Source organism: Callospermophilus lateralis, chromosome 7 (assembly GCF_048772815.1).
Source record: "Callospermophilus lateralis isolate mCalLat2 chromosome 7, mCalLat2.hap1, whole genome shotgun sequence".
Lineage (NCBI taxonomy): Eukaryota > Metazoa > Chordata > Mammalia > Rodentia > Sciuridae > Callospermophilus > Callospermophilus lateralis.
Genome location: NC_135311.1, coordinates 51,482,803 through 51,554,891, shown reverse-complemented (window position 1 = coordinate 51,554,891; position 72,089 = coordinate 51,482,803).

Below are 72,089 nucleotides of genomic sequence, written 5' to 3'. Positions count from 1 at the left end.
TTCAATTTTGTTCATTTCTGTTTTCCTGTTCCTAGAACATAGTCTAATTACATTAAGGTTTTCATTTATCTAATAAACTCGGCATTTTGAGGATTCTGACTTTAAATAATTTTAAAATTATTTCATACTCAAAAAGAATTACTTGTTTTCTTTTGCACCTACAGCTATTCTTTTTTTATTTATATATGACAGCAGAATGCATTACAATTCTTATTACATATATAGAGCACAATTTTCCATATCTCTGGTTGTATACATAGTATATTCACACCATTCGTGTCTTCATACCTGGACTTTGGATAAAAATGATCATCACATTCCACCATCATTAATTACCCCATGCCCCCTCCCTTCCCCTCCCACCTTCTGCCTCCACCTCCCAAGCCGCTGAGATTATAGGTCTGTGCCTCCGTGTGCAACAATAAGTGATTATTTTAAAAAAGAAAAGATCTTTTAGAGTAAGCTACAATATATCAAAATTAGGATTAAGTTAATTATTTTTCGTGAGATACTATTAGATAAGGTGCTGAATCTAAAAAAATTCAAAATATAGTTTTTTTAAAATAGAATTCTACTTAGACATCTCATAGTTTAAAAAAAAGTTAAATTTGAAATCACATTGACTGTGTAAGTAGGAATTATTTATTTTATAAAATACATATAGTATTAAGACTTTTGGTAAAAAAAATAAATAATAGGTAAAGGGGGTGTGAGAGTGTTATGGGCTGGATTTGATATTCCCATTTATATGTTTGAAATCCCAGATCCAGTACTTCAGAATGTGACCGTGTTTAGCCTCAGTATATTAAAAAATGTAATAAGATAAAATGACCTTATTAGGGCCAACAGCAACAGAGCAAGTATAATTGGAAGAAGAAGAAATTTGGACATTGAAACATGTAAAAGAAATATAATGAGAAGACAAAGAGAGAAGTTGACCATCTGGAAAAGAAAGAAAGAGACATAAAATCAGAGCCTTTCCTCCTGATTCTTAGAAGGAACCAAACCTGATGATATCTTCATTTCATTCTTCCAGATTTTTTTTTTGGGGGGGGGAAGGGGGCAGAGGGATGCATTAGGAAAGAATAAATTTTTGTGCTTCAAAACACCCCTGATAACTTGTCATGGAAGTCCTGGTAAGCAGTAGCCAATGGAATTAAATATTTTGTGGAATTTATACTGTTAATGAGAAGTAGATTGATGTTGGCTTTAATTAATTGTTCTTACGTTAAGCATTTACATTAAATTTTCAAGGATGTGCACTAAAATGATAATAGCCTATTTATCACAAGCTATTATAAGAAAAAAATATCATGACATATGAATAATAAAGGCAAAATGAAGTGAGAAAGAGAAATATTGAATACAGACAAATCATGAAAGAAAGTGAAAATGAGATGCTGTTGGTGAGAATTGTTTTGACAATTCTGAGTCTTTTATTCTTTCCCATAAATTTTAGGATACTTTTCAGTAGTTTTGTAAATAAATTCATTAGTATTTTGATGGGGATTGAATTTAATCTGTACATCACTTTTGATTATATGGTCATTTTAGTAATATTAATGCTGCCTATCTAAGAATATGGAAGGCCTTTCCATCTTCTAAGATCTTCAGTTTCTTTCTTTAGTGTTCAGTTTTATTTATTACACAGGTCTTTTACCATAAGGCATCACAATACCCAACCTCAAATTATACAACTGGGCTATAATAAGAAAAATAGCATGGTATTGGCATAGAAACAGACATGAAGACCAGATATCAAAATCAATGGTACAGGGGTAGGGGCTGTAGTTTAGTGGTAGAGCACTTGCCTAGCATGTGTGAGGCAGTGGGTTCTATCTTCAGTACTACATAAAAATAAATAAAATAAAGGTATAAAAAATACAATAACATTATTAAAAAGAATCAATGGTATAGAATAGAGACAGCACCACATAGATACATTCACATGCTCCTCATACATTGGAGGAAAGATGGCATTTTTAACAAATGGTGCTAGGAAAATCGAATATACTTATGTAGAAGAATGGAACTAGATTCCTGCCTCTCATCTTAAACAAAAAACAACTCAAAGTGAATTGACACTTATTATTTGGACCAGGAACTTTGCAGCTACTAGAAGAACCCATAGGGTTAAAATTTTAGCATGTTGGTGTAGGCATAAGTTTCCTTAATAGGACTCCTAGATCTCAAGAAAGAAAACCAAGACTCAATAAGTTAAAAATGGGGTTTGGTCTTGTTTTTTCCATCCCTTCTTTTTACCCTTCTATTCCAAGGGGATATTTACTATGTTTTGTTGTGTACTGAATACACATAACTTGCTTTTTATTTTTCAGGATCTTAAGACAAGAGTTTGCCTTGAGTCTCAGGTGAGACTTTAGACTTGAACTACTGGGCAGTGCTGAAACTATTAAGAATATGGGACTCTTTGGAGATGTACTAAATGCATTTTGTATTTTAAGATGGGCATAAGATTTTGGGGGACATAGACAAAATATTATGGTTTGTATAAAAAGTATTCTCCAAAAGCTCCTGTGTTAATAAAGAAATGTTCGGAAGTGATTAAGAGAGTTGTAAGCTAATCATTCCTTCTAGTTTGTATGGTTGGTAACTGTATGCAGGTATGGCAGAACTTTAGGAGGCAAGTCTCTAGGGACATGCCCTGAGAGGGTTCATCTTTTCTGAAAATCAATCTCTCTCTCTCTCTCTCTCTCTCTCTCTCTCTCTCTCTCTCTCTCCCCTCTCTCTCTGCTCCCTGGCACCAGGGGTGAGAAGTACTCCTCAGTCACGTACTTCTACTGCCTCATCTTTGGCACAGAGCAATGAACTTGACCAACTATGGACTAAAACTTTGAAACTGTGAGCTAAAATATATTTTCCTCCCCAAAGTTGTTCTTGTCAGGTATTTTCACAGCAATGCAAAGCTGACTAACAGAACCAGAATAGAGTAGGCTCTTGCTATTGAGAGTGTGGTCTGAAACTATTGTACATTTTCTTTCAAGAAATGTCTATCCATGTCCTTTGTGTTTTTTAAATTCAGGTAGTTTTTTTTTTTTTTTTCTTGCTACTGAGTTGCTTGGATTTCCTTCTGTATTTTGGATGTTAAACCCTTATCACACGTATGGTTTTCAAATATTCTCTCAGTCCATGGATTTTTCTGTTTATTATTTTTCCTTTGCTATATATTTTGATATAATTTCATTTGTCTGATTTGAATTTTGTTATATGAAAAATGGTTGAACATATTTAATTATCAGTGAAATGCAAATAAATGCTACAATGATGCATCCCCTCACACCTGCTAGAATAAATATTATAAAAAATAATAAGTATAGTTGGAGATATGGTGAAAAAAAGCCTTCAAACACTATGAAGTGGGGATAAATTAGTAAACCATTTAGGAAAATAGTATGGAGATACTTTAAAAAGTGAAAATAATATCATATGGTCCAGCAAGACTAGTAGTTGCATAAATCCAAAGGAATTTCATCAATATGTTGAAGAGATATCAGTACTCCTGTGTTCACAGATACCATTCACAATACCCAGTGTATGTAATAAACTTATGACAATGAATAAATGATGAACAAAAATTGGTATAAATTCAAAATGGAATACACTGTAGTTTTAAAAATAAGAACATTTTATCATTTGTAACAACATAGATGGACTTGGATATATTGAAATAAATGTTAGGCACAGAAAGACAAATGCTGTATATTCTTACTTATGTATGACATCTAAAATGGCAATTCAATGGAAAGGGGAGCTGTTAATCAAATGATTCAAAGTTTTGGTTACATTGGAAGAATAAGTTTTGGTAATCTATTATATTGCATTATGGCCATAATTAATAATAACATAGTATATATTTTTTAAATTATTTATTTATATTTCTATAGAACAGCAGAATGCAGTACAATTCTTATTACATATATATGATCATTGTTTAAAAAGTTTTATAAGAATAGATTTTTAAGGTTTCTTAGAAAAAATAATAACTTTGTGAGGTAATGGACATGTAAATTTGCTTAATTTCTATCATGTATTCAAAGATTAAAAAAATGCTTGCTACTCCATAATATACATAATTGTTATTTGTCAATAAAATAAAATAAATAAATAAAAGTGTATTCTGAGGAGCAATATATGCAGAATATTAGAAATTCAAAATCACAAGCTCTGAGTCATACTTATTAAATCCAAATCTACCCAAATTCAAATTATTTAAGTGGTGTGTACTCACATTAAGTTATAAAAGCATCCAGATAGGTCAAATGAGAATCTTCAAATGCATGCCATATTTTGGGGGAAGTAGACAATCCTCATGGCTTTGAAATTGCAGATGGGGTACAGTGAGAGAACGGAGAGATAGGAAAAAGAAAGAAGACTTTTCACAGCATAAAAGACTTTTCATTTGTATCTCAGTAGTTCAGTTGTGTGGGGGAAAATAAAGAAAAAGTACTTTCAGAAATAAAACAACAGGTCAAAGGAAAGTTCTAATCTGTTTAAAATTTGAATTTTACTTTCACCCCTACTCAAATAGACTGAATATAAAGTCTAAACCATCCTCTGTCTCAAGGATAATTATTTTTAAGAGAGAAAAAGAAATAATGGAATATATAAAGATACTATTCTGAAGTGAAAATGTAGCTTGCAAAAGGGATAGAAGCTGAAGAGCACTTAGCATAAATGGGAGAAAACCAAGGAACTATGCAACAGGAACAAAACAACCACTGGAATATTACCACTGTGTGGAAAAACACAAAGCCCAATGACAAGGGCACAAGACAAATTAAGATTGGAAAACAGGAAGTGATTCAGTGTAAGGTTGCATAAATCAGAAAACCAAAGTAATTTTAAAAAGTAAAGAAATGAATTCCAAAAAAGAAATGAGGAAAAATAACTATAGAATTTTGAAGATACTTACAGGAGCATCATGGAATAAACATAAGATGAGTAATGAAAGAAAAGTCTCAAACCTGCATGTGGAGTGCATGAAGATCAAAATAATAAAATAAGAATTTTTTTTTGAAATTACAAGAGATATAGAAATAAACAATTAGGGTTTATATTGTATCATAGGAAAATTTTACTCAATGAATTCCACGATAAAAATTATTGTCTTGCATTTTAAGTAATATCAATGATCTAATTGATGTCCAGATCAAATATCCATATATTCATATGAAGAAACAAGAAATATACCTGCTGTAAACTCCTAATGAATTTTTTCAGGTTTACTTGTCAATTGGCTACCTGGATTAAGAGAATGTCCTCTTCTTCCTCCACCCCTTTAGTAAAGAAGAGTTATACACAACAGAAACTTCCCTCAGGTTCTTGAATTTTAGAGCAGACAGAGTTCCCATAAATTATTATTTTTTTCTTTTTTATCTATTTATGACAGCGGAATGCATTACAATTCTTATTATACATATAGAGCAAAATTTTTCATATCTCTGATTGTATACATTCCCTTAACTTCTTATAATCTAATATTGCTTATTCTAAAGGAATTGGACTGCCACTCACCTGTAAGACTATCCCCTATACAAAAAGGAGGGGACAGTGTAAGTGACTTGAGTAATACAGTGAAAGTGAGGAAACATTCTGTGCATCACTGCTGTGCATCACTGGATATTTATTAATGAAAAAAATGTCTTGCTGGGCATGGTGACACACTCCCATAAAACCAGAGGCTTGGGAATCTGAGGCAGGAGGATCACAAATTCAAAGCCAGCCTCAGCAATTTAACAAGACCCTAAGCAATTTAGCAAGACTCTGTCTCAAAGTAAAATCTAAAAATGGCCTGGGAATGTGGCTTAGTGGGAAAATGTCCCTGGATTCAATCCCCTGTACCAAAAAAAAAAAAAAAAAGGAAAGAAAAGAATAAAAAAGTCATGAGGATATATTCCCTCAAATACTCAAATATACTACAATTAAATTATATAGCTTTTACATTACTAAGTTTCATAATGCAAAATATGCAAAGCAATGTTGTGTATTACTTATTGGAAATAGTGATCATGAGAGAAAGACATATTTGCTATTGCTACCAAATCAAAGTCCAACAAGATGGAATGAATTAAACTACAGAAATTGGTCTGTGGGTTTAGTTCAGCTGTGTAATGTATGATCAGCATGCACAAAGCCCTGAGTTCACTTCCCAAGCACCAAAATATATGTAATATTTTACATGCATACGTATATACATATATGCCAATATACAATTTATTTTCTCACAATTCTGGGGGCTAGACTCACAAAACAAGGTGTCATCAAGTTTTTTCCTTTTGAGGGCTGTGAGAGAAAGATCTGTGTAGGCCTCTTTTTCATTGACTTTTGGATGATTTACTTCCCCCTGTGTTTCTTATCATTATTTTCTCTTTCTGATTATCCTGTGTCTAAATTTCCCCTTTATAAAAATATCAGTCATATTGTATTGGAGCCCATCATAATAACCTTGAATTAATCATCACTGAGAACCACATCTCCAATTAAGTTCCCCTGTGGAGGTTACAATTTTGGGTATTTTGGGGAAGGCACAATTCAATCAATTCACACATAAGAGTAATAAATGCCTGTGAAAGTGAAATGATACTAACACAACATCATTCTTGTTAGACACAGATAAAATGACAGCCAGAAAACAATGAAGTGATTAGGCTCATGCTTGCCTAATATAAGTACTTTCTCAAAAACACTCTAAAGGCTCAATGGAGATTCCATCTCCTTATACATGTTCCCCATTGCATGCTTTGTCTCTATGTGCTTATTTCTGACACAAAATTTGTCTTTACCTTGATTTAGGACTGAAAGATTCAGAAGGAACACTCTGAACAGTACATTTGCCCAGAAAGGATACCTCTACCAATAGATATTTCTCCAAGATCAAGATATGTTTCTAAGACTTTGCTTCCAAATATCTTCACATTACAATTTTTGTTTTAATTTTAGCTTTAGAAACTTCTTAAATAAACCCATAATTTACTATGAATGATTTTTTTATGTCCTGTTGCAATGCTCTGTTATTCCTGTATAAATCTAATTCTTTGTAGCATCTCTGATTGTTACTGAGGTTCACATGCTGTATTCAGATTAGTGATTACTTTTAGATTTGGGGGATTTGAGATATGTTCAGGCATGTTTCATTTTTTCATCTAGGTAGTGATTGCTCTTTTTTTGTCTTTTTATTTATAATAGTTGTTACCTTTTTATTTATTTTAATTAGGTATATATGATAGCAGAATGCATTTTGATTCAGGGTACACAATTGTAGCACAACTTTATATTTCCATGGTTGTACACAATGTAGCATCACACCATATGTGAAATCATACATGTACCTAGGGTAATGATGACCATCTCATTCCACCATCTTTCTTACCCCTTATGTCCCCTCCCTGCTCCTCCCTCCCTTTTGCCCCATCAAATTTCCTCTATTTTCCCATGTCCCCCCATTATGGATCAGCATCCACTTATCAGAGAGAATATTCAGCATTTGTTTTTTTGGGATTGGCTAACTTCACTTAGCATTATCTTCTCTCACTCCATCCATTTACCTGCAAATGCCATCATTTTATTCTCTTTTAATGCTAAGTAATATTCCATTGTGTATATTTATCACAGTCTCTTTATCATTTCATCTATTGAATGGCATCTAGGTTGCTTACACAGTTTAGCTATTGTTAATTGAGCTGCTGTAAACATTTGTGTGGCTGAGTTAGTAGTATGCTGATTTTAAGTCCTTTGGGTATAGACCAAGGAGTGGGAGAGCCGAATCAAATCGTGGTTCCATTCCAAGTTTTCTTGTCTATGTATGCCTGGGTTCTTTTAAAATAAGTAAAATTTAAATGTCTAGAAAAACACTAAGATACAAATTTGAGTGTTCTGTTCCAAGCACATAGTAATAGCTATAAAAATTTAAACAAAGCCAGACAACTTTGCTTTTCTGACAGAAATCCATAGTTAAAACAGAGTAAATTATGATGCAGATAACTTTTAGGGGAACCAACTCTGCACAGTACCTTATAGAAATTGGTTGAAATTATATAGGATTTTTGAGCCTCTGGGCATTGACCCTTGGTTCCTGGTAGAGAAGGTGGTACTCTACTCATATGCTGCCCATCAATCAAATAGTGTTGGTTCTTCAGCACTCCCTTCTCTCTTCTTCTTACATTTCTGCAGAGAAAATATTCTTTGCATGTAGATATTTTACTACCATTCAAGTTATCATGTAGTAAAAATTGCTTTCTCTGTGAACAGTTATCCCCTTTTACCCCATCTTGTCCTTTCCCATATCCTCCAAAAATACAAGATTGATTTTATGTGTTTATCTGATACTCTTAAATTTTATTATACTCCAAAACTCTCCTTATCAGATTGTATTTTGATGAATATTTTATATATATATGCCTCCCAAAATATTCTGTTCTCTCTTACTCAATAATAAAATTATTTTCATCTTCTTATTAAAAAGATTAGTACCTTTTATTTATATAGGACTCAACACATAACTGTATTTGTGGATGATTGAAAGTATCATTTTACAGGAATAACAGATTTATTTCTAAATGCTCATTTTTCCTGGATAAAAATTTTTGAAACATTTTGATGATGTTGATTATATACCAGGTATCTATGGGTGTGATTTTAATTGTTTTGCCTTTACTGTTTAGAACATTTGGAAAATTGGCTGTGAAACATACAGCCACAAGGATTAGCTTTATTAGGTTCATTTTTTTTTTTTTGTATTGGGGATTGAACCCAGGGTTGCTTAAATACTGAGCCACATCCCCAGGCCTTTTTTATATTTTATTTGGAGACAGGGTCTCCCTAAGTTGCTTAGGGCCTTTTTAAGTTGCTGAGGCTGGCTTTGAACTCACAATCTACCTGTCTCAGCCTCTGAAGTCCCTGGGAATATAGGAGTGCATCACCAAGCTGGCAAGGTTCAATTTTAATCAGTTTATTGGAACTCAGTTGTCATCTGAGCAAGAATAATATACTTAATAATGAGATTCCTGACTACCTATAATAGCCAGTTTTTACATGAGGCTGATGCAAGGCTCAGGTGATACCATTTTATGGATCTTTACAACAATATATAACAATATACCTATAGAGAAACATATTCTTAAATTCCACTTGGAAAGCTAACGATCTATTTCTCTCTTTACAGCACAGTACCTGGGCCTTCATTCTAATGTATGTGTACCTATAATTTTAGTTTTCTTAAACAACATTAGTGACCTCAATTATGTCTATTAGCACTGATTCAACAAGTAGGCAAGCAAGATGTGAAATTTTATGGATTCAAAAGTTTGTGATGAAAGGAAGTCATTCAAAGGTGAGAAGCTGACAGTAGAATTTCATATAAATGGAGGAATGGAATAAGGATTCCAGATGATGGAAGAAAATTTCATAACTAAGACCTTTGCCACACTCTCAGGGGTGAGTGTCACCTTAAATATAACTGCATAACCTCTCCAAGACAGGTTATTTGGACTACAATTGTCACTCATTGAATTGTTACTCTAAATAGTATAATATAAACAAAAATAATTTGAAGATACAATGGGCACCTTGGCAAATGTTTAAAGTGAATTAACTTTCCTTCTCTCTGAGGAACTTCTTTTAGCATATCTTGACATGCAGGTAACAAAATTCCCTCCGTTTTTGATTGCTGATTTTATATCTCCTTTTGAAAAATAATTTTGCTGAATACTGGATTCTTGTCTTTTTTTTTTACTTTTGTTTGGGTTCATTTTAACAATTTAAATACTCCGTTCTCTTTTTGAATACAAGGGTTTGATAGAGAAATCTGATATTATTCTTATATTTATTTCTCTATAGGTAAATTCCCACTTACCAACAGCTTTCTAGATTTTCTATTAGTCTTAGTATTTTCGCCACTGAATACTCTATTCCTAGATATATTTTGCTATTTATCTATTGAGTTTTCTCTGAGTTACCTGATCTGTGGTCTGGGTTCTTTTATAAATTTTGGTCAATCCTCAGCTGTTATTATTTAAGTACTTCTCCTTTCTTTCTTGTTTCTCCTGGTTTTCCCATGGCACATATTTTGCCCCTTTAGTAATTGTCCTATAAGTCTTGTATATTTTGTTGTCTTTTTAAATTAATTTATCTATTTGCATTTCAGTGTGGGAGGTTTCTATTGATAGAGCTTCAAACTTGCAATGTTTGCTTTCTCTCTCCAGAATCTGATTTTGCCTTTCAATGTACCTTACAATTTTATTGGAATTCGGATATTATGTGTCAGGTAATAGAAATGGAGGTAAACATGACATTAGTCTTAGATTCATATTTATCTGGCAGGGAGCTAGCCTGTATTTAGTCTTTGCTTTAGCTTTGGCTATCAAAGGTTTTTATTTCCTCTGGTATCCTTGTAGTTGTTTTATTTTCCCTCTCCCCTGTTGTCTTTGGCAACTCCTTATTAAATAGTCTGTCTTGTAGCTCTCTCAATTATTATCTACTCTTATAATGGAACCTGTTGATATGTTTGTTAAGTATGGAAAGATATAATATGTTGTAATCTTATAATTCTAAATCTCTTGGCCTTTTTTTTAATCTCTTTTTTTCTGTCTAGATCTATGGGCTTTGACTTTCCCATGATATGAGAAAGGTCAGAGGGGTTTTCAATTTTCTTGTCACCCCTCCTCTCTGTCAGATAATGTACTGGTAAAGTAGTTTCTCTTAATCGGAGTACTATGTTATGAATTGTAAAGCATTTGGTGAGTATTTGCTATCTGATGATCACTTTTATATCTCTTATTGGCTGTCTTAAAGAACACTTTTTTCTTTGGTCCTCATTTTGAGAAGCTGGTGGGAATCCTGGAGCTAAAACAGAAGTGTGTCTGCCTTGCTTCTACTAAGACAGCTCCAAGGGGTTTTAACTGAAGCCAGATCTCACCCACCCCCAGTGATTTTTCAATTACTTTAAGTGTCCTTACTGATTTCTGGCTTGGGCAACTTCCTCTCCTCTATGTCTACCTGCCTCTCTAGCTTTTGAGACCATAGTTTTCCCCATGACCTCCATCCTTGGTAGATCTCAGAGTTGTTGATTTTCAGTTTCTTCAGGTTTTTATTTTTCTTTCTTTCTTCATAAGGACGGTACAGTATGTCAACTTTCAAATTCATTAAATTGTATAAAGGAAATAAATGCAGTTTTTCTCCTATTTATGAGAATTTCAGCCTCTGTATCCATGATGAATACTGGTAATAAGACCAACTCAATCCATTTATTCACTGTTTTGGCTCAGAAGGACAAAATTTCCAAAAAAAAAAAAAAAATCCATGATTTTGTGAAAGGAAATTGAGTTGTTTCAGGCACAATTTACCCAAGGCTGGCTAAAAAAGTATTCAAAATCTGCCGGTATGTATTATAAGCAAAGGAATGCCAACTTTTACAAAATCTCATAACTGAAACTTTTCTGTGAATCTAACATGAACACAATTGTGTGACTTAAATGCAGTCTTTGATGGCTTCTTCCTTTGTATTTCCTTAATTATGAGAAACACATAAACCTGTTTGTACATGAGTCATCTGTAGTGAGTTATCTGGACAAGATATTGGAGCTCTAAGTCAGACTCATGGGAATGATCAAAAACCAATTTCTTATTTAAAGCTTTTCTGTGAATCCATAGGCAGAGCCTGATATATCTATTCTAAGATCAATAACAGCACCAACTGAAATAGAAAAGTCTTCAATCCTGAATTTGAAATCTGTCTTAGACTTGATGGTGTTTCATATTGTACATCTTTGTTATTTAACTAAAAATAGAAAATATTTATTAGCAGGAAGGCTTATGTTATGCAGTGTTTTAGTAATTTACCCTCAAATATTTCTATTCACCATTATAAATCATATTATTCTCTCTATTAACCAAAAAAAAGGAAATTCAAGATTTTTTAATTCTTTTTTTTTTGTTATTAAATCCAAAGTTCATCTTCTTTGTTGGTGGATAATAAAACTGAAATAGTAAGGAGCAGGCAGAACATACCATGAGAATTCACTGTTTGCCCTTGAAACAAAGTATGTGAGTAGAGATGTTATCAGCTTAGATGTCAAAACCTATTACATTTACCAGATATTGCTTTGTTTAAAAAGGTGAGATTTAATTCATACCTCCTATTAAGAATACTTCTGGAATAGTCAGTGTAGAAGCAATCAAAAAGCTTACCAGCTGATAATGGTATATAATTTCAAGAACTTTTAAGGACACTGAATGACAGAATCCCATAGAAAAAGAGATGATATAAAGAATATACAAAATGATTTCAATGAACACTAAGCCAAAGACATATCCTTCTTTAACATCTGGGTCCCTATAATATTCTAAAAAGCCAACTTGTTGGAGGCATGAGAAGAAGCTATGTTGCTGATCATCTCTAACATTTGAAAATCTGATTGTAAATGTGTAAGAATAACTTTGGATACATTCATATGGGTTTCTTGCATTGACAGTAGACACTTTCGAAATTTTGACCTGTATCTTTTTTGTATGGTAGCAAATTATACAAAATATCATTGAGTATCTCTGGTATATGTCTCATTTATCACAGGCATCATCTGATACATTGAATTTTTTCTTTCTTTCTTTTTTTTTTTTTTGTAATAGGAATAGAATCCAGAGGTACCTTAACCACTGAGCCACATCACTAGCATCTGTGTTTTGTTATTTTGAGACAAGGTCTTGATAAGTTGCTTAGGGCCTCCCTAAATTGCTGAGGCTGAATTTGAACTTATTTTCTTCCTGCCTCAGCCCCCTGAGTTACTAGGATTAGAAGGTTTTCAGCTGTGACCAGCATCATCTGATACATTTACAAACAATGTGAAACCTGGGAAATAACCCAATCCTCAGTGTTCAGTATATCCAAGTTGAACATCTCTGATAGAGATTTTCTATAACCATTCACCTACTATGTATCTTCAATTTTTTTTTTTTTTTGCTTATTATAAGGATGGAATATTGAAGCTTTTCCTTCCCAAAGAAGTATGGTTCTGACTATAGCAAAATATTTAGTTTGATTTGGTGTCCCAGACTGGGCATTTCAACACGTCTCTCCAATGACAGAAACATTCATTTTACCTGAATTCTTGATAGATAAAATAGAAAAGCCTTAATATTTGTTAGTGATTTAATTGTCCCAATCATCCTCAATGAAAGTAAATAATGCCTATCACACTTTAAAATTACATTCACAAGTTTCACTGAGAGCCTTGATCTTCCTTGCCTAAGGGTGTTGTCTCTGCCCATCAAATCCATGATGTCCTGCCAATCAAGTCTGCTGACTCACCAGCAATTCTGACACTATGAGATTGAGAACTTCACACCTGATTTTGGATTTTAACTTACCTCAGGAATACATCAGTAATTATCCTCAGATTCATGTAATGCATCTGGTCATATCATCAATAAATTCAAATTTCCTTTCCTCACAGTCTTTCAATGAGCTCTGAATGATCTAATACTAAAGAATATTCTTTCTGAAAAATACACCATAAGGAAAAATGCTTAAGAATAATGTTGAAAAAGACCTATTAAATACTTTTGAACATTATAGCAGCAGTTAATCTTTAGAGTATCGATCCATGGCTAAATGTGTCCTGGCTGAAAAGATATAAGACACGGACTGCCATTATATCAGGAAATGTAGAACTAAGAGTCTTAATAATCTTCCAGAGATAGATGGCTTTGGATGGTGTATCAGTCACAGCTTAGTCAGAAAGAAACTACATAGTAATTTAAACATGGAAAGGTCAATATAAAGAATTATTAACTATGAGAGGGGGTTGGAGTAATGGCTGGCTGGCTAATAAAATAGAAATAACTCCAGAGAATATAAAACAAAGCTTAAATCTAGAAATCCTGGAAGAGGGCAAAGTAGTGGCTCACAGAATGACACAGTTATTTTGGTGCTTGCTGTATGAACTTCTGAAAATATACCCTCAGGAGCTTGCTGTAAATCTGTAGGATATAGCTAAGAGGTATTGTGTTTGAGAACTAATATGTTGGTGGTACAAGAATTCCAAGGAAGATGTTGGTTTCTGACTGCTGCTGGCCTGTTTATATGGCAGGTACCAGATACTATAGAAACTACCCACAATGCAGAACTGGATGGCAGAAATGTTGCATGTGATTCAGAAAGCATCAAACTGAGTACTCTAAGGAGAGGAAGGAAAACTCTCCACTGTCACCTGACAAATGCCTTCACTCAGGAATTTTGAATGAAAAATTATTCTTACTTTTTCTTGTGATTTTTTTTCTTTGTTACAAAAAAAAATTCTAGATTGTCAGCAATATATTTTTCGAAAAATCTTAACCATGCCATTTATACGGTTTCTATTCTTAAATTTATTTTCTGGTTTCCTTGGAATAAGAGTTCCACCATTGGTTTTATGAAAAATCAAGCAGTATTTGTTTGTACATATTTTTCATTAGTGCAAAATATCCCCTTTTAGAAACAATTGCTATAAATATTGGTTTCATAAATGCTTTGGATTGAATATGAGGTATCTTCCAAAAGCTTCTGTTAATGCAGGAATATCCATAGGTGAAACGATTGGATTGGAAGAGCCATAAACTAATCAGTACATTCTAGTTTGAATGACTTTCATGGTAACTGTAGGCAGGTTGGGGAAGATGGATCACTGGTTACCTATACAGAAAAGGTTGCTCAATATATGGTTCTTTCCCCTCCCTTTTACCACCTCGCTATCTCCCCATCTTTCTCTCTGCTCCGTGACCCCACCATAAACTGAGCAGCTTTCCTTCATTGGGACTTTTCCCCCTGATATTCTGCCTCACCATGTTCCCAGAGCATTGGAGTTGGCCATCTATTGACTAAGGCCTAAGAAACTATGAACCAAAGTAAAATTTTCCTCCTCTAAGCTATTCTTGGTATATTTAGTCACAACAGTGGAAATCCAACTAAAGCAGGACATGGTACTGAGAAGTAAGGTTGTTGCTGCGGCTAAACTGATCATGTGGTTCAGAAGCCTGTGGAGCTGGTTTGCAGGAGGAATTTTATAAAGTTTAGAGATGAAAGCCTGAAAAACTTTAGAATTTTGTAAGTAGAGTTTAATGAGCAATTTAAAATGGGAGTTCAGAAAATCCGAATGGTGATAGGAATGCAGACTGTGCACCTGAGTCTCAATTTCAGAGGAAGGTGAGAAATTTTCAGGAATTGACTAGAGGATACTCATGTTATACTCTGTCAAAGAACTTATAAATATTTGTATATATTTGCCCAGACTCTGAAACTTTGTGTGAGGATGAATTTAAAAGTGATGGACTAACTAACCTGGTGGAGGAAATTTGATGGCAGTCAGTGGTATTCAGTCAGTGGCATGATTATTACTAGCAGCTTTTATCCAGGTTTAATTTGAGAAAAAGGGAAGAGAGCAGAGAGAAAAAATTTTAAAAACTTGCAGTTTGGTAGGAAAAGCGAATATAAAGCTGAGACCACGGAAGGTGTGCCTCTGGAAGAGGTTATATCTCCTAAAGAGATTCTAAGCACTTTGGATAGAGACCATAGGAATGATGCCTTGAGAACATCTCAAGAATTTTCAAGACCACACCTGTTGTAGGCTCAGGGATCTAGAAGGAAAAATTCCTTTGAGAAGAGGTCATGGGATCATCCTCCTTGCACAGGGGGGCCTAGTAAGTTTTTTCACCATGATGAGCTGCACAGGCACTCAGAGGGCATAGAAGCTGTGATTCCATGGGATAAAGTTAATAAATATATGATCTAGCAGTAGACCTTGGTGCCATCCATTGCTGCTTGTTCCACAGGAATAGAGAATGCTAAAGTTAAGGGGTCATGGACATTTCTGCCAAGTCAATTTACCATGCAAAGTATAGCGAGGCCAGAGTCCCTGTGGGCTGCCCTTGAAAGACTGATGCATGAAGCTGTGAAGGTAAAGCCAAAGCTAGCCTGGAGAGCTGAGGAATTAAGATACATCATTAATGTGTATTGTCTGCCAAGAATAGCTACTGGCCATGGAGAAAACCAGGCAGAAAAAAAAATAGCTCATGTGACAAATCTTAGGAATAGAGTTTAAAAACCTTGTGAATAGCACATCATGCCATCATGTGTCTTAGACACTGTAAGCAGAGATGTAGGGGTAGATATGGGACCACTTTTCTTGGCTGGATTTCAGTGTTGTTTTGTCCCCATTTCTTCCTTCTATGCCCCTATTTCTCTTATATGGAATGGGAATGTTTATTCTATGTCAGTGTATATTAGATACATGAAACTTGTTTTGAGTTTTACAGGGATTATGGTCAAGAGTTTGCCTTGAGTCCCAGAGTAAACTTTGTACATGGTCAATGCTAAAATTGTTAAGGCTGTGGAACTCTTAGGAATAGACAAAATACAGTTTGAGTTGAGATGGGTATGAACTTTTGGAGGTCAGTGGTGGAATGTTATGGATGAAATGATGTATCTCCCAAAAAGTCCTGAAAAGAGATATTCAGATAAAGTGAGTGGATTGTGAGAGCTATAACCCAATCAGTCCATTCTAATTTGAATAACGGGATGATAACTACAGGTAGTTGGGACATGTATAGAGGAAGTAGTTTACTGGAAATGTTGTTATTCCTATGTCCCTTCATACACACTCTCTCTCTCTCCCTCTGCATTCTGACTCTATCATAAGTTGAGCATATTTTCTTATACTGGATACTTCCTCTATGATATGCTGCCTCAACTTGGGCCCAGAGCAATGGATTCTGTCCTGTATGGACTGAGACCTCTGAATCCTTTAGTCAAAATAAATTAATTTGTTCTTATTAGGTATTTAGGTCGAAGCAATGGAAAAGTTATGTCAAATAATAAAAAGTATTGGCACTTGACTACTAAATGATATTGAGTTAAAATAGAGCAAAACATTTCCACACAACCAGAACTATAAAACAACTTACATATAATATCTGTGAAAGAAAAATGATAATAATAATAAAGTAATACCTTGGAACCATTTGTAGGTTGTAATGTCTGTAATCAAACTTTCATATAGGTAAGTGTCAAAAAGAAGACAGTAAAAGATGACATTTACTTTGGAACTATTGCAGAAATATTACTATCTATGTAAGTTTTTTTGTTTTTTCAGATCTAATTTTTCACTTACTTGATTTTAATTCAGCTGCCTAAGTAGTTGCCTAAGTATATCACGATGATGCCAACAACATATTAAAAAAAAGGATACAGAACTTAGAAAGGGAATTTTGCCTGTAACACGTCATTGGAAAACCTCCCAATATCTGCTATTATATCTGTGGCATTAAAAGTCTATTGGCTAATAAAAGCAAACTATAGCCAGGCATAGTGGCACCCAACTGTAATCTCAGCAGTTGGGGAGACTGAGACAGGAGGATCACAAGTTCAAAGCCAACCTCAGCAACTTAGCGAGGCCCTAAGCAACTTAGCCAGCCTATCTCTAAATAAAGATTTAAAATCCTGGGATGGGGCTTGGTGGTTAAGTGCTCCCCTCTCCTCATGTCCAAGCCCTGTTTACCCCCCCAAAAAATCAAAGCAAAGCAAATCATATATGAACCTCTTCTTAACTTTTTTGTGGGGTGGGTGGGGGTACTGGGGATTGAACTCAGGGATACTCAGCCACTGAGTCACATCCCCAGTCCTATTTTGTATTTGGTTTAGAGACAGGATCTCACTAAGGTGCTTAGCTCCTCACTTTTGCTGAGGATGGCTTTGAATTCACAATCCTTCTGCCTCAGTTGCTGGGAATACAGGCATGCACCATGGTGTGCCACTGTTCTTGTCTTTTTAAATAAAGTGCTGCCTGTCTCAAGGATCGCCCCTTATGTCACTCTTAGTTTATTTTGGCTCAATATTTTCTTTATCAGAAAAGGAAAAAAAAAAAAAGCCTTGCTGAGTTTGAGATTCAAAATTTATACGGCTCAGGAGGAATTCTGGATGGATTTCTTGTCTCCCAATCTCTTCAAATTGTGCCATAAAAGACATGAAAAATGGGGAAAATTTTACATGCTATGTTTGTATCCTGGAAGTGGATAGAAGATGCCATTGTTACATTATAACTCCTCACCAAGAAAATAAAAAAAAAAATTTTAAAAAGGGGGAAGAAAAGAAGACATATGGCAAGTACTCATTTATATTAATGTTGCGGTTAAACCCCTACGGAAACCACTCACATTTTAAATATTATTAACAAGATTCAAGCAACAGATAATTATAAAGAAATTTATCTAACACTCCCATATTTGGTTCTCCGAGCTCTTAAAATTCGAGAAGGAATCAGTTTTCTTGGTTAAATTTGGGAACACTTGGCTTAGAATTTAGAAGTGGAATGCAAACTGAGTATAAATCATCTCATATTTGTCTTTGTTATGGTATTCAAATGTGTGATTTTTAGAATCTCAAGTCTGTTTTTTTAGACAAATGACTCAAATTAACATTCATTGAAAAAACAAGATAAATCTAACATATTTATTGTTTAACTGCCGAATGTTCAGTGTGGTATAGATAAGAATGACTACTTCCTCAGTTGATAATGGTCTATCTTCCATTCAAGGCTAAAGAATGAGTAAAAGGATAAACTGAGAATCAAACCCTGCATGTTATGGTGACTTAGATCTGACTACAAAAGACTTATATCAACATTGCTTCATTGTTTGTTCTAAAAAAAATGCTACAGAAAGTTAAGACTTATAAAACAATATTTGTAATATGAATTTGAGAAAATCACTTGAGATAACTTTATAAAGGCAGTATTCTAGTCATGGCATCCACAAGCTCATGTAGAAAACAAAAGTTTATTTCTCAGCTTACATAAAGTCCTCAGTCCACTAAACTTAAATTGTTGTATCATGAATTTAGCCTGATTTCAATTAGATATTTTCCTTCAAGGACCCAGTGTACATCACTTAAGCTCAAACTCCATAGCCCTACAGGTATTCCACGTGCAATTTACCCTTTCTGTTATACTTCTCAGATGGCATTCTTATAATTTTCTTTTTTAATAAATCATCATGTGGTGTTTCAGGAAGTTTTACAACCTAACCTTTTCAATCTCAATGATTTCATCAGTAAATTCAATCATTCAAGCTAAAGAGATATTTCCCAAAATGAGTTCTTCAAAATTGTTATGAATTAAAATATTGATTAAAATATCTAAGACCATTTTACTACAAATGTTTACTTCATGTCTTTAAAAAGATAATGATATGTATTCAATAATGTCAAGAATAGGATGTTCTAGGAAGAAATTTGAAAATCTATTTTATTGTTAAGTTTTAACATTGTAGACTATCAAGTGGAATAAAATCCACTGGAGAAAGGTTGGAAAATATTTGATTCCTAAGGGTATATCTGGTTTGTTAGACAGTAAATACTTCACCTTAGCAATAAGGAGATCAGTCCTCATTTAGGTGATATTTCACCTTATATGCACATCATATTATCAATACACTTATTCCAATATTACTTATTTTTAGTTACTTGCTTTTCTTAATGAGATAGTGAACCTCAAGTCTGTTTGGTTAGACAATCAAATGACTCAAATTAACACACAAAATAAAGATTGTTGGTTATGTTACTATAGAGAGAATATGGAAGAGAAGAAAACTGTGTAGAAAATACCATATTCATATTCTTGCCGATTTTGTACTAAATAATTCTTCCATTTCATAGTGTTAGAATGCAAGTATAAAAAGAATAGGGGACAATACTTTTTGATAATGTATGTCTTTAAATATAAAATTTATCTTCTTTTTTCTTGTGAAACATATCAATTTCATTTTTTCAAATTAATATATTGATATTACAATAATATTTTATATAATGTGATTAAAATGGATGTTTAAAAATTACCCATATAAATTTGTTATGAATTATTTATGGAAGTTTATAGAGTTTATTAATAGCAGTGAGAGTATGACTGAACTGTCCAAACACATTTTATATAGATTCATTTTGTATCTTGGTAAGATAGTTTATCTATGAAGTTGGCTAACCACCATAAAATGAGATTGAATGGTAGAATCCATAGTAATTTAAGACTATAATTACCACAGGTAATGTAAATGTACTTTATCCTTGATTAAAAAAAATTCTTATGAACAGCTCCTCAGACTTCTCTCTTATGCTATTCCCCATGTTCAGATACAGAGTCCAAACCCAAATCTCTACATTAACTTATTGTTTTTAGACCTGAAAATTAAGCACTAAATGAAATCATATATTATAAAATATTGTTTCAGGAGACCAAAAAATAATAATGTTTCCTAGAAAAAAAATTTCATTATTCTAACAACTTTGAGATATGAACATTTCACCTGAGGATTATGGAATATAAACTATCTTTATTTTTGGTACAGTGCTTCTACATTCACCAGGATACATAACGCATGTCCTACCAATTGCAACCATTTGTGTTGCACTTTTGTCAAGTTTGTTTCATCATCTGTTATTTTTTCCTATTTAATGTGCTGTTATTGCTAATATGTTAATCAGGTAAAAATCATTAGAAAACACACTGGAGAATTGATAATTTAAAAGCTGTCATCAAAATGTGCAAGGTGTTTGATAATGGTACTTTTAAAAAAATTGGTTTAAAAAACTTATGATGGATTTTATTAGCTTTTAGAGTTACATAGATCTATATACTGTGCTGTGTATTTGTATATTTATGTTTATTTTTAGAGAATACATTTGAAGAGCTTGGTTAGAACACATAAGGTTACAGACAACATTCATAGAAGCAAGCCTAATCACTTTGTTGTTCACTTCTTCAGAGCACATATTTCCTTGTTGAGTGTTCTTTCATTGAATTTTATGTGCTATTTGCATCTCTACAGCTCAGTTTTGCTTTGGATCGCTTTTTTCAAGTCTGACACCATCATTGAAAATTGGAGACCATAGGTAATAAGAATACTTTTCATTATCAGCACAGCAGATGTCCTTTACGTGAGTGGATTTTACTGTCTCTTTTTACCAACCTGTTAATTCCACATATTTTTTTTATACCTGTGCTGTTCAGTAAATTATTTGATGATAATAGAAATGCTCCTATCATATGAAATATGGCTAGTGTCACTAGGGCCCTAACATTTAAATGTTATTTAATTTTACCATTTTAAATTTAAATTAGTATACAGGGCTAGTGACTACCATATTGCACAGCTTGGAAAGCCGTATTTTTATAGTACGTTGTAACCAATGTCACAAGTTTTATGCCTTGTGACTTTTATAAGTATATTAAATGTTAAAACCTTAATTACACAACATATGTTTTAATATATCATGTAAGATAAATGTTTTGACTTATCTATTTGTTGAGTACAGTTTTATTTATATTAATAGATTATTTGTGATGTAGCACACTATGTTTTATTGGCCATTCTCATTTTGCTATGATTTACTTCATTAGGAAGTACAGAAAATAGAAAAAGTCATCTTAAATATATATGTTTAAATTATGTTTAAATATATATTTAAATATGCTTCATTTAAATTTATATGTTAAATATTTATATATTTCAAATATATTTAAGGTAGCTTTTTATATCTCCTGTATTTCCTAAGGAAGTAAATCATATATATTATGTATATGTAATCATATATGTATATGCTCAATATACACATACATGAATATATGAATGATGTATATATGTGTTTGTGTGTGTGTGTGTATGTATATGTCTGTGTGTGTGTGTGTGTGTGTTTGTGTATCAATGGACCCAAGGGCATTCTACCACAGATTTGTATCCGTGATTCCTTTTTATTTTAGTATAAGTCTTTCATAACATACTAAGGCTGATCTCAAATTTGTGATGCTCCTGCCTCACTCTCCCAAGTAGGTGGAAATTATAGCTCTGTACTATCATACCCAGCTTCAATTCTTGCTGAGAGTTAGTGGAAAAGCAATGAAAGAAATCTTTTCTTATATGGTAAAGATGATTGAGTTATGGAATGGTGGTGATAAAATAATCTAATTGAAAAAAGTCATTTTTTTTTCTTCAACAAAAGTTTGAGATCAGTATCCCAGAGCTTTGTTGGTCATATGCAGGTATTCATGATCCATCACTTCCATTAATATGAATAATACTTGTCTAACAGTACTAAGTGGTGCTTTTTATTTGAGAAACAAAGGCATTATGCAAACTGATTTGTAAAATAAATGTGAGCCTAATATTTGGGATTTCTCATTCTTAACTGTGGTATTTTATATCACTAAGCCTATAAGCAAGCTGGCAGACTTCATGGAATGCTCTAGGAGTGTCTCCCAGAGATTTTTTCCATGAATTTCACATGCACTGCTTAAACTTTTATTACCAGCCTTGCCATCTTTGTCACTTTATTGCTCTCAATGAGAAAATAAGTGACTCATTTCCTTGGGTTTCTAAAGCCAGGAAAATATTTAGACATACTCTTTCTGTTGTCTTATTATATCCTTTCTGTCAACATGACTCTTATAAAAATTGAAATTGTATTATATTCAAGAAATACAATATCTTCAATATCTTTTGAGGTGAATACATGAAAAGAGATAAGACATTAATAAATTAAATTAAAACAAACTTCATACATAGTAAAAGACAGATATCTCCTTTCTTTTAATCCATAAAAACAAAAAGTCTTAAATGCAGTTTTTTTTTTCTCTGTAATAAACTAGAACCTCACACATTTGAGGCCAGTACAGATTTTGTTTTATTTTTAACTCAAGAGTAAATCTTTGCTTTAATTAGTCCCTTGCATTCATTGAAGTAATCACCATCAACATTTATAAGGATTCACTCCTATTATATTCATAAATTTCTTTATTCACTTTCTTCCTCATATCCCCAAACTCCTTTATATTCATCCATCCTAATGATTGGAGTATTATTTTAGTGATATTTGTCTTTGTTAAATATTTGTTTTATTTTAACTTAATTAATATGCATGTATTTTTTGTAAAAATGATTCCATTCTATTGAGGTATATTTTTCTTAATCTTCCAGCATTATACTTTTAAAATTTAACATTATTATTATAATTATTATTACCATTGTTATTATTACTATGCTGGTATTGAGCTCAGGGTCTCACACGAGCTAAGTATGTGCTGTATTAATAAACAATACCTTCAAACTAAAAATAATCTTTATAAACATCTTAAAGTCTACTTTTAATAAGAGCATATAATTTTTTGAACTAAGTGCATAACTTATTATTTTTCCTACTCATGAAAACTGGTTTTACCTAAGTCCTTGTTAAAAAAAAAATAATCAACATCTTATTTATGGACTTTTGTGAGATTTTTTTTTAATCAGAAGTGAGCTTTAATAGTGCATGGTTGCAAAAGTCTATATGTTCGCTTGTATGAATAAAATTTCTGTTCTGTCATATCTAACTTCTTCCTATCTGCTGTCTTAGGCCATTTTATGTTACTATTACAGAATAGCTGCGTCTGAGTAATTTATAATTAAAAAAATTACTTTCTTTACTTCATGTTTCTGGAGGCTAGGAAGTTCATGCTTCTGGTGAGGAACTTGTACTACATTTATTTGTGGCAGAAAATGTAAGGATAAATGGGCAGCATGTGCAAGAGGGACAATTTTCTCATTTCTTTATAACATTCCGCTTTTATGGTAACTAATTTAATCCCACCAGAGTAAGAACTCACACAAAGTGAGTAACACAATAATCTGCTCACGAGGGCCCATTATCCAAATACCTCTCACTAAGTTGTACCTCCCCACACTGCTACATGGAGGACTAATCTTATAATTCCCCAACATATCATTTCCAGGGGATGCAAACAAACATCTACCTTTTTAATTATCACCACACCAAGAGTTGAGAAAATTGATTTAGTATTTGAGCAGCATTTAAGTTTTGTTATGGCTATTAACAAACCCTCAGAGCACCACAGACCGTATTTCTAGGGTTCTCCTGTAATAATACATACATACAGGGGATGGCTTACCAGTGAGTTGCTCTGAATGTTAGCTTCTGTTTTCTTTGCAATGCCTTTTCAGAAACATTCCCTTTCTTTGTAACTACTCTGTCAATAGACTGCTGTTATTTCTTACTTTACATTTGTGAACCTAAAATTGGATGACAGGGAAGGGAAGAAAGCATTTTCTGTTCTGTCTCAGCCTCTGTCTCTTACAGAAGCTGTGTGTCCCTGGGCACCCATGACATTCCTTTCCCTGCAGTAGGAGGGCTTTAATGGTCTGGGCCCAGGACTGCACTGCATTCCACCAGATCCTCTCTTGTACTATGCAGCCCAGGAGCTTGTTTCCCTTCTCCAGACAGGTTAGGGCTTTCGTTTCATAAGGTACATCGGAAAGAAGAGTCCTTTTCTTTCTGAAACTGCTGCTCTGCTTCCTCAGGACTATGCTGTGAAAGGAACTTCCTGAGGACTCCACTCAAAAACTTTCTTGTGAAGACCTGAATGAGACTCATGCTGAAGAGACTACAAAAGTTTACAAATTCTGCCTGTGCCTGTGACTTCTCGTGGTTTCTGTACTCTGTGTAGTGCAGGTTTGGCTTTTAGAAATCAATTATAAATGTCATGTTCATTCATTGTGCCTACTTCCCTGTTGCCTCATGCTCAACGTCTGTTCTAGGCAATGCTCACACATTTGTCGGTTGGAGTCCTCTGTATTTTCTTAAATTTCTGGTTACTTAGTTGTCTTGCAATCTCTGTTGTCTGATGACAAGGTGCCTGTCTATCCATTATCTGGCTTATTATATTGTAAATATGGGAGTGACACTATTTTAAGCTTCTTGAAACCTAAGCAGTAGTAGACAAAAGTTTTCAGGGTTAACTGATTTTGCCACGTCCTGTGAGCAATTTTGCTAATCATTGTGCGAAAGATTATCCATCCCTTTCCCATTTATTAGAAACTTACCATACTTTAGGTTTACATATATATGCACCTGATGTATCTCTGTCTTCTGATATTGGGGCACTTGCTACAAGTGTTTCTAAGCAGTACCAAAATAATTTTAGTAATGTAATTTTATAGAATGTCTTTATATCCTATTTGGCAAATACCATTTTTTGGCTTTCTTTTTCCAAGTCAATTTGGCAATTCAGGGAATTTAATATTTTCCTAAAAGTTTATTGAATAAATATATTATTCAAAAGGAAATAGAAATGAAATTTTAGTGGAAATTTCATTAATTTTTAAGAGTGTCGCTAGAATTGTCTTTAAAGATAAGTCATATCATTTGAGGAACATCAACCTATCTCTCTTCCAAATTAACTCTCCATATTTCTGCATTTTGTTTTGTCCAAGAGGCTGGACTTCATAGAGCACATGAACTGGGATCCTATGCCATCTATTTTCTGTTTGCATTCCATCACTGATAAGCCACAAACTGTAGCTTAGAATGTGTGAAAACTGAGAATTCAGGATACACAGTCCACTGACTGTGACCCTGCATGGATGATGTTTGACCTGTCGCTGTCATCATTTTGTCAAGGCCACAGCTTCTGTTGGGCTGTACTCTATACAGTGATTGCTTCCATGTTGGTGTAGAATGTATTCCTTCTGATTTTCTCCTTTGTTCCCTACTATTGTTCTTTAAGCTTCCATTATAAGTTTTCCTTAAATGTGCACAGAACCTTGTAAATGGTCTTCAAAGTTAGTCATCAACTGAATGACCCCTATTAACCTATTTTCACAATTATCTGTTGGCTTTTGAATTTTAACTTTCTTCTGGCTTGTTTCTTTAGAATACAATTTTACCAGGAAATGACTGCTGTTTTGCACCAAGTAACATTTTAGTGAACAACAGATACATATGCAGTGGTCCCATAAGATAATAATATATCCTAGGTGTTTAGTAGGTTACACTATCTAGGTCTGTGTAAATATATTCTACAGTACTCACAGGACAGGGAATTGCCTAAGGACAAATTTCTCAGAATGTATCCTCATCATTAAAGGATGTATGAATGTTTCTTTGCTTACTACATAAAATTTGAGTAAATTGCTTGTCAGCTACTCTTTGCTTTGCAATTTTTTCTTTCATTTCTATAAAAGCAGGAAACTTTGAATCTCATATCAAATTACTCATTGTTGTACCTACTTACTGCAAAAATCTGTCATCTTAGAGTTTATTTAATTCATTTAAAGTAATTAGCTCTTTGTGTGTTATAATCCTTTCTAATTATTTTTTATCTCAAATTTGATATAAATGACTGTGAAGATATTTCCAAAGCTCTGGTCTCTCAATTTCATGATCTGTTCCTTTGCTTTACCTATTTACTCACCTCCCTAGTTTTCATTTATAAATTCCCAATGTAAATAAATGTAACTCCTCCAATAGCTCAATTTAAGCCTCCTTCTTAGTGGCCACTACATCTCAGCTTTCTTTCTGATTTCTTCTAGCAACTCAATTCCAACTATTCTTTGACTCCACTGAGGAATAGTTATTCACATCACCAATTTTAACTCTTCTTCATTTTTATTTAAATTCACCACACATTTACTCTGTGGGAGTTACTTTATCTTTGATAGAGATACAGCAATAGGGAGAGAATTTATATATATATATAATGAAGACATCCATCACCCCTGAATATTCACGTTTCTTTGAAAGCCATCCTTCCCTTTTCCTGTTCCCCATTTCCAAGCAACTACTGATCTTAGTTTCATCTATGACTGGTTTTACATTTCAAAAATTTGTGTTGATTTAACCATGTGATGTTGATTGATTATATTATCTCTTTAACTCAGTATAAAAGTGGTGAAGTTCATCCATGTTGTGCATGCTGTAATTCAAGTAAATGTGAATAAATTTCCAGTGCATGGAATAGTATATAATTTGTTATCCTTTACCTCTTGATGAACATATTATTTTTAATGGATTGTGGTTAATAAAAATAAATATGCTATGAAAATTCAAGTACAAGTCATGCACACATGCTTTTATTTCTCTTCAGTAATTACCAATAGTGTAATGGTTGGGTAATATGATGGATCTGTGTTTAACTACTTAAATCACAAGGGCCCAAAAGTTTTCCAAAAAGGTTGTATTTGTATATTTTTACAAGAGCATTTGTTTCATATGTATGGTAGAACTTGCTATGGCTACTCTCTTAAAAATTATGCCCCATTTGATACAAATGTATGAATTGTCAAGATCATTGTACTGTCATGTGTAGCTAATAAAAATAATAATAATAAAAATTAAACATTTAATTGGGTGATGTGATGTTTAATCAGTATTGTTGACTCAATTAATAGGATTAATTAGTGCCAAGGATTAAGAGACTTCTATATATGTCAATAAGTGTGTTTCCAAAGATAATTGGCATGTGAGAACCATGCTGTGTGTGTGGTGGTGGTGGTGGGGCTGTCATGAAAATGTCTGGCCCTGACAAACAGACTGCTAGACCAGGTGGCAAGAAAAGACCACTGACTCCAATTAAAATCAAATTAAAGCAAACTTATTATTTCGACTGGCCGGGCGGACTCTCCCTCCCCAAAACGGCAGGAACAAGACAGCAACCCCACCTTTCCTATAGCCCAGCTTTATAGCCCTGAAAGTTACACAAAAGGGGGGTTACAGATAACAGAACTCTGACAAGCATCACACTAATGGTAGTTTACATTTTTTGCTGGCCCCAACATCAGAATTTATGAGGACCATTAGAGCCTCAGAGAGGGTCGTTGTCTGGCCAGGGAAGGCCAATATTTATGAGGTGTCACTAAAGTTTCAGAGAGGGCTGCTTTCTGGTCAGAGAGCCAGGCATAGGTGAGTTCAAGGCACAGGCAGGCATTCCAAGCAGGTTGAGAATTTGCAGTAATTTATAGTAAAACCGAAATTATCTTTTCATGGCTTTGTGGCAAGATGGCTCCCAATTTTAATAAAAGATCAGGTTGGGTCTATCACAGACTAGAGGCCCAAATGGAGCCAAATGTAGAAGAAAGAGGAAGCCCTGTGGCTGCAAGCTAGATTTTTCTTGAATGGGTGTCAATTGCTACTGACATTGCCCATAGACATTGAATTCCAGAGCCTTCACTATTCCAAGCTGAACTCTGATTATTCATCCCTTTCCTATTTATTAGAAACTTACTATACTTTAGGTTTACATATATATGTACCTTAGGTCTCAAACCAGGGCTGTATAATTGATTTCCCTTGTTCTTGGGGTCCAACTTCTTGACTGAATAGCTAGTAGTTCCTCCTGCTCTTAGGTGTGCAAATGGCAATTCTGAGACTCTGCAACCTCTGATCACATAAGCAATCCTTGTACTATTCTTTTTATATGCATTCAGATACATATCTTGTTGATTCTGGTCCTCTAGAAAACACTGACTGATACTGAACAGTAGAGGTATTTTATTATGGTTTACAATTGAATTTTCTCAATTATTGATAATGTTGAATATATTTTCTTGTGTTCAATTTGTATCTGTAAAATACCTTTTTGAATTATTGATTCAACACTTTGGTAAAATTTAAAATTTTGGTCTCCTTAGTTATAAATTATAAAAATCTTAATGCATTTCAGGGATAATTCCCTTTTAAGATATATATGCTCCATATATTTAATCCTTATATGTGGCTTGAATTTTTACTTTCATATGGATGTAAGAAATAAAAATGTTTTTGAAAATCAAGTATTACAAAAATGTAATGTCTAATTAATCAACATTTATAGAAGTTTTTAAATGTGTATTTAAGAAATATTTTCTTATCTTAAAGTATTCAGATTTTTCTTTTAGATTTTTTTTCTTGAACAGAAATGGACAAACATTATATTAAAGAACTAAATAGTGAACATTTTACAGTAGTTTGGTTTCTTAGGGTTACAAAGACTAAGGAATTCCAAAATCTGCAGTTAGCAGACCAGAGACCCAACAGAGCCAATAGTGTAACTCCAGCCTGAAATCCGTTGTCTGAGAATCAAGAAATCTGATAGGGCAAGTTCCAGTTCAAGTCTGAGTTTGTAGGCAGGAGAGGATTAAAGTACAATTGAAGACAAAGAATAAGCTAATTCTCTCTTATTCAATCTTTTTGTCTTATTAAGTCTACCTTCAACAAATTAAATGAGACTCAACTACAATAGAAAAAGCAATTTCTTTTACTCACTGCACTTGATTTGAATGCTAATCTCATTCAGAAAATTTCTCAAAGGTATACTCAGAATAACATGTAACTGAATGTCTTGGTACCCTTTGAGCCCGTCAAGTTGATTGTATAAAGTTAGTCACAAGTCCACTCCTTAGCACATATATTCAATATATTTTTTAAACCATCCTTAATCTCCAAATAAAATATAGAAAATACTATCCTTCTGCTTAACATTATAAAACTATCCTGAGTAAAACTGAAAATATGATATCCCATAAGTTAAATGTTGTGATAGATACATAGATTTCTACTATGTATGATAAATCTACTCTTGCACTCCAGTCTCCCCAAAGTCTTTGCATTCCTACCTCTATTTTAGTCGATACAGGCCCAGTATTTATAGGTTGCTCAATGTCCATGTTTCTATCAAACAAACAAACAAAACTAGTAAGGCCTTTTCCAAGTCCCTGAGCTACAACATTAAAGTGTCTTTGGTTAGTAGGAGATATATACAATTTGACTTTATTTAATTTTATATTGTTTCCAACATTATCCTTATCTGCTTAGCTTCATTCCCACACACGATCTCTGAATTTCTGACTGTATAAAGTTGAAAACCCAAGTCATTATTCTGAAGTATAGTTCACATCATCATGGTCATATTTTGTCCTTTACCTCAGGGTTATACTGAGACTTCAGGATAATTATAGTTCTATGATAAAGAGGGGTGACAAAAATGGGTCATAAGGAGAATCAGAATTTTCTTGAATAGAAACTATCTCAAGAAAGGACATCACAGATCACAGTTGCCTCAGGTTAATCCACCTCAAGTGGATTAAACAAAACAATACAAACAAACAAAAAAACACTACCCTTGGGTTTGAAGAGATGTTTTTTATCAGGAAAGAAGTTTTATTGGATTTAGAGGTTCAATGTCTCTAGTCTCATAAGAGTATTCCCACACATAACTTACAGTATCCCCTTATTTCCCAATTAATGCCTTGCCCTTACCTGTGGTCATCCTGTAAATCTGGGAGTTTAACTTGGCAATGTAATTCAGCCACTTGCAGGGTGAAATTATGCTTTTGAATTTAAATTCCTGAGCTCATCTTTTTCTTTCACCACTTTATCCAGAGATATTAGGAAAAACCAGCTGAACTTATATATTCTTTAGCGTTCCAAAAATTTATAAAAGGTATTCAAAGTCACCATTTCCTTGTTTCTTTTTTCTTTTTTTAAATAATTAATTGATTAGGACCGTGCTGTAAAGATATTTCAGGTACTTCTATTGTCAGATCACACCATGAAACTATCAGCTGTCCTTTCCACTAGAAGTAGTCTGTAATAAACTTACATCTAAAATAAATTTACATCACATTAGAGATCCAACTTCAAATACAATTCTGAAAACATGTCCTTAAATTCACTTCCACTAGAACCATTGTCTGCCAAATCTGTTGATTGGACTCTACAGGGAAAACTGAAAGATATGTGGGGTGTGTGTGTGTGTGTGTGTGTGTGTGTGTGATTTATTATAAGAAATTGGCTCTGAAGTTATACAAGTTACATATTCCCCAAATCTGCAGTTGGCCAATTTGAGATTAAGGATAATCAATGTTACAGTTCTAGTCTAGTTTGAATACCTGAGAATTAGAGAAGTTAATGTCTTGAGTTTCAACACAAGTCCAAAGGAAGAAGTATAAGCTATATTTAAGTATAGCTTAAATGGAGTGAATCGGACATAGTAAATTCTCTTATTTTTTAAACCAGGCCTTTAATTGGATGAGGACCACCAATATTGGACTAGGCTATCTGCTTTATTGTACCGACACAAATGTTAATCTTGTTGTGGGGAGCCTCTTCAGAGAACACTCCAAATTCAAATCAAAGAGAGCTTTATTTACCTGGCCAGGAACTATCACCCGCCCCCCCCCCCCCATAGAGACTGAAGCTCTGTGGGAGAACAGCAATTTCCTGGCCTGCGTCCTGGGAACTTAAAAATGAAAACCACAATTCAGGGACTTTTCTTACCATCATGGAAGTAAGCCATTCACAAAAATTAAAACAATAGGAAGCAAGATCTGGGAGCCCTAATTGAAATTTTCCAGTTAGCAAGCAGGCAAGTACAGAAGCTAGAAAAAGGCAATGAGCTTTGCAATTTAGTTGACCACATTCCTGGGTTCAAGCAGGTGCTAGACAGTGGTATCCTGAAGTTGGGGGTGGGGGTCGGTGGCAGGGGTGAGAATCTATTTCAAAGTCATGTAGACCCACAAGTGCACTCAAACCCAGAATGTAGCTCACCATGACCATTGCTGCAACCTGAGTAGGGTACAATTTGTGGGGTACAAAGTACAGAAAAACAATTTTTGTAAGAAAGCAGCTTTCTTTTTTTAAATTTTTTTAAATTTGTTTTAATTAGTTACACATGACAGTACGATGACCTTGACATACCATACATTTGAATCAGATGGGATATAATTTTTCTGAGTGTAAGGTTGCAGAATCACATTAGTCATCAGTCATGTATATACACACAGTAATAATAATGTCTATTTCATTCTATTATCCTTCCTTTTTCCGCATCCTCTCCTCTCCCATGCTCATTTCAGTTTCTCAGAGACAGGTCTTGTAACAGTTTTTATGGAAGGCAACAAAATGGAGTCTTAGGCCTGCCTATGACAGTTCTTGCTTAATAATTGTCTTATCTTACTTATATCTTTAATCTATATTTTTACTAAACTATAATCTATAGTTTACACTCTTACTGATTTTATTGATTAGCTTACACCACAACAATCTCATTCATAAATGTTCTCACAGACACTCTCAGAAAAATGTTTCACCAAACTTCTATCTGGGCATTCTTTGGTCCAATTATGTTAACACATAACATTAATCATCACAGATAGCTGTAATTTTATACACTGAATATGAACAATAAACCACTGGTGTTTCTTGTCTATATACAAGATCTTGAATTCTTGGAACAGGATATTTTTTAAAAAATTACCTTTTTTTTTGAGGGAGACAGTTACTGATAATAGGATCAAAGACTGGTTCACTCTCAATCTATATCCCCAGAGGTTTGTTTTTTTTTTTTTTTTTTTTTTTTTTCCATTTTGGAACTGAGTCTCACTAAATTGCCCAGGCTGGCCTCAAACTTGCAATCCTCCTGCCTCGGCCTCCTGAGTTGCTTAGAATACAAGTGTGTGTCACTGTACCTTACTGGAACAATATTAATCGCAGTGTAAAATAAAGGTAGACTGAAATATTTAATCACGTATTTCAAAATGTTCTGTTTTTAGACATCTATAAATGGATAATTTTAGGACTTAAAAAGAAGCTTGATTCTAGATACATGTTTCTTTTTTGGTAAATTATTTTAACTAGCTCAAAGATTATTTTGATATTTTATAGGATGGATAGGGCATATAAAATAGTTATATCTAAAATATATCTATTTTTTTTCTAACTGCATACTGTGATTTAGAGTACTAAATATTGAAACCACATTATTGGTAATGAATTCTTGAAAACACAAATTATGTTATTTGGGGCAAGGTTAATTTAAAGAAATTCTAATTATTTGAAATATATTGTAGATATCAACAGAGTTCTGGAATTCCACAGATGTGCTTAAAGAAAAAGTAGGTTCTTTTATACACTGACCTATTTATATGTAAGAAGTACTTATTTTACTTTATAATTATAAAACATTAACATTTAAAATGGATTTAATTTAAAAATCAGTGACTGTCTTTTAAAACAAAGGAACTCATTAATAATTTTTAAAAAGGTTATGAACAAGTTATTAATTTGCTTCAATATTTAGGAATTGTAATTCACATAGTACAGTATTTTAGATATTTAAACACATTAAAATTTTTTTATCTGAATCACTTAATATAAATAGTATCATAAAATTTTCATTGTATTTTTAAAATAAAATACATTGCCTTCATGTTTGACTTTAAATATTATAGTGTGAGAAATGTACGATTTATGAAAAGCTAATTTTATCTCCAAAATCCATGTAGTGTCCTGTATAATTCTCAAAGTGTTTTAACTTCAGAAATCCAAATAAAGAGGAATCATCCCAGGTATAGTGGTGCACATCTGTAATCCCAGTGATTTGGAAGGATGATGTAGGAGGACCCCAAGTTTAAAATCTGCCTGGAAAACGTAGACCTGTTTCAAAATAAAATGAAAAATGATGTGGGGATGTAGCTCAGAGACAGAATACTCCTGGTTTCAATCCCCAGTACCCCAAAGAAAAAAGAAATAAAATAATAATAAAAGAGGAATCACCATCATAGTAGGAATCAGAGACTCTTGTGCAAAATTCTTAAATCTTCAGACAGGACAAATGATAATAATAATAATAATAATAATAATAATATTAATAATAATTGCAAAGCATAATATCTGTTATAATTTTAGAGATAAAAGGGAATTTTTTTTCTAATTTCCTATCATTTGTCTATTTTCTGTCTGTTGATAATGGAGACCACTTTGTTTCTGAAAACTTTTGTACCCGCTTGGCTTCCTGAATTTTCTTCTATCTCTGTTACTCTTGATTTTTAGCTTCCTTCTCTGTGTTCGCAGACTTCACCTATACAATGTTTGCATAAATTCTTTTTTATTCTTTTGCTTTCTTCAATTGACTGCAGACTCCCTATGTACTCACTCCTAAAAAATAGTGGTCACTCCAAGTTTGATTTAAGCTCAAGTCATATGTCTATTGTGCAGTCCAAATATTAAAATCCACACATGAATTGATAGCAAGTACCTGAAAAACAATAAGATTTATTTTCTTAAAAATTTATCCTCATTTATTTCCCATCTTTGCTTATTTATTTAGAATCTTCCATAACTTTCTGTTGAAATATAATTAAGTGCTGTGATTTTAAATTTTAAAATCTTTTATATTCATCTCCTTCTATTTCTGCTTATACATTATACCAAGCCTCACATTTTTTGCAAGATTTTGTTAAGTTTCTGAATTAAAATGACAACTTTGCACTAGTTGGCTAGTTTTGTGTTCTCAAGTTACAACATTTTTTTTTCTGTAAATAATCATGGAATATTATGCGTTTCTTTAATACTTACATCATATCTTTATATTTAATATGAAATTAATATTGTAAATAGTAGTAAATACAATTAAAATAATATCATGATTTATAAAATATGGTTATTTAATACATGCCATTTTTCAGTTATTTCATAATAAATTGTCTTTTAATTTAAGATATTAAAAAAAATCTTCAAAATTCAGAAATGATAGCATCTATGTTATTGCTGTAACTTTGCCACAGCTTAATTATGAAACTGTATGAAAGTAAGTTAATAAACTTTAGTGATCTCATTTGAAAAATGAACAAGTATCTTGGATGACTTCACATATTCCTTGCAGCTCCAAAGTTCTGTAATTCTGTTTGTGAAGAGATTGAAGTCCAGTCATGTGCATTAGAAAAGAAAAAAAAAATCTATCAAATATTCTAGGTATCCAGTAATAGTCATGCTTAAATTCAGTAATCAAATTGTATTCACTGAAGTGTTCAAATATCTTTGGTTAATTTAGTGAGGACATAGACTGAAAAAGAGATTTCACCTATTTCTTTGCTCATTATTGAACCACTGTAGCTTTCTTCATGTACTACTTGGGTAAATGAATCTCATCTTTTCTCACATCTATCCAGAGCGCTGTGTCTCAGTACTAGCAAACTAGATTAATTCAGTACTTTACTATTTTTACTACCTAATATTTTATATTCAGCATGTCTCCAATGGAGTAAAACTAGATCACATATAAAACCAATCCTATCTGAGCAATTTTACACTGTCATGCTTGAGAATGCAAGAAATAACCGGAAAATGAATGTTATAATTCACTTTTCCCCTTGAAAATTTTTAACACAATCACTTATGAATATCATTTTAAAACTTTCAGTTAATCCTCAAGTAAGTTTCTGAGGGCTGTTTTCTGCTTTCTATATGTATATGCAAAGCGCAATGCCACAATTGCGGTAATTGATTATTTATAAATTCATATACCAGGGAACCACAAATACTACCAGAGCTAGAATGCAGTTATTGCAAGATCTACTATCATTTTGAAGCTAAATGTAGGAGAAAAGAAAATGGATAGATTTTTAAAATGGAAAACAACAAAATATAAATGAATAAAGAGGGAGAGACATTAATGAAAATAGAAAAAAAAAACAAAAAGCAAAACCCCACTGAAAAAATATAAGAGATATGAAAGTCCCACTTGTGTTATGGATATCTGGGAGAATAAGTAAATTACCTTTAATAAGAAAACAGAAAGGCATTTAGTGGTAAAAGGACTCCTACTATCAAGGTTCAGTGAATCAGAATAACTATAGATGAGAATGATAACCTGCAGTACCAAAGAGAAAAGAAAAAAAAAAACAGTGTAAGTCCAGCAAAAAATTAATTGGAAGCATCTCATAACTAGGAAAGACTAGTTACTGCATGAAGTGAGTTAACCTCAGGTATATATTTCTAGTCTCTTTGATAAGTGATCATGCTTCATTCCATGGTCCTGGCATATTTAACAATTGCATTTGTGGCTAAGAAAACATTTGTGATATAGCTTATTACACATATGTTAGAGATTATCTAATCAATTAATTCATACACTAAACTAGTTTTAAATGTTTTGGGAATTGTCTCAGTTTAAACATTATAGTTTGGTTTCTTAAATGGAGTTATCATGTATGGCTGTATATTTAAAAATTGGCAATCAATTTTTATTTTCAATTTCTGTCCACATTAATTTACCCTTATAGTCAAGGAGTTTAATAAACAATGGTCGATGAGGTAATAAACTAGACTGATATTAAGTAAGAAAAATATTCCTGATGATACTGATTTCTAGAATCATTGAGAAAGATTAAAATTAAAAAATCAGTAACAAAGAATTGCTCTCCAGTTTATTTGAAATTTCATACTCAAAGTGGTCTCATTCAATATTTCATTCCACTGGGTTTTATTGAACTTTTTCAAAATGTGAACTTTCTATCATTTGTTGTTAAATTAAAAACAGGAAGTGATATATGATTTTTATACTAAGACAGTTGAAATCTATTACATTTATATAGATTTTTTAAATTCTTCCAATTATAAAGGGATTTTTCAAACATATTTCATTAAAAATATAATGCTTAGAAACATTCTAAATTCCCATGAATGAAAGAATGAATGGATAAACTAATTGTAAAACATCTATATAAAAATATTACTCAGTAATAATTATATGTATAGTGATCATTACATGGATGTTGGAGGTATATAATTTCTAGTGTCAACTTTTGTCCAAAAGTGGATTATTACATGAAGAAAATGTTAGAAACCTGCTCATTTCTTCTGATTTTTTTATTTGTCAGTTAAACTTTAATATGTTTTGGCAACAATAGGTTCACACCTTGACAGTGGATCATGATGGCTTTAACTCAATACCATCTCACTCCAGTAAGATTGGCAGCCATTATGAAGTCAAACAACAACAAGTGCTGACGAGGTTGTGGGGAAAAGGGTACTCTTGCACATTGCTGGTGGGACTGCAAATTGGTGCGGCCAATTTGGAAAGCAGTATGAAGATTCCTAGGAAAGCTGGGAATGGAACCACCATTTGACCCAGCTATTGCCCTTCTTGGACTATTCCCTGAAGACCTTAAAAGAGTGTACTACAGGGATACTGCCACATTGATGTTCATAGCAGCACAATTCACAATAGCTAGACTGTGAAACCAACCCAGATGCCCTTCAATAGATGAATGGATTAAAAAAATATATGGCATTTATACACAATGGAGTATTATGCAGCACTAAAAAATGACAAAATCATGGAATTTGCAGGGAAATGGATGGCATTAGAGCAGATTATGCTAAGTGAAGCTATCCAATCCCTAAAAAACAATTGCCAAGTGTCTTCTTTGATATAATGAGAGCAACTAAGAACAGAGCAGGGAGGAAGAGCAAGAGAAAAATATTAATATTAAACAGAGACATGAGGTGGGAGGGAAAGGGAGAGTGAAGGGAAATTGCATGGAAATGGAAGGAGACCCTCATTGTTATACAATATTACATATAAGAGGATGTGAGGGGGATGGGAAAAAAACAAGGAGAGAAATGAATTACAGTAGCTGGGGTATAGAGAGAAGATGGGAAGGGAGGGGAGGGGGGATAGTAGAGGATAGGAAAGGTAGCAGAATACAACCGTTACTAATAGGGCACTATGTAAAAATGTGGATGTGTAACCGATGTGATTATGCAATCTGTATTTGGGGTGAAAATGGGAGTTCATAACCCACTTGAATCTAATGTATGGAATATGATATGTCAAGAACTTTGTAATGTTTTGAACAACCAATAATAATAATAAAAAAGATTCTTATGTTCTTTCTCTTTTTATTCCTTGCTCCTAAAACTAAGCATGAAATCTGGTTCTAACCAATAACATGTAAAGGGAAGCCTTATAATGATGGGGGTTTGGAATAACTTTTGCCTTCTTGGTAAAAGAAAGAGAGATTCTGACGCAACTTTCTCTGAACACATTTTTATTCTTGACTAATACCTGGTTTGTAATATTTGAATTTGATCATTTATCATGCAAACACAAGTAATATAATCTAAAGTCATTTGCAAAAATATTGTTGAGTTGCAGAAACACTATTACTTGCTATCTATAGACAGATTTTTTTAAATTATTCTTTAATTAAATCACTATCAATTTTGATTTGGGGATTTTTTTCTACAGTCCAAAGAATTTTTTTCCTAATTTAATCACTGAAGTTTGACAGAGTGTTAATATTACAACACTGGCATTCAAATTCTCCTGTATATTTAAATTCTCCTGTTTACTAAATATGTGGCTCCTGATTGTGATTTAGCTTTTATGAATCTCTTGAGGAATCCAGGCTTTTCTCACATTATTCTCATGTGACCAATACATTTATGAGCATCTTAACTCCTAATTTTAAATAGACTTCCTGTGATTATTGATATACAACTGAGTTTAAAGTGGTTTTTTTTTATTGTTTTGAAATGTGTTTTCTGTTTTAAGATTTTTTTCTATCTATTTTTAAATAATGTATGAATGAAGAGGGATGACAAATGAATTGATAAGCTAGAATTATTCACTTATTATTATCCCAAGCCTCCCCTTTACCATTGTTCCTTTATGTAGTTCGAAAAAAAAAAAAGTGGTTGAAGTTAACAATAGAATTATCAATGAACCAAATTCAACAAGCCACCTTGCTTTATGTAAGAAAACAGAAAGTTTTCAGTTTAAAATAAACGACTAGCACATGAAACTTCTACTTGAAGCATTGAACAATTTTTTAAGCAAGTCCTAACTCACAACAACTTAGACAATGTACATCAGTGTTAATAGTTCATATTTGGGGCACGTGTGTGTGTGTGTGTGTGTGTGTGTGTGTGTAGGATCATGTATGTATGTTCTTAGTTCTGTTCTGTCCAGTAAGTGGACATTTTGGTTATTGTCCACATGCTACTATTATTTCAAAATATGAATTTGTACTTAATTTACTTGAAAATGCTCAATATTTTGTTTAATTTCTAAATATTTAATTTGATTCACTTATTAATTTCTCCTATTTTTGAATTTTTAGTCATTTATAACAATTTTAGTCTCTATATATTTAATTATGCATAAGATCATTCTCTTTAATGATAAATGTTCAACATACATGCATTTCATTATTTGATTAATTAATACAATATCATGAATATGCTTTACTCCTATAAAGGAATTCATGGAAAAATATTAATGTTGATCAACATGCATAATTATGATGTGAACTAAAATAGCAAACCTAAACTAGGCATTAGATTTAAATTTTGAAAATATAATTTTGGCAATTTTTCTTACATAAATAAAGGCTTGAAATGAAGAGATCAATATAGCTAAACTTTTTCAAATTTTATAAATGATATCATTAATACTGTGACATATTTACTCAATAAACTTATTTCTCAAAAGAAATGGAAAGAACATTTACATATATTAAATAAACCTTGATTTTTCATGTGCATAATAATGAAAATAATAAGTTTTGGAAAATCTTCTGTCAAAGGTCTTTGTCAAGATTATAATGACTTCTGTTTGCTGCACTAATCATTAAAGTAATTATAAAAGGATAAACCTTTATTGGTAATCCATATCTGACAAGGAACCTTGTTGATTTAACTGAACAACAATGACAAAAAGATATTCATTTTGCTGAACTAAACATTTGTAGTTAAATCGCATTATTGAAAAAAGATTAAACATTAATTAAGTGTAAATTATGGATTATAGAGTCTTCATTTTATTGACTTAACATCAAATCTTAACAGTCATTCAGGTAGAATGCTCATTTGTTAATGAGGTTTATTAATTGGTGATTCTATTCAGTGCATGCTCTTCACTGGTTCTTCTAACAAAATAATATGTCAGAAAAGTTTATATTCTCATCATCATTTAAATATAGTTCTAAAATTCTTCTCAAAGACCATTTTACAGAGGACTTCCCCTGCTGACTTTCCATATGAAAATATTTTCCTGAATGTTAAGATCCTATGATGAATTTTCCAAGAGAGAAATTGTAATGTTGCATCATTAAGTCTTCGAATTAACATGAAATAGATGAATCTGTCAACTGTATTTCCTAAACATGGAACATACCTTTGGCACATTTTGAGTTTTGCTCAAGGTGAGAAAGAGCAGTTAAATTTAATTTTATTACATATATATTTCCAGTTTTCCCAGAACCATTTGTTGGAGAGGCATTCTTTTTTCCCATGTATGTTTTTGGCACCTTTGTATAGTATGAGGTTAATTGTATTGATACGAGTTTGCCTCTGTGTCTTCTGTTCTTTCTGTTCCATTGGTCTTCATGTCTGTTTCTGTGCCAATATCATGCTGTTTTTCTTAAGATAGCTCTGTAGACTAATTTAAGGTGTAGTATTGAAATACCTTCTGCTTTGCTTTTCTCACTAAGGTTTGCTTTGGCTATTTTGAACCTATTATTTTTCCAAATGAATTTCATGACTACTTTTTCTATTTCTATGGAGAACATCATTTTAGATACCTTGTTTATCATTTTTATAGCATCCCATTCTAATTTTTATCATTGCATTAATCAAACTATTGTGCTTATCAATTTGCTTGTATTTATTTTTGGAATTGTGAAAATCACCTTTTATTTTTGTATATCCATCAAGTTGAAGAACTATATTAATACATCATAAGCATTCAACATATTTTTTGTAATAAAATATTGATACAGAAAAATTCATTGAGTTATGCCAAAACTAAATACCCAATGGTATTATATTCTTGCCTTTCGTGTAATTTTTATCCACACCTAGTTATCACATTTACACAAGGCAAATAGTTTCAGGTATACTAATATAAATAACAATAAGATTATAATGACAACAGTAGCTCATATTAATTGAAGTAAATCTACTGGGGTATTGTGCTAAACACATATATATCCATGGCTTCTCCAGAAGGTTTGAATTTATGATTCCTTGATTAGTGAAATTAGTTTTCCCTTTCATTCTTGAAGAGTATCTGTAAAATAAATATTATGTTTATTCTATTAATGACCTGATATTTTTACTCAGGGCTATTTAAACTTACTATGCAGTATGTCTGACTTTTATTTCATTCACTTCGGGATCCTAATGTTTTCTGCTGGTTGAAGTTCCAGCAAGTACTTTTGAAAAATGACTGTACTTCACTTTTTCTTTTTCATTTTTGACCTGTCTAACTAAAGATAACCAGCTCTCTTCAACCCCACAGAGTTTAATATTTTAAGCATCTAAAAATAAAAGCATCATTTTTCACCTTGGGAACCTATTTGAAAAGAATCTTTAGCATATCCAAAATTAGTGAAGATAATGTATTTGAATATTGAATACTTTTCACTCATTCAAATCATATTCATCCAAACAATTTGACACTTATCACATCTTAGGTACCCTCTAGCTGCTGCTGAAGCTATAGCAGTGAAAATATGGGTGAAGAGAAAACTCACATATTCATCCTCCTGTATGTTTATATTTATTTGAGATAAATTTCAAAAATTTTTAACATACATCAATTATCTGATCACTGTAAGTGCCATAAAGGAAAAAACTGAAAGTAATAAAATAATGAAAAATGTGAAATATTCATTTTAGTTGTGGACACCTACAAAAAAATGTAGAGATGAACTTTCAGTAAAAAGAAAGACAGAAACTTTTATGTGAAAATAAGTGAAAAAGAGGATTGCAATCCAGAACAAATTTGCACAGGTTTGAATGGACTCTGTTTTGCCCAAGGAAAAAAGGAAAGTTTGAAGTTTTATTTGGAAAAAAGAGAAGGTATATAAGGTGCTATAAAAGAAAGTTAATTGTCACCTATTACACTACATGAGAGCTTATGAGCTCTGATTAGCAAATGGGTGTAATTAGTAAGCAAAACTATTCTTTTATATTGATTTATTATAATAATTATACATAATTGTGGGATTCTTTGTTACATATTTGTTCATGCACATAATTTAATATGTTCATTTTATTTCCCACTACCTCCCCTTCTCTTTTATTGGGTTGGCTTTCAAGATAGTGTTTAAGACAAGTTGGTTTTTTTTTTTTTTTTTTTTTTTTTTTTTACATGTTGGGCTGTTCTTGTGCTGCAAGCTGTCCATAAACTGTACTTTGTTATCAGAGCCATGCTTTCAGACCCTTTCCAACTTTTTTTTTTTTTTTTTGGCCAGAATTCGACACAGCGGCTCTCCAGTTTGACTCTGATGATTTCATCTAGGACAAGCACATCTGAAAAGAAAAATTTTAGGAGAGACCTACAGCAGGAGAGGAAAGGAGCTCTGCAGATATCTGGGAAACACTGTGTCTACCAGAAGAAAGAGCAAGCAGAAAGCTCTAAGTAGGAGTACTTGTTACCTAGGAAAATGTTGCCGTATTCAGTCTCTTAACAGACTGTTTCTTATGTTCTTCTTGATTAAGGCAAAATTTTTGCCACCACTCAAGAGCAGGGACTTACAGTGATGAAGAATCCAAAATTTTGAGCAGGTAGGTGATATTCTTTGTTTTATGAAGAGCATTTTGTCTCTGCAGGGAATAAATTGCAAAAACAATAAACTGATCTAAGGATAATTATTTGTAGTATTTTTTCAGTAATGCAGGAGAGAGATCATAGGAAAGCACTCATCTCGTGTTTGAACATTTTATATGCATTGTTTTTTCCTTTGCTTTTATTTTAACCAATAAGAGAACATGTTCTATTTTTTTTCACACTAAAATAACGTAAAATATCTGTGTGTTAATTTATGAATGAGTTTTAGTTTTCTACTAGGCATCGATTGTAGAAATAAAAACATGATGTTAATAGGTACATTCCATGTATTAGACTTTTTAACAACATTGAGAAACGTATTTTGGAGTGGCTTTTCCCCTTTAATTTGCTAATTACTGACAAATAGATTTAACACACAAAATATTACTCTATATTTATGTTAAATTTACAAATATATCTATATGGTTAGGATTAATTATTTTAATTATAATCAACTAGCTTAATATATTTTGCAATCAAAGATACAACCTCTTTTTATAATATGTTAAAAATGGAGAAACATATACCCAAATAATCATTATGTTAAAAATATTCATTGAACATTCATTATGTGTTGTGTTACAAACTAGGTATTAGAAATACAACAGTGAGAAAAGCCAATTCTCTGCCTTCAATAAGTTTACACTAAGAGGAATAAAATAAGAAAGTATTTCCATACAGGTAAAGTTTTTTAAGATTAAATGTGAGAACAGTACTCACAATGATTAATGAAAGATTTTAAAATTACATTTGTTTGAGAGTAATACAAACAAAATGTGGTCTACGTTTTGTAGATATCAGATCACTTAATGTTTGAATGCCAACCATGATATAAAATTTACTTTCACAAGAAATAATAGTAGCAAATGTTTTTAAGTACAAATATTTGTTAACATCTAACATTTTTTTTCATTTATTTCTCCCTGTATCCTAATGAGGTAATATCTATTATTATTTCTGCTCTTCAGGGAAGGAAACTGAAGCCCAGCGATATTAGACAACATCCTCCAAATACAGAAACTGGTGGAACTAGTTATACTTTTTGTCAATTTGAGTCAAGATAAAAATGCTCCATTTCACTTTTCTGCCGAAGGCAATAGATGTGTTTTACTGGTTTATTGAACATTTTGGTTAAAAATACATCAACAATATTATTTAATGAAGTCAACTTTTTGCCATCTACAATTCCATTTGATTAATCTATTCTAAAATAAAACAAATGGCAGTTTTGAGGCAGATTCACCAATAGCTTGACCAAAATTTAAACAGACATTCTCAAGTTTCATGATATTTTTATTTTTTATATTATTTTTAGTTAGAACTTTTTTTTTTTTTTTACTTTTAACACTTTACAAAATAAAAAGAATGAATTTTAAAAGCTCCCTGAATCTTCTCTTTATGTGTAGTATTTTCATGATGTATTCAATTCAATTCAACACCTATTGGTAATTTGTACATTGGGAAAATGAGTAGAAAGTGTTTGGGCATTTTCCTGAACCCTATGGAACTGACAATCAAAAGGCATTACTTTCCTCAGAAAGGTGTGAAAGAAAAGGCTCCAGGGAAATTTGCCTGAGCTAATTAATTCAGTTTGCCACAATAATGTTGCAACACTCACATTATAAGCCTTCTTTTTGAAAATTAGATGTTAGTTTTGAAGTGTTAATGTATTAAAATGAATGCAAATTATCCCAAATAGTCACTAACTAGTATGGATTTTCATTTAGTTACAACAGTTACAGATTTTAGAGAATCAAATATGCAAAAATTGAGTGATCTAAGGAAAAAATTGTTAGACATGATAAACTGTCGAGTTATTTTATCTGAACATATCTAGATGAAACAAGTTTTATTAAGATGATTTGTGCTAATTTCAATTGATAGGATGCAGCAGAGTGTGGTGATGCAGGCTTATAATCGCAGTGATTTTAGAGTATGAGGCAGGATGATCACAAGTTCAAGGCCCTTCTCAACAACTTAGATAGCGTCTCAAAATAAAAATTGAAAAATTGAAAAGGCCTGGGGATGTAGTTTAGTGGTAAAGCACAAGGATATAAATGAAAATTAAACTGTGCTAAAGCACAGCAAAGTATTTTAGTGAGACTAAAATGTATTTGGTTTTGATTTTGTTTATAGTTACTCAGGCAAAAAATAATAATAATAATCACTTCAAAAGTATGCTACCAGTTCAAGAACTGAGGATATCATAAGATGGTTTCTCATAGCTTTCTATTAAATTCATGTGAAACAGTTAATCTAAATATCATTAATTTTTACAATAAAAATAGCAAAAAATTTCAATATGTCATTACTTATTATTTGGTGGGAATCAAACATGTAATTGAAGTTCTTGTTTTAGGGATAGGTAAAATTGACTTTGCTTAGTTTTATATATTTAAGGTGTATGGCATGATGTATTAGAATATTTTTATATAGTGAAATGACATTTGCAGTAAATAAAATAAACTTATCTCTTTACATAGTTACTTTTTGTTGTTGTAAGAGTGCCTGAAATCTGCAGCCTTAGAAAATTTCTATTTTGTAATATATTATTATTAACTATAGTCATCACACTGTATATTCCATCTCTGGAATTTTACAGTACACATGACTGAAATTTGTACTCCTTGATTTACATCTCTTCTTTCCTACCTCTAGTCCCAAAACTTCCACTACTTGTTCCTGGTAATAACCATTCAATTCTTGATGCCCATGTATTTCAACTTTTTTAGATTGTATAAATAAACGAGATCATGCAGCATTTTCTGTGTTTCTTATTTTACTTGACACAATGTTTTCCAGGTTTACATAAGTTGTCAAAAACAGTCAGATCTTATTTTTCAAGTCTAAAAATGTTCATTTATATGTGTGTGTATATGTAAGTATGCACATATTATTATGCATTTATATGCACTCATATATGTACACACACATTTATGAGTTCTATGCTTTCAGGTGTTATGTTTAGGTAATTAATCTATTTTGAGTTGATTTATTTTTATGGTGCAAAGTAAAGATTCAATTTCACTCTTTACATGTTCAGATTTCTCAGTAAACATCAAATAAATGTTATCTCATCATGTGATCTTCGTGCCCTTGTCAAAAAGTAGTTGACTGTATATATGCTTAGGTTTATTTCTGTCCTCTAATACATTTCATTCGTCTATGTTTGTTATGCTTATTTCTAGCTTACATATTTTAATTTGTACATTAAAAAATCAACAGCTGTATGTATTAATTGGGTACATGCACTGTTTCAATACATGCATATAATTATGTTAAATTACATTAGGTTATACATATAAATCTCATGCAACTCTGATCATCTTTTTATGATGAAGACATTCAAATCCTTTCTTATAGCCAGTACCATATTCTTCAGTACTATATGTCTGTACTATCATTTTAAATAAGGAAATGTATAGCTTTTCATTTTGTTTTGCTTTGTCAACGTTTTTTGACTATTGAAGATCCTTTGGAGATTATATTCATTTATATATATATATATTTTTTTCTTTTCTGTTAAAAATGACACTAAAATTTTGATAGTGGTTGCATTTAAATTATATATTACCTTGTTTAGCATGGACACTGTTTCTAACATTAAAATTTGTTTCTTTGGAAATTTCATATTTAGTGTCCTTTGAGTTTCCTCAATTTGTATTTCTATTTTCATCCCTATACTTGAGAAATTTTAAGATATTACTTCTTTGATTAAGCTTTCTGTTCCTTTCTCTCTTCTTCTTTTTCTTGGACACTGACAATGTATATATTGGCCTATTGATATTACCCTGTGCACCCCTTAAGCTACTTCCATTTTTTTTATTCATTGTTGTCATTGTCATTCCTCTGATTGGATGATTTCCAATAAGATGTTCTTAGATATTAGAAATTAAAGGCAAGCTGTATTTTCTGACAGTTTTTCGGCTCAAGATATAAAAAGCGGGAGGACTGATTAAGAGAATTTATAGAAAGTCAACAAAGTAAGCACCACGGAGACACTGAAAGTCAGAAAAATTGAACATAATATAAGAAATAATAGAGACATGCCAAATTGACTAGCAGTAGCAGTGGTGGTCATTGCTGTTGAACGAAGTGAGAACACAGAGAGAAAGAAAGGAAAATGGCAAATGAAATTGAATGGAGGAAACCGATGGAATACAGAGAGGCTGACATTAACTAATCCAGAGATGGCGGGGTAGTTTTTGAATGAAAAGTGATTTAACTCCATGGTCCAAGGGACGGAGTCCAACAGAAATTAACTTGTGGCAGTGAAAACTGTTTTAAAATGGAAAAGTAGTAAGCAGAGACTAGGGTTTGGGAATTCCTTAAAGAAGTTGCCAATCTAGCCCAGCAGTTGCCTGTTGTGAGGTCCATTCATGTAATTTTGAATATTAATACAGTGTCTGGAGTAGTAAACACCTGCTGGTTAAAGTCTGATTTGGTATATGGTCGCTTATTATTGACACTTCTGTTAAATGCTGGCCCCACCTTTCTACTATAGGTGGTAATTAATGTTATAGATTTCAAAATAGATAACTGAGATTTATTTTAAGGTTCCGCATTAGTTGTTAAAATTATTTCTATTCTGTGCTCCCCCCATTTTTTTAAGAAAACTTGGGATATTTCATGTTCAGAGTAGAGATCCTGAGGTTGAACAAATATTACAACCCAGCCAAGTAACAGTGAACCTCTCCCTACACATGAATTATCCCCACTTGAACCTCAATAATATTTCAAGACATAAAAGAAGGGAGAGAAAAACCCAAAGCAACACCCAGGACCCCAGTAGCAACAGCTAGCTATGTCCCTCTCCTGGATGTATACAACAAAATAGAGAGAACTCCATAAGGGGGAAATAATATATATATATATATATATATATATATATATATATATATATATATATATATATATATATCTACACACCAAAGGACACATGTATAAAAGAGAAATAGGAATCTAATACAACTCATGCACAAGTCTAAGACTTCCAAAAATATGAAGAAATAGAAAACAAATCTCCCCATAAAATTTATACTCCCTAACAAAGGAACCCACAGACATGGAAATGGACAAAATTTCAGAGATGACTATAAAAAACTGATTATTAAAATCTTCAATGGACTAAAAGAATAAGGAATGAATAAAGAGAACCAAACAGGAGGTGAAAGACTATTTCAAGAAGGAAATAAATATATTGAAAACAAACTAATCAGAGCTAATGGAAATGAAAGATACATTTTAGTCAAACTAAAAATTCTCTTGAAAGTATCTCCAATAGAATAGGATGCATAGAAATCATTATTTTAAGTCTTCAAGAAAGGTTTTCAGACCTTGAAGACAGGGTATATGAATTGCAATACTCAGTATGCAATACAAAACAACAAAAAACAAAAACATTATCAGAAAACAAAATAATTCTTAGAAGACAACAAGAGACCAACCTGAGAGTCATTGGGATAGAAGAGAATATGGAGATACAAGCTAAATGCATTAAGAATCTATTCAGTGAGATAATAGCAGGTTCCCTGGTAGATCCCAATATAATAATAACAATGGGTGATTTCAACCCCCACCCCCAAATAGACAGGTATTCCAAACATGAAATCAACAAAGACATTTCTGACATAAATAATACTATAACTAACTAGGACTTAATGGATATCTATAGAATGCTTCACCCCAAAACAGTTGAATTCACTTTCTTCTCAGCAGCTCATGGAACATTTTCAAAAAATAGATCTTATCCTAGGTCACACCAAAGGACACATCCATAAAAGAGGAATAGGAAAGACAGAAAATTTGAACATAATAAATGATAGAGGTCACAACTTAAGTATTAGCAAATACAAAATTTGATATAATCCCATACTTTCTATCAGATAGAAGAAACTAGAAATCAACAGCAAGAAAAAGTTAAAGAAGTCATATAAACGTATGATGATTGAACAATAATCTTTTAAAATGAAGAATGAATAAAAGAAGAAATTAGAAAAGAAATCAAGAAATTCTGAAAACAGATAAGAACAGGGATACAATATAACAAAATCTCTGAACAGCCTAAAGGCATTCTAAAGAAAAAGTTTATAGCATTGGATGCCTATGTTAAAAAATATCTATATAAAGATACAAAATAAATCACCTAATTCTGAACCTGAGTGAAAAATAATGAAATTGAGAACTAAAAAATAATACAAAGGATCAATGTAGCAAAGAGTTGGTTCTTTTAAAAGATAAACAGGGATTGATTAATGTCTTGCCAAACTAACAAAAAGAAAGAGAGAAAAAATTCCAAATCAACAAAATTATAGATAAAAAGAGAGTATAACCATAGGCAGTTTTAAAATCCAGAAAAAAAAATTAGAAATTATTTAAAAAATTCATATTCAATAAGCTGAAATATCCAGAAGACACTGACCACTTTTTAGACACATATGACCTGCCCAATTGAATCAGGAATACACAGAAAATCTAAATAGACCAACAACAAATAATGAAATTGAAAGAACAGCTAAAAGTCTTTCAACAAAGTAAAGCTCAGAAACAGAGGGATTTTTAAGTGAGTTCTACCATAAGTTTAAAGAACTGACTCTAATCTTTCTCAAATTACACTGTAAAATTGAAAGGGAGGGAACACTCTTGCATACATTCTATGAAATTAATGTCACTCTGTTATCCAAACCAGATAAAGACACATCACATACAGAGACCTAAAGAACAATACCCCTGACTAATATAGATGAAAACTCCTTAATAAAAATCAACAACCATATTCAAAATTTCATCAAGAAGATAACACATCATGATCAAGTGGGTTTTATCCCAGGGATGCAAGGTTGGTTCAATATAGGTGAATCAATAAAATTGATCCACCACAGAAATAGAATTAAAGACATGAATCACAATGATCTCAATAGATGCAGAGAAGTCCATTGATGATATATAGCCAGCATTCATCATAAAACATACTGGTGACACTAGTAATAGAATCAACTAACCTTGAAACTAGATAGAGAAACCCGTCAAGGGGAGGATATCAAAGGAATACAAATAGGAAAAGCAGAAGTCAAATTATCTCTGGTTGCTGATAACATGATCCCATATCTAGAAGACAAAAAGCTCTACCAGTAGACTTCTAGAACTGCTAATCAAAATTTTAAAAGTAGCAGGATCCAACATCAACATTCACAAATCAATAGCTCGCTGGCTGTGGTGGCACATGCCTGTAATTCCACCAGCTTGGAAGGCTGAGGCAGGAGCATCTGAGTTCAAAGCCAGCCTCCAGCACTTAGTGAGATCTTAATAAATGCAGTGAGACCCTGTCTCTAAATAGAATACAAAATAGGGCTGGGAATATGGCTCAGGAGTGAAGTATCCCTGAATTCAATCCCTGGTACATCCCCCCACCAAAGAAAAAAAAATCAATAGCTTTTCTATACTCTAATAGAAATCCTGCTAAAAAAGAAATCAGGAAAAGTATTGTATTTACAATAACCTAAAAAAAAAATTCTTGGGAATTAATTTAACCAAGGAAGTGAAAAGACTCTATCATGAAAACTATAAAACACTGGAGAAAGAAAAGAAGAAAGTAAATTTAGAAAATGGAAAACCTCTGATGTTCTTGGGTAGTCAGAATTGAGAATTAATATTGTCAAAATTGTCATAGTACCAAAGCATTGTACACACTCAATTCAATTTCCAACAAAATGTCAATGACATTTTTTTCAGAGAAACAGGAAACAAAAGTCCTAAAATTTATCTGAAAAATTAAAAACTCTGCAAGAAGAATGATTCTGAAGGCATCACAATACCTTATCTTAAAGTATACTTCAAAGCTAACTGTGGCAAAAACAGCATTGTATTAGCATCAAAATAAACATGAAGATCAATAGAACAGAACTGAGGAAACAGAAACAAACCCACATACTTGCAGCTATCTGATACTTGATAAAGATACCAGAAATAAATGCTGGAGAAAAGATAGCCTTTCTAACAAATAATGACAGAATAACTGACTATTTGCATATCAAAGTGGCTCAGAGATTTAGAAATCAGACCAGAAAATTTGCAACTGCTAGAAATAAACATAGGATCCACATTAAAGTATATTGCTATAGTCACTCACTTCCTTAAGAAACCCCAAATGCACAAGAAATAAAAACAATAATCAATAAGTGTGTTGGCATCAAATTAAAAAAAAACTCTGTAAACTAAAAAATTGATAAACAAATGTAAAAAAAGAAAGTATAAATAATAAAAATAAAATTGCCAGCTACCTCTCTGACTGGAGGTTAATATCAACAACATATAAAGAACTCAACAAGCTTAACACCAAATAAGCAAATAACCCAATCAATAAATAAGCAAAAGAACTAAACACAAATTTCTCAAAAGAAGAAATACAGTGGCCAAAAAAATGTGTTAAAATATTCAAAATCACTAGAAATCAGGAAAATGCAAATTAAAACTACACTGAGATTTCAGCTCACTCCAGATAGAATGGCAATTATCAAGAATAGAAATGATCATAAAGGTTGATGGGGATACGGGGAAAGATTCACTTATATGTTATTGATGGGACTGCAAATTAATGCAACCACTATGGAAAGCAGTATGTGGATACCTCTAAATGGAAGCACCATATGATATAACTATCCCATCTGTAGGTATTTATTCAAAACAACTAAAATCCGCATACAGTTCTATCAATGCTTATACAAGTGCACATTACAATAGTCAAAGTATGGAACCAGCCCCCACTTCTCATCAAGAAATGAATAGATTAAAAAGTGTGTTATATATACAAAATGGAGGTTTACTTAGTCATAAAGAATAATGAAATTGTGACATTTTCCAATAAATGGATGGAAATGGAGAACCTCATGCTAAGTGAAATAATGCATCCTCAGAGAATCAAAAGTCAAATGTTCTTTCTCATATGCAGAAACAGAAAAGTAAAGGGATAAATGGGAGGAGTTGAACATCATAGAGTCAAAAGAAAGATCAGGAAAGTAGAAATAAATAGAAGGGGAGTGAAAGGTATGGGAAAGGGGAGGACATGCAGAAAGAATTTGACAAAATTATGCTATGAGCATATATATATATATATATCTCAGTGAATTCTATACTTACGTATATAATAAAGCACCAATTGAAAATGAGTGAAAGGTAGACCATAGACCAGGAGAGCAGAAGAAAGAGAATAAGGAAGGAAGGAAAGGGAAGAGGATTGTCACTGGGGGCTGAAATGGAGCAAGTTAAATTCCATGCAGACATTATTATGTCAGAATTACCTCAAATTTTATGCACAATTATAATGCAGCAATAAAAGCAAAAAGAAAAAAAAAAAGATGTCTTTAAGTATAGTGATCTTTTCCTCTGATTGATCAAGTCTGCTGTTGAATCCCTCTATGGCTAATTTTAGATCAGTTATTTTGTTCTTCTAATATAATACCAAATTTATTTAGTATTATAAAATATTTTCTAGCTCATTTTTGAAATCTTCATTCATGTTTTTTTTTTCACTAATTTCCTTGGTAGGTATTTTTATGATTGTTATTATGTATTCTCTATCAATTACATCATTCATCATCAATTCATTAAAGTTGTTTTCTAGAATTTTCTTATTCTTTCTTTGGAATATCCTCCTCTGTTTCTTCAATTTCCTTGAGTCTCTATGTTGGCTTTTATGCCTTATATAAAATATGTCTTTTTCTCAGTTTGGACAAACTGGTCTGATGTAGGAAAAAAACCTTGCCAATCAGTCTGGCCAAAGATTTTGGGTGCTTCCACAAACTTTGTTCATATTCAAGGTAATGTCTTTGTTCATAATATTCTGCAGGAGATTAAAGGGAGTCAAATCTGATTAGTGCCCTGGCAGAAGAAATAGAAGTCAGTCCCTTGAGATGCAGATGTAAGTGTTGAGGTGTCAGATGCTCATTCCATTTTTTCTAATCTCAGGGAGAACTAGGGTCTTGAGCTTATCTATCATTTGGTCTGCACTAAACTAGGAGGAAATCTGGGAGACATCCTCACTTGAAGTAAGGTCATACATCTTTTAACCCATTCCTTTCCTCTTTGCTGTCCTCGGTGTCCTAGGAAATGCTAACTCCCGCCTTCTCTGAGAGCTAGATGGTATATAATATGTGCACTAATATGTGGACTAATACACAGTCAAAACTATGAATAGCAACTAGGAAAGTCAAGGTGTTAATAGTTTAGTCAAACCTCTTCTAGGGAGAACCTGGGACCTGGACAATTTTGCCTCTGTGTTCTTTGTTAAGCCAGGAAAATTAGTCACGGTTAGGATTCATGTGCCCATATAAAACCACATGTCTCTTTTCTGTGATTCAGAATACTCATGTTTAACCCAGTGTTACAAAAGCTAAGTGATTTAGAAAGGAAATCATTCCCTCCTTAGGGAGACACTGAGAAAGAAATATTACTTCCCAATTATAAGGTGTTATGCCATTTGTATTGGATGTCTGTTTCTGCTTTTCCTACTTGTTTGCATATTGATATATTCTCTGATTAACATGTAAATGTCTCTTGCCTCACTTATAGAATTTTATTAAAGAGATATGACCCCATGTTGATGTTGACATTTTATACCCAAGGAAGGAGAGGAAAAAAGAAATGGTCTGTTCAGTTATCTTGCTGATGTCTCCTTCACAAACTTGACTTTAAATCTTGATTTTTATCCATTGTGTAAGAAAAGAAGTAGCGATCATCACCACTACCTTATTGTTATCTTACTATGTCCTTGATATTGTTCTAAGCACTTTGCATAAAATTTGTATAAAAATAGAAAATGATTTCTAATAGCCTTCCACGAATATTTGAGAATATAAACTACATTTTAAGGGGAAGAAAATGTATAACTGGTGTGTTGCATTAATGTGACAATACCTGTTAAGAACAACTTACAGAAAGAAAACAATATTTTGGCTCAGTTTCAGAGGTTCAGTTCACACTCAGCACTTCCATGGAAGAAATTTAATGGCAGGCCTCCATGATTCGATTCCAGTATTTTCCATTCTTACAAAACTAGCACCCCCTGGATGAGACCAAGGTCTGCTGCCAGATTGAACAGCAGTGAGGGCCCATTGAATCATAGCTGCAGCAAATCTGAGTGCCTGGGGGCTGAGCACAGTGAAATGACTATCTAGGTATCCACCCCATTTTGGGCAAGACAAACCCATAGCCTCTTATTAAAGCAATGTCTTTGGAATGAATTTTAGTTTTTTATACACGTGAGACTGAGTTTGGTAGGGACTGGCCAATTATTGAGACTAATTCAAGGCATTGCCATGACAAATCATCTTGTAAGAACAAGTTAGAAAAGGAAAAGTTCATTTTGGTTCATGATTTCAGAAGTCTCGGTCTGTGATTATCCTTCTCTATTGCTCTGGGGTCAAAATGAGGCAGAATTTTGTGGCATGAGAACGTGGTGGAGGAAAACTGCTCAGCTCATAGTAAGTGGGAAGGAGAGAGAGGAGAGAAGAGAGAGAGAGGGAGAGGGGAATGAGAGAGAGGAGAGAAGAGAGAGAGAGAGAGCTCTCAGAGTTAGGCACCCAGTGACTTACTTTCCCTAGTTGGTCCCCATGTACCTACAATCACCACCCAGTGGTTCTTGCAAATTATTAATCCATCAAATGGATTAATCCACTGATGATGTTATAGCTCCTGTGATTCAATCTTCTTTTACCTCTGAACATTGCTGGATTGCCTAACACATGAACTCTTTGGGGAACATTCAAACCACAACAACCTGGAACTCAATAAAATATTCAGCATTAAAAGAGAATGAAATCATGCTGTTTGCAAGTAAATGGATGGAGCTGGAGAATATAATGCTAAGTGAAATTAGTCAATCCCCAAAAAAACCAAATGCCGAATGATTTCTCTGAGTTAAGGATGTTGATTCATATATGCTGTGGGGTGAGGTGGGGTGGGAGGATTAAATGAACTCTAAATAGGGCAAAGGGGAAAAGGGGAGGGAAAGGAAGGGGCTTGGGGTAGGAAAGATGGTGGAATGTGATGGTCTTCATTAACCTAAGTACACGTATGAAGACATGAAGGATGTGACTCTACTTTGTGTACAACCAGAGATATTAAAAATTGCACTTTATATGTGTAATATGTTGTCATATATAACTAATTGAAATTTTAAAAAATAAAGAAAAAAGGAAGAAAGAGAGAAAAACCAAATCTAACTATTTAAGAGTTGAATAAAAGTAAGAAAAACTCTTAAAAAATAATGAAATTAGTTTTAATGAACATACTAACTGATCCAGAGTCCTGTGTGAGGTGCTACTGGGGGCCATCTAGGAGCCTTGTGTGAACTGAGCGATATTCAAGACATTAATTAGGCAGGGAAGTCCTGTTTTGGAAACTCCCAGGCAGAAAGCCCCTAGTGGAAGAATGCCAAGTTTAGTTTTTGTTGTTGTTGTTTGTGTTGCTTGGGATTGAACCCAGGGACTTGTGCATGCAAGGTACACACTCTACCAACTGAGCAATATCCCCCGCCCAAGAATACCCTGATCTAGTTTACAGCTCAAGTTCAAACACAGCCTGAGATTGGAGTAATTTACCAAATGTCAATCAACCTATTTACTGCAAGACCCCTGCCACAGTGAGAAACAAAATCTCCTCCCAGAATGAAACCCTGTACCTGACCATCCCCTTTCATCTGTACCCCATAAAGAAAGCAAGCACAGACTTCTTCTTTGTTAGAGCCAGACCCTTCTGGTTGGCTCAACTGATCATGCCCCTGCTTTAAGAATATTCTTCCCTTTTGTTTTATTTTCTGATATATACTTTCATAACTTTTACTTCACAGCAAGCCCATCCCTCTGACAGGTACCCATTCCTTTGCCCACACAGGACATGAGCAACAGGGGCATTCACAAAGCATCTTTCCTGAACTATTGGAAGAATTCTACTAGCTATACCATTTGTTAAATATGGGAATTACCTATAATGTAAATTGTTAAGATGTCAGATAATAGTGTAAGTATGTGAACTAAATTCTTATTGGAAGGTAGACCCAAGAAAATTTGGCAAGTGCCTCTGAATATAGTTTGTGGATAGAGTTGTCATTAAGAATAAAGAAGTAAAAAATAAAAGAATATAGTGAACCCTAGATCACGAGAATGGTCTGAGGAAGGTAGCAAATAACAAGTGACTCAGGTTATTTATGTCATCAAACATTTGACTCAATAGAATCTAGAGGATATTCACACATGCCTAAAAGTTGATATGGTAGAATATGAAATTATATAAAATACTAAATTATACAATGTGAAATAAAACTCTTTGGGTATTTAAAAAACATACTTTAAGAATACTTGGCAGTAACAAACTGTCTATATTTATTTCACTCTCTCCCTAACACCCTATTATTCTAGGTCTCTCCATCAACAACAACCATAGTATCACCACATCTCAGGCATTTATCAATGCATAATATTTATGTAATAAATTATCTGAAAGTCCTTATACTTTCTTTGAAACAAAGAGTTAAAGTAATTCATTTTACACAAAATGCATTAGAAAGGAAGAAACATGCTTGTTGGGGGGGGAGGGGTCAAGGGGTTTTTTTGTTGTTACTGGGAATTAAACCCAAGGGTGCTGTTATACTTACTGAGCTACATCTCCAGCATTTTTATTTTGTTTAGTTTGAAACAGGATTTTGCTAAGTTTCTGAGAGCCTCACTATGTTGCCGAGGTTGGCCTTGAACTTGCAGTCTTCCTGCCTCAGACTCCTGAGTCACCATCAGGTACTGCAAGTGCTCACATTCTTAATAACCAGACTTGTAGCACAGAAATGGCAAAAGCATGGATAGCTAAAATGAGGTAAAAACCACACTGGGTTCCTATTACTATTGTTGTATTTTATTATTATTTTTAATTTTGTACTTATTTTTATTGTTATTTTGGTACCAGAGATTGAATCCAGGGACACTTAAGTACTGAGCCACATCTCCAGCCCTTTCTACATTTTATCTAGAGAAAAGGTCTTGCAAAGTTGCTTAGGGCCACACTGTTGGAGTTACACCACTGCACCTGGAGTATTATCATTTTTAATAGAAAGACAGGTCCATGCCCAGAGCTCTAGGTTTTCTACAAATATATAATTTCCTATACCATTAAAATCAGCATTTCATTGTTTGAGAATTACATAACCTGATGCTATTAAGTAAAAATTCACAATTCTTATAAGAATATTAAGGTGAATTAGCATTATTAACTATATTCTTTTAAAAGATAACTTATGGATAACTGAGTAGTCTTGGGATTACATACCTAACATTGATCTATTTATTTATTGCACCTCAACAATTCACATAGAAACAGATTTTGGAAGTATATATGACATAACATTCCATGAAGAATTTTTTTATTACATTAAAGTTAAAATTATTAAACGTTTATGGCTAAATATTTTCAATTTTCATAGAAGTTTTTATTTAAAACAAAACTTTAAAGCATACAAATTATATTAATAGTTCAAGAGGGTTAATGAAGGAATTATTAAAAAAAACTGATTCTAAGGTAAATTATACTTTATTCTATTACTTTATGATTTCTTTTTCAAATACATATATTATGGAAATTATCTACAAATAGAACTGTTCTTCTTAAACCTTCAAGACATTCCTCAATAATCTTTTATAGCAAATTGTTGAAATTTTCATTGTTTGAGAATTATATGACCTGATACTATTAAGTAAAAAATTACTTAATTGTGGAACCACAATAAATAAGTGCACATATTCTAGTTTTATTTAATAGATTGACAATGTCAAATTTCACATAAGGTATCTAAACAAGCAGAACTGTTCATTCCTTCTTTACTTTCATTGATCTATTTATTTTTTTGCACCTCAACAATTCATTTACAACATTAGGGGCTAGAGTTTCTAATTAAATATAACTGCACCTCATCTAAAATCTTATATTTGATTTTAGACTTCAACCCTTAAAGATTTATCTTCCAACTTTTATTTATTTTATTTTATTTTAGTTTTATTTTTTTTCTAAAAGGTGAGCCTGACTCATTTCCCACTGTTCTTCACCTAATTAAGGTCCTCCAGCAACAAGATTCTCAAAGTTTTTTCACTGTCTTTTTCTGTTTCTATGACCTCAATACCCACATATTGTTAGCTTTCATAGTTCATCATTATTTTCATTCCTTTATCTTTATCCTCAAGTTCTTTTGAAACTACTTTATTTATCTATAAAAAAAAAAAAAAAAACAACTCCAAATCTGCCTAAACTAACTCTGAAAATACACAGAGTGTGAATTCTCACAACTGAATACATTTGGAATAAAAGAAAACAGTATTATTTGGTTTTATTTCAAATGAATGACCACACTATTTTAAGGAATACTCAGCTGAAATCTCTTTCCAGTTTTCTTTAAGACCTCAATATTTCAGATACTGAAGTATTTTACACATTGTTTAATGTTCTCAAACCTCCATTTGTCTTTCTATGTCAACATTTAATTGTATCCTTAATTATTCCCTGACAAGATAGAAGCAATTAGGTAACAACTGCTAATAACTACCTAGTCTGACCATCTTCAAAATATAATTATATGGGTAAAAGTAAAAATAGCAATATTTCATTTATCTTATAAAATACATAAACTGATTTGTCTCATTTTTAAGGCCAATTCTATTTTTATTTTAAATTTTATTCACTGAATACGAATGTTTCATATCATATCTTTATTGTAGAAGAGTTCTCATTATCTCAGATGCCATGCAATTTTTCTTCTTTACTGTTTTTGTAGTCAACATAGAAACATATTTTAATGTTTCATCCACATCAATAAAATAAGAGGACACCTGTAAAAATAAAAGGTGCAAAAGTACTATTCTGATTTTGCTGTTCCATTTATAACCAACTAATAAAAAATATTCATTGTTTCATTTCTTCATACTCAACTTTCTCATGAGTCCCTTCAAACAAATCTCATTGTAATGACCTGATCTTATCCCTGATGAAGCATATATATCTTCTTAAAAATTTTTAATCATTTCTCATTTATCTCTTTTCCCTTACAACATGTAACTCAAGTGATAATTTCTCTAATTTTCTCATCACCAAGTTTTGTTGTATTTCTTCCAAAATCTTATCAGCATTGCTTTAATCCAAGATAATTATATTGGATATTTAACCCAAGACAGTTTATTACCAGGAATGTTTCAATAGCTTATAACAAATATCCACAATTTCCCACTTTCCTCTACCATAGAGCAGGACTTCCACTTAGTTCTCAGGGTCATATTCATACACATTAATCAAAAATATCAGACCTATGTACAAGATTATCTAAAGTGGCCCTTTATCATTTGCAATAAAATGCAAAGTCCTAACAAAGAATTCTAAACTTTGTGTTAACAGGATTCTTTTTACACCCATTGTAAATGAGAAGAGGTGAGACAAATGAAAATATGTTAAAAATTACATAGTATAAAATAATGGCAGGCAGTGACAAATGCCATGTAGATACACATAGTGTTATGGTTTGAGTTTAATCAGTATAAATTATAGATTTTAGGTTTTAGATTAATGACATAGTAATTAGTAAGGATAATGGGATTATATGATAAGCTATATAGAATCAGTATCTAGTCTGCTTTAGCTGTAAGTTAGAAGACTTAACAGTGCAACATAATCATATAAGCATAGGACATATAATTTAAGTTGTTAGGGATAAGATAGAGAACTGTATAAGGTGATAAGTGAAAACCCATAGGTGAAATATAGTTACAGATAAGTGTAGGTTAATAAAACAATAATTAAGTACAAGATATAGGACAAGCATAGTATAGCCATAGTGACTCCATCTTTATGATTCTCATGTGAAACTGTTGTGTAGTTGTGTAAGCTAATTTAAGATGTTAAAAATTTTTTTTCTGCACTTCATACACCCACAAATGTACTCAAACCCAGGATGTAGATCCACAAGATATGGTTGTTTGTTTTTGCTTTGCTAACTGCTTCCTCAGCCTCTGCATTCTGCTTGCTCGCAATTTGCAGATTCCATAGAATGTGATTTTTTTTTTTTTTTAAATACTTTGTCCACAAGCAACTGTTTCTTCCAGAGTGCCAGTTGGTCTTGGTGGGAAAACAGTCCCTGGCCAGGTAAATAAACTCATTGATTTGTTTCAAATTCGGACTTAAGAGTGTTTTCTGAGTGGAAGTCCCATAACAATAGAATGTGAGAAATCCCTATGTGGTGAAGAATAAAAACTATTTACTTACAATAGATAAGGAAGAGCTTTCTGAAGACTTTATAATTGAGCAAGCATGCCTGAATAAGAAAGAAGCTAGTAAGTGCTAAGGCCTACTGTCATGGGGGTGTTGAACTAGTTGAGGGACAACAAGATAAACTGCAGTTAGAAAATAGTGAGGAAAAAGGAAGGCGGCAAGAGATTATGTGTGATGAGATGAGGCTCAATTATTCCCAGATTGGTTACAGCTACTTCATGCCTCATGACTTGCATCTTCAGGTATCTGGAAAAAAAATCCCTGCAATGCTGACTGGCACACTTCAAAAATTATTCTCATTAACCTCATATGCACCTCAGTTGCTACCAATCTTAAAATGTTATCCTAGTTCTTTCACTCTTTCACTTTCCTTTTATCTTTTCCATAGTCTTTTATCTCTCCACAAATTCCAAACACCTCTTTCCCTGTACTAACTCCCAGTTCCTGACCTTGCTTTCTATTTCAATGAGAAAAAATATAATTATCAGAACAGAACTTCTGTAAGCTCATTTGGTCCTGTCTACCTAAGTGTTTGTATTTGTGTTTATAGTTTTTGTAGACAGAGTCTTACTAAAGAAGGAAAACTTATTTTTTCTTTTTGCAACAAACTCAACTTTTCCACTAGCAGACTAATCCATCCATTCCACCAACCTGCCTCATTGTCTAATCAAAGATAACTCTATAACAATTTCCTTGTCTTACTTTGAATTTGCAGATGTGTTCTTTTGCATCCTCTTACAAATACATTTAAGAAAATTACTTGATCTCACTTTCCATCTACTTACCACAAAATGTTTTCCATTTAATCCCATTCCATAACAGCTAGGCTACTGCTCCTGAAAAGTACCATAAAATCTTCCTTCAGTTTATAAGATATTTTCCCTAATGTTTCCCCTGTACCTAACTTTGTCCCTTTATAGTCAATTCTTAGTATAATACATAGATTGTAAAACACAGTCTCATTAAGTCACCCTTCTGTTCTAAATCCATCAGTGGCTTTCATTCCCACTTATGGTAAATTAAAAAAAAAAAAAAAAAAAAAAAAAAGTTCAAGCATTACCCTGGAAGGGTCTGAATACATTGTCCCCTTTCTCTGATCTCATGTACACTTAGTACATGGAATTTCTCTCCAATCTCTTTTCTTAACTATTCTGTTATAGTCACAACAGAGTCACCCTGTAGCCTCAGAAACTGAGGGACAAAGGAAAAAAAAAGTGGGAATGGATCTCATGAAAATCCAAGGGAGATCAGTCGAGGAAAAGGACCAAGGGGTAGGAGTTGGGAGAGAGGGTGGAGGATCTAGTGAGAGATACTAGCCAAATTGTATTGTTATATTGTGTGCATGAATGAATATGTAGAAACAAATCCAATCATTGTGTACAGATACAAAAAAAAATTAAATGTGGAAAAAATAAAAGAGTTCCTCCTGAAGGCACTGAGAAAGAATGACTTTCCTGTTTCTCTTTTGGCTTCTGAGAGCAGTATACAGCAGCTCTAAATGCTCTGGATTGTAGAAGAGCATCTCTTAATCTGCCTCCATACCCACATGCCATTTTCCCTCTGTCTCTGTATCTTTACATTGCTGACTTCCCTGGGTTTCTCTTCCCTCTAAGGACAGCAGTTATATTGGATAAAGGGGACAGTCTAATTTTATATTAACTAATTTTAAATAATTACATTTACAAACACACTACTTTTGAAGAAACCCACAATTCTGAGATGCTGGTGGTTAGAACATCAACCTGTCTTTTGTAGAGGACACACTACATCTCCTAATACTGATCAACCTTTGGATAATTGCACCTGACGTTTTCTTTTCCTTTCCCTAAAAACTCTTGTTTATTTTCTACATGATATATGCCACTCTTTTATATTCTCTGTCTTTAATAATTTCTCATTTGAGTGTTTGTTTCTGTCTACAAGATTTTAAGCTCCATGAAGGAAGATATTTTGGCTGATCTTTGTTCAATGTTCTATTATAAGTAGAAAAAGGAAGTGAAATTGATTTGTTCTATGCTCATGATAAATATTTATTTAATGAATCAATGAATGAAATTTAAAAGGACTCATGAGGGAATTCATCTTAGACTATATCATGCTTTATTCTAAGCAGTAGAAATATAATGGAAAATCAATTTGCAGTCACTGTTCCTTTCTAACACTGGACTTTATTAAATGTAAGTACATACTTAAGGACCAGTTGGCACTATCAATGCTTTTTCACTAACAACATGAATAAAATTCACATTAGATAAAAAATTTCCCACCATAATCTGCAATTTATTTTTCACAGTTGAGAAGACATTACCTTCAGAAAACTTGTGCCTCGGATATAAACATTTATTAAGTATTAGACCACAATCACTTTTCATTTCTCTTATACATATGTGGTAGTATGAATTGATCAACTCTAATGAAAAATCACTTGGCTCTAATGTTTTCTCCATAACCTTGCAAATCCCATGTCAGTGATTAAAGCACTAACACTGAAAGTAACATGTAATATAATTTTATTTTGACTTTATTGTCCATTTTGTTTTGCAAGTCTGCTCTTCCACAGACATCCGTGATGTTAATGCACTTTTTATTGCCATACACTTTGTAGTCCTGTTGAATTCTGAGTAGGACTTAGAATTATATATAATATATGTTTTCTCAGAAAGAAGAAAAAAAGTTTGAGTTAATGATGAATGTCACCATTTATCGGTCATCTGAATGTGATTCAGAAGTACTCTGTTTTTATTCCTTCTACTTTTATAGCTACAAGACAGTAGGAGATATTGAATTTTGACTATATCTTTTTCAATGTAGAAGCTAAAAGTTTGTGAAATGAAAAGGGAAAAAATAATTATAATAAGTAATGTGAAATTCATTAGACATTTACTTGTAGATCTGTATTTTTTTTCAATTTTAAAGTGATAACAATATGACAGGTGAAAATTGCCCTTTGAAATATTTTGGCTCCACACTTAATTTTCTCACTGGGCACAAATATGTACAGTAGGATGTGCTCCTCAATATAAATATGCCAGGTAAAATGTAGAATAATGAAGGTTATGCTTTCAGTGAGAGTTTCGATCTGAATTATCTTTTCTCCTTTTACTCCTGTGTACTTGGGTATATCACTTAACCTTTCTGGAATTTGGTTGCATCATTAATTAAGATGGCAGACTTTAACATTAGTTTAATGCTTATAATATGCCCTTGAGGCTACATTTGAGAAAGTTTGCAGACCTGATATCCTTTCATTTATGTAACATTTTTGTGAAATGTACTATTATGCCTTTTTATAGACTAATAAATCAAGACTCTGAAAGATGAAGGTAATCGTGGATGTGTGGGTGTAGTGCTATGAATTCAGCTATTACTGAGTGCCAAATATGGGTCACTTTCTGAAATCTGTGTCGTCTGTTTAATTTTTAATTTCACCTGGTTTTATATATGTATATAGTTTCAAAAGCCAGATTCTTAAAAATCTTTTAAAGAAAATATAATCAGACACTGCTTTGCTCTTTCCCCTTCCCAATTCCAGCAAAGCTGTCACTTTGCTTTCTAGATAATGTCTTTATTATATCTCAATTTCTAAGGTTTTCAGTTTTACATATCTACTGTTTTCTTACTAGGGGAAGTATTAATTCAATTTCATTATACTTCTTCAATCCTCTCAACCTCCACATACCTGCAATCAACCAGCTCACTTCCTTCATAATCTACTCAATTTTTTTTTGAGTTTCATAAACATTGCACTAATATATCATGGCTGTGCAATATTGTTCATACTTGCATCTTACAATGCTTATTGAATGTATGGGTTGCCGTGTATAATTACTTTTTTTAGGCAAGGAATTAGTATTTGCCTCACTGGTTTATTTAATCTCTGGACACCTATCCTGTATTTATTCACAAACCTATGTTTTATTAATTTTATTAATTTTAAATCTTTTTAATTCAAACACATCAGGGATCTTTTATTTTTTTAGAAGAGTTTTTTGTTTGTTTGCTTTGTTTTTAAGTCTTTATGATGCTCTAAAATATAGACTAGCTACTTTCCCGGAACAATTTCACAGTAGTACCTCTTTGTTTTATGGATGTGTGTGTGTGTGTGTGTGTGTGTGTGTGTGTGTAATGTATATATGTATTTTTTTCATGACTCTTGTTTATTTTATTCTTGTATCATTTCTTTCTAGTATTCATATTAGTTGCACATTGGTACTCTGAATCCATCACTTTTATTTGGTCTACTTTTCATTTGCTGAGAAGTATTCTCATTTTCATCTTTAAAAGTTCTAATTTTTTCATCCTTCATATATTTCAATATTTTTCTAACCTTTTATTATATACATTACATTATTTCTTACCAATATATTTTATTTCTTTTTATAGATAGATACATTTTTGCAATAGATGTTGTTTAGCAAGTGTTCACTGCGGGTTAAATTCTAGACCCACCCTCCCGCAGGAAGCCTGCTGTGAGAGCTAAGCATGATCTGTGAAAAAGCACTCACCTGTGCTGGATTTCAAGGATATCCGATAGGTTAATAGAAAAAGAACTTTCAATAAGGAGAATGTAGATGCTTCAGAGGATATTTTTTTTTTAAATTTTAAAGTTACTTTCTTTCAAATAAGAAGTAGTTTCAAAAACAAGGAATATGACTTCATTGCCATAACACCCACCCTTGCCTTTCTTGCCCAGAAGGATTTCATAATCCAAACTAATACATCACTATTGACTTTTATTTATTTACTTTTTCCTTTCTTATGGAGAATTTGTGTGATTACTTTCCTCCTTCTCCTCTTTTTCTTCTACTACTACTCCTACTACTACTCTTTATTGATTAAGGGTATTTTCAGTGTTTGGCATTAATGTTCATTTATTTGAACCCTATATCAAACATACTGTGTGAGTCCCAGAAATCCTGAACATTGAGCTGAAATTGAGTCAAATGCATAAATTATATCAGACCTTTGAATGGTCTTCTTTGGTGAGAAACAAGGGCATTTCGTATATGGAAGAAGAGTGCACATGAAAACAACGTGAGCAGAAGGAAGTTACTGCCGGTTTATTGAAGAGATTTTCTCATTTTTTAAAATATATTCATGCAGTCATGTGATTATATGGATGTTTACAAGGTGTGAGTGTAATAATGCCTAACTTCTTGGTCTCTTCACACACCACCTGCCCTGTTCTTTGGCTCTAGTCTTCTTCCCTTGAGTAGGAGTGAAGTGAGCCCTTACACCACGGCAGTGAAGACAAAAAGTGTGTTGGGTAAAGAAAGATGAAAGAACTTGGCCTTGAGAGACCTCATAAGTAGACATGTCCTATCAGGAAAACATTACTTGACTCTGGAACATGAAACAAATATGAAAGTAGCTTGGTATTCTTTGTTCTTATAATTGCAGTTTAGTTGATATACTAAATAACATAGTAGATAAGTGTAAAAACCATTTGGAAAACAGTTTATATTTTCTCCCTCAAACAAATATAACCTACAAGAATATGAGTACTAGGAAACATATACAATGATATTTGTGATAGCTTATTCATGTTCAAAAAACTAGAATCAATCTAAATCATTAATAATAGATTCAAATGAAATAATAAACTACATAAGCATTTATCAATAGTTGGCTAGGTTTCTTGTCCACAATTTTAGAAAAGCTTAATATTTTGGAATGCATATAGACATAATAGATACAAAAAAGGTATGCTATGATTATACAACATTCAGATTAAACTCCTTAGGGACATTAGGGTAAAGAGAGATGTATGGTGGGGAAGAAGACAGGAAGAAAAAATTAAGAAACTACATTCTAGTACTTATTCAACTTGAAGTAAAAATTATTATTATTTCTTTAAATGCTGCTTAAACTAAAACACATGAAACATAGTACAAACTCTCTTGTATATGTTATGTATTTTGATATAAAAAGAAAAAAATAGTTGGATTTTCATCATTCAGAAAATGTGTCATTTTTTGTACATAAATCATACTGATGTACTGTATACATGTTTAAAATTTGTTATAAGATTTATATAAATACTATACTTATATGTGTATATAACACAGATTTTACTGTGCCAATTAGGATAAAGGATTCTATAAAGCAGCAAACAGTAATTAGAGAAAGTTTTTGAGAGGTAGTTTCATTACTTAAGAAATTCAATAGTCTAAAGCTTCCATGAACTTTGTGAAAATCAGTTTGAATTTTATAAAAAGGGTTCCTCCTGTGAGTCACAGTGGTCTCTTGTGTAACATAGGTAGGGAAGTACCTGGGGGAATAAAAAACGGCTCTGTGATTAGAGATTTCTTTTAACCTGGGGAAAAATACAATTATAAAAAACCTTGCTGAAAAGCTCTTCGAAACTCTGTGAAAGCCATAGCACTCTCGGGAATCATGGAGAGGCATTTTACTTGCTTTTACTTAAAGTGCATGACAGTCAGAATTTGATTCTGGGAGAGACTTGATTTTTGTTTGGCTCAGCGGGCAATTCAATTAAAACACAATGTTTGGTTTTAAAGAGTCTATTTTATGCAGCAGTGACCTTCTCTTGTTTATGGATATTCAACCAATGGTAGTACTTACCTGTGTAAGCTGTCTATTCACAACATATATCTTTTTTTTTTTTTTGGATGAGCTACATTCCCTTGTATTTTATGAATTTTTTTTTAATGGTAACATGGTAACTTACTTCAAGTTACAAAACTACTTTGAATAAGCCATTTTTTTTTGTTCAAAAATATATCACATTTTATTCGTAGGATTGTTTTATGATTTTCTATTATTGTGTCTTCTCAAAACATCTTTACATGTGAGCTCTAAAATAGTTCAAGACAGAACAGACAGGAGAGAAATAAATTAACATTTATGTTACTTTGCTGACATCTCAGTCAAAATAAGTCTTTACATTTCATGCCAGTCTAAAGGAGTGTGTTCATTGAAGAGACTTTTCCTAAGATACTTCCCATGACACAAATATTTTAAGTTTGGGAGGCTCTAACCTTGATTAATGTTTTTTGTGAAATAAAAAACAAAAATTAAATTACCTGCTTAATTAGACTAGAGGCATAAGAAAGCAAACCTAAACTCTTCAAAAGCCTAAATAGATATTAAATACAAGTGAGTATATTTGAATAATATCATTATTTGGAAATTGAATACATATATTACATACCACGTGGAAACTTCAGTTAAACTGGTTATTGAATGCACTATGTGGTTTTCTCAATAGATAAATTAATAAATATATTTTTCTTTTTTATAGATTTCCAGGTAAAATTGTACATGAGTAGAAACCTAATGAATATAATTCTACTTATTCATTCTCTGCTTTCTGGCTTATTAAATAAAATAATCAAGATTTACAAAGAAAAATGACAGAAATTTCCAATAGCACTAAAAATAAGTATTGGATTTATGGTCCAGAAATATTGATTGAACAAGAATATAATGCAGATATATACTTGTTTGATAGAAGATCTGAGTACTAGATTTGAAATTCTTTCCTATGAGAAGCAATGATGATACTAGACATCACTTATAATGTAATAATTGTAACGTATTTAAATAAATTAGGTTTACTATCAAATAAAAATATCAACTTGTATTAAAATGAACAAAGATTATTCACTCTATTATCTTTAGTTCTGCAAAGATACATAAAAAGTTAGTATGTAAATATAACGCAATCTGTATACATATAAGTATAAATCATGATATATATATATAAAATGCATATGCAAAGAAACAGTGAAAAACTTGCAGCAGACCATCTTAATAAAATACATATTTTTGTGTGATTTTTATGCTATAAAAACAGAATAAATAATGAAGTTATATCATGCCGCAGTCTGGCTGGGCACAATTCAGGAGCCACTTGTCAAAAAAAACTAACTTTATTTTTAGAACCACACACGCCAAACAAAACAGCTCCTCAGGAAAAACCCTCAGAGCCCAACTGCCACCACCGGCTTCCCACAAGCCACTCCCCAAACCACCAGCCTCTCCACCTCCCACAATCCTCCTGCTCTTGAGGCCGATTGGCTGGGTCGTGTGGGCAGAGCCAAAAAAGTCCCCCAATGAGCAGCTCCGTGGCCTGAAAGGGCAGTCCAATGAGCATCACCGCAGAGGAGCCAATCAGCTAGATGTTGCTGGGGCCGCTGTGAGCCAATCATCAGCTGGCAGTCTGAAAGTTTGCTGGGGCCCCTTAGGCTGTGGCTCTCAACAATATCACATTCTGGTGAAAAGCACATTTTCTCAAAAAAGGATGAGAAGCATGTTACAGCCCATCACCAAAATGTCTGCCAGTGTTCCTTTGTAATATTTTTTCTGATGCATAATATTTTAATCATATCATGTGTTTGGGCTTTTAATAAGCCCATTGAAAATTTCAAAGAAACACAAGATGAAAGAAAGGAATCAGTGTCACTATTGAATAAGAGGGAAGCCACCCTTCATGAACCAGATTTTTAGGTTATTCTTGTTGTGGTAAAGATGGTGTCAGAATATAATAAAAGTGTACTTCATATCAAGGAGGAGCCCACTGTTTTTTTTTTTTTTTCAATTAAGTTAAGGATAGATAACACTCTTAATGGAAGAGTTGGAATTATAAATCCTTAGATTTGAAAACTCTCTTTTCTCCAAATCCCAGAAAAAAAAAAAAACAACTAAACAATTAAAATTCATTTACAAAAGAAGACTTTTAGTGAAAACAACATATAAAACATTACCAACTACCACAGAAAGATGACAAAATATTTATGATACCAATTCAGGGGCATTCTGAAGGATGACCAATAGGCTACAAAATATGTCCAAATTTAGTACCATAAACATGAAAAGAATAGTAATTTTTTTAAGCTGCGGTGGTTATTTATTTATTTATTCATTTGTTCATTTTTAACTATATGTTGCACAATTGTAGAAAAACCACAGAAAATATACAGATTATGTCTTCATAAACATATTTTGAAACCATAGCTTAGAAAGTGGCTCTAAAGTCATACAAGTAAGGTAGAGGTAAGTTTTGAAAGATAAAAAATTGGATACAATGTGAAACATATTCTCATGCATTCATATATGTGCTATTCCTGGTGTAGGGTAAAATGGGGAAGATATTTATATTGAATTTCAGCCAAGAATAAAGACTTTTTAGTAAAACAAGTTGTCGTGAACTCATTTTGATATAAAATAAGAAGAATGATTAAAGATGAGGCTATAAATATTCATCTTGAATATATAGGAATAACCTAAGTAATAAAACCTGGGAAAGTGTTTTGGGGGAGTGGCAGTAGAGAGGTACGTGTAAAGACACTAAGTTTATTTTTGTTAGTGGGCAATAAATCTTCTAATGACTTCAACATTATGTTAGAAAAGCAATCGTTAAAGGGATGATTTTAGAATATAATCTATAGTAAAGAAATATTTAAATAAAGTATAGTAACTGTCTCATATTTACTTCAGACTGATTTTTTTTTTTTCTGGAAGCATTGAACAGATTAAAAAGTGGCCTGTTTTGTTAAAATAAGCCATAGGGTGATCCAATTTTTAAAATATTTATGTATGTATCTCACTGCAGACAGTTATTGAAAAAATAATTATGGGATACTTTTGTGAGCCCATGATTTTGTAGATGCTGCGAATATGGCATTGGATACAACAAACAGAACCCCTTGCCTTCACCCAGCTGTTCAAATTTACAAGAGGGCAAGATACTCACCAACGAGTTGTACATTTCATATTATATGCTAGAAGGTGGTAGATACTAGGGAGATAAAGCAGGGGCGAAGGAGATGTGGTCTGGGGAAAATTGAAAGATCAATTATGATAGTGTACATGAAACCATCAGGTGGCACTTGATTCTCATTCAAAGAGAATCAAGAGAAGGGAGCCCAGTGAAGAGACTCACGGGCAGTGCTGGAAGGTCTAGACCATTGGGACTGGGACAGAAAGAAACAAAACAGCAGTAAAAAAAAAAAAAAAAAAAATGACATCTGTGAAGGGTAGAGGACCTAGACTGTAGATGGCTTAAGGACTTACAGGACATAACATGGCATTTTAGTTTACATTCTTAGGGAAAAGGGGAGTTAGTGGAGATTTCTGAACATAAGACTGACTTCTGTTTATATTTCTAACCATATCCCTATCTATCTTTCCTGACATTTTGATTTTTTTTTCCACTTGCATTAAAAATCTTTTATCTGTGCTGGGGGCGGAATTTGATCATAATCACTAAGGCTCATCAGATCCATCTAGTAATGTAAAGGAGGTAAGAATTGCTATCACTGGGGTGAAAAAAAAAGAGCTGGGGGAGCATTATAGACTGAACAGTCAAAAAAAAAAAAAAAAAAGCTGCTAGCTAAGGAGAAAAAGCAGAAACAAAGGTGAAAGACAGGTGAGAGGGACTGAAATTAGGTTCCCTTGAGTCCACAGTGCATCTCTAGCATGGACCTCATCAGTGGCAACACCAAAAACACTTGCCAGAAATGCAAATTCCCAAGTACCCTCTAAGACCTGCGAAATTGGTAACTCTGAGTGTAAGGTCTAGTCATGTGATCTAACAATTCCTCCAGGTGATTCTTATAAAAACTGTCATTTAAATAGACTTCTGATGCTCCTGTTGTAGGGTAATACAGTTCACCATGAACAACAGATTGTATCTATAATAAAAACCTATAATAAAAGATCAGGAAGTTAAGAAAATATGGAGTCAGTGGTTTGTACTCATTGCTTTTACAGTTAGACATGAGAGAGGATGGTTGTGCACAAGCTTTGTAAAGATTTTTTTTATTATTTTTTTAAATTTATATATAACAGTGGAATGCATTACAATTCATATTACACATATATAGCACAATTTTTTATATCTCTGGTTGTATACAAAGTGTATTCACATCAACTCATGTCTTCATACATGTACTTCGTATAATAATGTTCATCACATTCCACCATCATTTCTAACCCCTTGCCTCCTCCCTTCCGTTCCAACCCCTCTGCCTTATCTAGAGTTCATCTATTCCTCCCATGCTCTTCCTCCCAACCCCACTATGAATCAGCCTCCTTATATCAAAGAAAACATTTGGCATGTGTTTTTTTTGCGATTGGCTAACTTCACCTAGCATTATCTTTCTAACTGCATCCATTTACCTGCAAATGCCATGATTTTATTCTCTTTTATTGCTCAGTAATATTTCATTGTGTATATATGCCACATTTTTTTTTATCCATTCATCTATTGAAGGACATCTAGGTTGGTTCCACAGTTTAGCTGTTGTGAATTGGGCTGCTATAAACATCTGGACTTCTCCTCTACAGACATCCTTAAAACCAAACCCAAAACTACACAGTTATTATTCATAATCATCTCTGTGCTATGGGGTGGAATGTCTAGGATTAATAATTTTTTTTAAATATAAAAGACTAAATGACATTAAGAAAAAATGGAGATTCTAAATTACTGATATAAAGAACAAACAAGTAGCTATAAACACAATATTTTTAAAAAGCAATTATTAAAGCACAATAGGAAAGCAGAAGATTAATGCCCCTACAGAGCTTAAACATACGTCACTGTATAGTGAAGTTAAGATCCAAGCTGAGCCACTTCAACCTCACGATTGTGTGTTGGAGCTCATATTTTTTAAAATACATTCCCAGTTATTTTCTGCTTTTTGTATTAGTATAAGTAATATTAGTTTATCATGCTACTTTTCTTTTTTTTTTTGATTTATTGAATAGCAATCAATTTTGAACGTTAACTTTGTACCTGTGGTTTTTTAAAGAAGATAAAAATTTTAAGTGATTTTCCAAAAGTGGTTTTATATTTTCTTCTAAATATTTGATTCCATTCAATAACACTTCTGACATTTTAAAAGAAATAATTTATTTTAGGGGATTGATCTAATAAGTATGAAAAAACTTTAACTTTGAAGACAATAATATGATAGTATAAATAGCAAAGAAACAGAAGAGATTGAATTGTTTGAATATGTTATTATCTTTTAAAAGTACAGTTTTGCATATTATTATTATCTGTAATTTTGTAGTTATTTGATAGGTTTTTACTTTTTATTACATTTAATTTAACTGAGTTATTGACTTGTATTATTGATTTATTATCTAATTTTTTAATTTATAATTTTCCAATATTTATATTATATTGCTTAACTATTTCTACAAGCAAAGAATTAGCTCAAATCCATGATGCTTTGACTTTTAGTGTTTCTATTCATGTTGAGATAAAGTATATAATCTTATTTCATTCTTTAATTTCTAATATGTTTTTCATTTTCTTGGTTAGGTCTTTTAATTTTTTATAAGGGTGTTTTTTTGTTTGTCTGTTTTTTGCCACAGAAAAATCATCTAAATTATTTCAATTCTTAGAAATTTATTGAAGCAGTTAAATTTGGGAAATACATGCATTTAAAAAAATGTATACTCTATGGCTTCAAAGTTGTATATACAAAAGGGATCTAAGTTTTTTAACCTTTTTTTCATATCTTCTATACCCTTGATAATTTTTTTCCTGATTCTTTTTTTCAGTTACAGGAAGAGGTATGTTAAAAT